This window comes from Rissa tridactyla, chromosome 6 (genome assembly GCF_028500815.1).
Source record: "Rissa tridactyla isolate bRisTri1 chromosome 6, bRisTri1.patW.cur.20221130, whole genome shotgun sequence".
Classification (NCBI taxonomy): Eukaryota; Metazoa; Chordata; class Aves; order Charadriiformes; family Laridae; genus Rissa; species Rissa tridactyla.
The window spans coordinates 2,402,000-2,473,520 of record NC_071471.1 but is presented as its reverse complement, the minus strand read 5'-3'; the positions used below and the strand labels follow the sequence as shown (position 1 = coordinate 2,473,520).

General features: G+C 39.9%; 2 protein-coding genes and 1 long non-coding RNA gene across 4 annotated transcripts in view; 2 read left to right on the top strand and 1 right to left on the bottom strand.

The window, feature by feature from the left end:
- Positions 1–21,016: 21,016 nt before the first annotated feature.
- On the top strand, positions 21,017–30,344 carry TTC14 (tetratricopeptide repeat domain 14). 2 transcript variants are annotated; one of them, XM_054205147.1, is made up of 12 exons: positions 21,017–21,204; positions 21,278–21,399; positions 21,523–21,722; positions 22,101–22,185; positions 22,271–22,400; positions 23,007–23,159; positions 23,835–23,906; positions 25,159–25,278; positions 25,359–25,481; positions 26,190–26,307; positions 28,308–28,417; positions 28,895–30,344. In XM_054205147.1, exons 1-12 carry the CDS (start codon positions 21,041–21,043, stop codon positions 29,853–29,855), a joined length of 2,358 nt encoding a protein of 785 aa, XP_054061122.1. In that variant the 5' UTR covers positions 21,017–21,040; the 3' UTR covers positions 29,856–30,344. The 2 variants fall into 2 exon arrangements, 1 of the variants encoding a protein (XP_054061122.1); XR_008466957.1 differs by lacking the exon at positions 28,308–28,417 and having other exon boundaries at positions 26,190–27,835; positions 28,895–28,973.
- A 209-nt stretch (positions 30,345–30,553) lies between these two features.
- On the bottom strand, positions 30,554–53,273 carry CCDC39 (coiled-coil domain containing 39). The gene is made up of 21 exons (XM_054205148.1): positions 53,154–53,273; positions 52,560–52,679; positions 51,222–51,368; positions 50,002–50,160; positions 48,976–49,068; positions 48,762–48,890; positions 46,827–47,018; positions 45,036–45,139; positions 44,567–44,699; positions 41,151–41,345; positions 40,271–40,435; positions 38,826–38,963; positions 38,152–38,360; positions 36,762–36,885; positions 35,397–35,556; positions 34,173–34,279; positions 32,722–32,862; positions 32,397–32,576; positions 32,049–32,137; positions 31,244–31,443; positions 30,554–30,793 (listed from the first exon to the last, which is right to left on the bottom strand). The coding sequence occupies exons 1-20, from the start codon at positions 53,253–53,255 to the stop codon at positions 31,278–31,280; spliced, it is 2,853 nt and encodes a 950-aa protein (XP_054061123.1). The 5' UTR covers positions 53,256–53,273; the 3' UTR covers positions 30,554–30,793; positions 31,244–31,277.
- Positions 53,274–56,724: 3,451 nt separating this feature from the next.
- The window catches only part of LOC128910989 (uncharacterized), a 31,931-nt gene continuing 17,134 nt past the window's right edge, over positions 56,725–71,521 (top strand). The window contains exons 1-2 of the long non-coding RNA XR_008466961.1: positions 56,725–56,801; positions 58,765–58,826. This is a non-coding gene — a long non-coding RNA (uncharacterized LOC128910989). The remainder of the gene's footprint in view (positions 56,802–58,764; positions 58,827–71,521) is intronic.

Below are 71,521 nucleotides of genomic sequence, written 5' to 3'. Positions count from 1 at the left end.
AGCAAAAGTTTACTGTTAGCATTTAAGCGAGCAGCCGTATCAGAGAGCAGCCTTGTTGAACAAGAAGGTGCCACGATTGCTTAGCAGAAGACAACTGCTTTAAAGGGTTTAAATAACTGTGCTTTATTTAACGTTCAGGACAGATAGGACTTTCCAGACTTTTTCCTAAGAGAAGTTTCTGCTGGGTTGATACTGAAATTCCGCGTTGCAGAACTGAGGAAGTGTTTAAGATCCAATTATAATGTAAAAAAGAAAGCAAACGATGTCCCATAGAAATGCTGTCACTTGTATCAACGTGGTGACGTTCCCAAGTGCTGCCTTTGTTATTAATGTTTATTTTTCCTTGTATTTACACTTTGGCAGTACAAGGTCATGCCATAGACTAGCCTGACTTTCAGAATTGTTTACTGACATGAATATTAACATCTTGTCGAGTTTCTTCTCTCCTCCTCTCTCTTTCCCCATTGTCCCTGCTTCCTGTTAACATGTCAATGTGAATCAAAATTAGGCCAAAAGGATTTGAGGTGATAAAACCTAAGATGAATTACAATTAATATGATAGACTGCATTGCTGAGCTGCGCTGTGCTTTGAGATATTCTGCCAAGTTATCGAAAGTGGATGCAATGTGCTGTTATAAACGATCTGCTTTCTGAACTGCAAGTCTTTCCAAGAGGAGAGAAGTTACAAGTTCCTACTTGTTTTACCAGGCTATAGTTAGGGCTGCAAGCTCCTATTTTTGGATACTTTATTGACTACTGTGAGAGTTTGTGTGATAAGGAAGACTGGGAAGGCAAATTCACATCGTCCCAAATTAGCACCCTCCACGCGCCCATTTTTCTGCTCTTTGTCCCATTTTGTGTGAGAGCAGCTGCCCTTGCAAGGCTATAAAGAAGGTGCCATCGTGTGCGTGCAGTGTTATCCATCGTGGAATCTCGAAGCATCTAAACAGATTTCCTCAGCAAGCACTTCAGAGTGCCTAATAGTATTAAGGTTACAGTTAGGCCTAAAATATATTTTGTTTGTTTGTTTTACTAGAAGTTTACTGGTTTTCTGATGTTTCTTTAAAATTAGCATAAATACTTTAAAACCAGACAATATAATCAGAAAGATTTTTGGGAGAAATTCATAATTCAAGAGAAAGAAAAAAAATACTCAGAAAGTAAAAAAAAAAAAAATCTATCTTCATATATTCACACCCCAAGTTTAGATTTTAAAATCACAGCAATTCAGCTTCATTTTAATAAGATTCAAGGATGTTTTAAAAATTAGTGAGGACTTAGAATTGGCTTCTTATTGAGATGCCAAGTGTGTATAAATCTGACCTGATCCAATGCAAGATTTCCTAATTCAGAATAAGCCAAATGCAAGTTAAGCTCAATTATACATGAAAATGACTCAAGGAGCGTACAGTTTAAAAAATGTCAATAAACTATGTATGAAATTGAGTCATTCCACCACACTGTTGTCACAAGTGCAACATGTCAAGGACACCATAGTAAAAAAAAAAAAAAATTGTACGTGAATATAGAAAACACAGAATATAATTAACTCTGACTGCTGTTAGACACTCAGTTGTCTGTCTGATTAAAATTTAACCCAAATAAATAAAAAGTAATTGAAAAAATCTCCCAGCAACCTGAAGCTTTTTCCTAAGCCTTGTACACTCACTGAGGTTTTCTTCCTATAGCTGTGTTGACTCCAAAGAGGTAATAGCTGTGACGGTGCCAGCAGGAAAAGACGGCATTTTGATAAAGGTCCCAGCAGGGAAATATGAGGAATATAGCCTTATCCTGGCAGAGCACAGAACACTCCGGGGGATGCCCAGGCTGAAATAATGGTTGGATGAAAGGAGTAGTCCCGACCCCAGCTCTTCTCGCGCTGCCGATGCTGCTTAAGGCAGATAAAGTGTATTCTTCAGATCAGGTCATACGTGTAAGTACCTCTTCCCACCCAGCCCGGCCCCTGCGCTAAGTTTTAGCTCCAGTTAATTGAAAAGCGACAAGGGTGATTCCGCTGGCACCTCTTCTGTAGAAAGGCCCGGCCACCTCTCCCTTCCTTCGTTGGCCAACAGGAGCAGTTTCAGGGTTTATCAGTGCTGCTCACTGCTACACGTGAGAGGAGAAGAAAAGAGGTTTGTGGGAGAAACAAAACCACCCGCGGCTAGGACAAGCTGTAGCCTAATTAAACTTAACTCTCCCCAAGTGCTTTCTTGAGAATAGTTGTTCAAAATTGCCTAAACTAATACACTTTCTTAAAACCCCCTAAGGCTTTGTTTTCCTCTCGTTTATTAGGATTTTACCTTTCTAATACCCATGATCGTGATAACGTTGCTTTTGATTTACACTGAGGAATCTGCAAGCCGAATTTGGCCAGTAGGCATTAAGAGAGAAGTACTCATCTTCAGAGAGCTCTTCAGCCTGAGAAATGTGTTCAGCCCGTGCCCACTGACATTAATCCCAGTGCTCTCCATCTGCCAGCAAGTAAGTTGCAAGCTAAACTGTTTGTTGGAAGTTTTGGAGAAACACCAAAGTTAGGCACACTGACTTGAACAGCAGATTCAAGGCCTCGTAAAGAAACTGAAAAAACTTTTTTGTTAATGAGAAAATATAATCTTCTAATTATATAACTCCTTTTTATTCTGGAGAACCTCATCAGTTTGGGCTTGACCTTATCGTTCTCCCCATTTGTTCACCACTTATGTATTTTCTATGCAGTTGCTCACAATTAAGGGGACTGCAGAAGCAGAATTAGGCCCTTTATAAGCGAGTAGCTATCTAACTATAAATGAGTAATAATCTACCACTTAACAAAAGCCTTTGAGAGGGCAAAAGAGCACTGCAGTGTTGTATAATGACTGTCACAGCCAAGTTCAGGAGAGGAAGAAGAGGAGATCCCAAATGGAAGAGGGAGAATTTAGGTGCACAGATAAAATGAAATTAGAAAAATGCGGTTTGGCTGTGCTGGCATTTCAATATGAGCACATAATAAGAGCTCATTGAAAATTTCCTGCAGGAATATATTTCCTTTGGAAAATGATGATAATGTCAAAATGTGAGCGTTTGGCTGGACGGTGAACTATGGCAGCACCCTCCCCAGAAATCAGGGAGGGAGGGAAACCTGCTGGGTCTCAGGCACCCTGGATCCCACGTCCTGCGTTGCCAAGGCCAGAGCTCACCCTTTGCCTAGCTGTTTTTTTCCCTGAGTTTTAGGCAGAGAACAAATAACTGCTCTGCACGCCAGCATACAGAATTATCCACGCCTCCCCTTTGCAACCCACTGCTAAAAACCAGGGCAGGTGTTGGCAGCACCGTGGCAGGACTCTGGCCCCCATCTCCACACCACCACCACATCCCAGTGCTGCCCAGGGCAGCCCTAAGCAGCCGGGGCACATCCTGTGCCAAGTGCTGTGGTGCTGGGCACATCCCACACGATTCCCCACCTTTTCCCTTGTGCTCAAAAGGCTTCTGTGTTCTTGGGAGCAAACTGAGACGGCCTGACGCTGAGCAGCTCCTGAAGAGCTGCTGGCCCGGAGAGGCTCCCGGAGATGGGCCAGACAGCTGCTCCTCACTTGAAAAGAAGTTGAACGGAATTTCCCCCCATTTTTTCTAAAACGGAAAAAAAATCATTCTTCACAGGAAGTGTTGAAATTTCTATTTTCATTCCCAAACTGAAATTTTAATGGAGTTTTGGTTTGGGTTTTTTTGTTTTTGTTTTTTTTTTTCAAAAGAAAACAAATATTTTCTTCAAGAATTATTGCTTTGGTGTAAAACCACAAGATCGGGCTTTTCTCTGTTTCTCTAATAATTAAGTCTGCAGATTTTTAGTTTTTACAAAAATGTCAGGGACCTTGACCATGTGTATGTTTTCTTTAACTTTAGGAATCGATCAGGTTATTTTATGAAGCCTGATGGATGCATAGACTTTGCCCTTGACCACGTTTCATTTAATTGGCATTCCATTCATTTTTCCATGTTTTTAATGAACATACTTACTTACAGTCTTATTTTAACTAAAGAATTGCACTGGTATAATTTAAAATATGAATTTAATATGATTAAACAAGTACAGAAAAACTTAACTTTCTTTTAGTTCAATTTGAGCGGCTTATTTTTTTCAGTTTATGTTACATTGTTAAAAACATTTTCCTCTAGTTGGCCACGAGCTACTCTTCTCCCTAAAATAATAGGATATGCGAAATCTTTTGCATTGATTTCATGAGATGGGTAGAAAATCTGGTTTAAATTATATGAATGCTACTTTCTCACATAATCATCCTGTGTGCACAGCTTGGAAGAAACCTGTAGATTTCCTTTTTTCTGTCGATGGATCTATTTGCGAACATTTGGCAATGGAAAATAATACAGCCTTAAAGAGGTTATTTTATCTGCTTGGCAGTCGGTTTTCTGCTTAGGTGAATCTGAGTAGTCATATAAAGGCTGTTTTTTCCATCCCAAACATACACAACAGTCTTCTGGACCCTTTCCTAAGAAACACAAGACATACCCGAGCACTACACTCTGCCCTCAAAGTGTGGATTTATGCACAGAGGTAACGCTTCTGCTCACAAAAGCAAAGCCTCTGCATTTGCTCTCCAATATTTGCTACCGACCTTTGCTGCGACTCATCATTGTGCTGTTAGAGCCGGCCTTTGGTGGTTACAGAGTTCGGCAATTGCGAACATAATGGAGAAGGTACAGTGAAAGCAGTCCTGACCCAAATTGATTTATGGGCTAGATTCTGCTCTTGAACACCCCTGAACCCATTCAGTTTGTACGTATATAATGAAAACTTTGTAGGAAAAAATGGGGATGAGAGACAGAAAGAGGATAAACACAGACTTAGGTATCCAATAAACTAGAGGAGATTACTTTTCTATTTGTCAGCTGAATACAGCTGCATCCCACTAAATTTAGTCTCTGCTTAATGTGATTCTCCGCATACTTTGATCAAAACCACAGGAATGTACTCAAGAGAACACAGCTCCTTCCCTGCACCCCCTCTGATTTTGATCGGCTTTGATCTCTGAGGCAGCTGCTACTTGAAAACTTTAAGAAATAGATATGTAATTAATAGTAAGGGAGCCAAAATTGTGAAACTCTTAAGACGTTAGAATTTTTGATAACAAAAAGGACTATAATTTTATCTCTTCAAGCCAAACAGTAACCTTTACTAATTTTATACAACATACCTAGCACATTAGGTTCCTCTACCTAGTTAAGGCGCATACCTTCCAGTGGCAATACCAGGTGGTCGTTTTGAGTGTTTCATGATACTGAATTTCATTTTCAGGTTATGAATGGACCTGAATAGCAGTAGTTTCTCTTTGGAATTCTTTGGCACATCGAGCTGTTGGAATGGCTTTGAAATCTGTTCTTTTCACTGAGATTTCTGACCCACTTGAGGATTTTAGGCGAGTGACTTCACCTCCGTGTACCTCAATTTCCCCATCTAGAAATTGAGGATAATAATACATCTGTATCTTACTTTGAGAGCTACTGATTGCAAGTGCTGTATGAGAACAGTGCTATTTTTATAAGAATTTGTTTTGTGCAATCAGAACAGTTTGGTTTTAATTCAAAGTGATAAGAAGAGACTTAAATGAAACAGGGCAGTTTGTGGATATACAAGAATAATTTTTTTCATATATAATTCTTTTCCATATGAATGTATACATTTCTTTTGGCATTTATTGTATAATAAGTTTTCCTGAACAGTTGAGAGCTCTCACCTCCCTTTACTGTAAATTACTGCTCTGTGCAACAGATCAGACTGTGTGCTGCCCTGAGAAGCATCTAATGGTATTCTTAGAAGCCTCTTCTTAATTATTTCAGAGCCTTGATAACATTTTTAAATTTTTAAAGATGCAGACTATCCAAAAAACCAGAGATTAAAGTACCTAGAGGAAAGTTATATTCTGTGCCTCCAGCAGGCAGTAATCTCAGTCCAATTCTAGCTCTGAGTGGGGTAAGATTTACTCCATCCCTCTTCACACTCAGTGCAGAGGGAATTTTTGACTATAATTAGGTCTGAGGAGCCGGGCTCCTCTTAAGAGTTTGCTCACGAGCAGGAGAGAGGTGAGCTCTTCTTGTTTGCATCTTTGCTTGCTTTTCCCAGCTGGGGAGCCGGCATTAACAAGGCTGTTCTGGAGATAAATAGTGCCCTGGTGACACCAGATGGCACGAGAGCAGCAGCAGGAGTGTTGCAGGTCACCCTTCCCCGCCTTTGGCTTCGCTGATCAATCAGCAGAGCCTCGGAGAGCCGGCAGCCAGGGGAGGGGTTGGCCCTTTATCCCTGTATGAGGATTTCTCATCCTCCTCATCTTTGGCGTGATTTAGTTTGGCCCTTGTTAGATACGTGATTCAAAGCAGTATGCATTAGAGCCCATACATGTGCAATTAATAGTAGATTTATAAATGCCACTGGCTGGTATCTTCATTGTTGTAGCACACAAAAGGCTGTTCTGAACTCAGGACTCCTTACGGCACAAAATCAATGAGTAAAATTGTTTAAAAAATACATGTCTGTAGAGCTTTAGGTCCTTGTGCTTCTCGCTGCAGCAAAATGCATTAGTTCCCTAGGGAACTGTGGGAAATTACAACTGCTGTTCTAATTTTCTCAATAAAAGAAAATGTAAAAGCCCTCAGCAAGCACTCAGGAAACGGCACTTTGCATTTGATGCCTGATCATGATAAAATTATTTATTCAGTGGAAGAATAACTGTAAGAGAACGTTTTAAGGGCTTTTATATAGATTTTTTCCACCCAAACATGTCAGACAATGGCCTGTCAATCACCTGAAATGCACATTCCAAAAACCTTGCCAAAAAGTACAATGTAACTATTTGTTGAGAAACAGGAAAGTTCTGAGTTGGATTTTTTTTTTTTAATGGTAGCTGTTTCCATTATGACATTTGAAAGTTCAGGTGTGACATTAAGGGCTTGTGAAGATGAACTGGCCAGTGACTCGCAAATGGCTCCCGAATTCGCTGTTCCGGGAAACAGCAGGCGAAGGGAAGCTGCAGAGGCTGTCAGGAGTGCAGCTCTTTGATCTGCTGCCTGGCCACGTCCCGGCACTATGCCCTGCTCTAACCTGTTTCTTATTATTTTTAGTTGCAACTATTTTTGAGTCAGTCAGCAATCTTATATTGTGCTTTCTCTTTGCTACAAACCTAATTAAACTAATACTGGTACAGGATCTATAGTTACACATTTGTTTTTCTTGAAAAAATGTTTGCTTTAGCTGAAATCTGGGTAATGCGGAGGCCACAGCGTGATAAATTCCCGCTCTACTTTGCCACCTAATACCGTACTTTTGAGATTATCTTTTCTCAAATGCTTCTTTTGCTCTAAACCACAGGCCTCAAATTCAGAGATAAGCTGAAATAACTGCTGGCTGAAAAAGTTATAGATGATGCAGATATCCACTGGAACCGGAATTTAGAGAGAACATTCAGGTTATACCGAAAGGAACAGCACACTGTATGTCATTACACGTGGGTACAGTTTCCTGTAAATGTTTTGAAAAATGTAATTGTGGACTAATGCATTTGGGCTAAATTCACTGCTGCCCGAAGTGCTGTGACTTCAGCGGTGTTTGCTATGGTGAAATTCTGACCTTCCTGTATCAATATTATCAGAAAACTTGCGGTGGGTGACGTAGCTTTCAGAATTCATGGAGATTTCAGCATGTTTTGAGGAGGCCCCAGAACACTGTGCAGCACATCCAGGGATGCTCGCAAGACGATGCAGAGGCCATTCCTTAACAATACACCCCTGCTCAACGCACCACTTAAACGTATGCTTGGCCCAGAGGCTTGCAGGTTACAGTGTCATAGAACCTGATCTCTCCTGATTTCTTTCCTCTTGTATGTGATGAAATCCGTAGGTTCTCGTTACACCTGTCCGAAAGAGGTACAATAGCGGAAGAGGGTGCCAGCCGGGAGAGGACTTCCCACGCTCAGGCGTCATGAAGGGCACATCTACACCACACCACGAAATTGAGAGCAGTCTAACTTCTTTAAGGCAATGTTCCTGAACTAATGAGTCTGCCTGTGAAGCTGGTGGTGTCACCTCAGATTTGGCACGACACCAAAGCAGCCACGTTGCGGTCAAGACCTCGGTGCTGTGTGAACTGTCTGAACGCCCTCGTGCTGGGCAGCACGAGCGATGGCTTCTCCTAATGGTGCGCCCACTGCCACAGAAAGCTGCCTGCAGGACTTTGGGGCAAAAGGCACAATAAAGTTGAAAGGTATGTCGTAGATCAAACTGTATATTCATGTGTAGGTCCCGAATTATGTGTCACAGCCCATCAAACTTAAGCTTAAGCATCAAACAAAGCTCATCAAACTTAAGTTGAATCCCCCATCAAGCCATAAATCCCCCATCAAGCCAAAAAAGGCAGGTGTTCCCAAGGGGACTGGGTGACACGAACCAACCGCAGGTATCACCCGGTGTGGTCACGTCCTGGGAGCAGCTGCACGGACCAGCTGGCAGCTGCCTCCAGCTCTGTGTAAGCCATCAGGGCTTGCCGTGCCGTGCGCTGGGATTTCTGTGCTGCGTCGCTTAGAGGCACAGCACAGATCACTGTTCATTTTTCTCCCCTGTGGTTTGGCACAAACAAATAAGAGCTGGAACTAAAAAGGTTAGCATAGGTTTATTAACTTTGAGGAAAACAAATCATAAAAGGGTAAATTGAAATTAACTGGGTTGAACACAGGGTAAATCAATAGGATTATAGAAGGGTCACAAAAAGGGAGGACTTTCTTCTATTCTGTGACCTTTTCTGAGGACAAGCTTGAGGAAACACATGAGGCAGAAAAGAAAAGACTGAGCTCTAGCTAAATAGCAATAACCAGATGTTTTTAGCAGGTGCTGTAAGCCCTGAACAGTGGGATTTTGCTACATGATGTCTTACTTGCCTAAATTCAAAAAAAAGACTTAGACTAAGGCCAGAAAGATGCAGGTGGTTACAGGCTCTGCTTCCAAGAGCTCAGTGGCATCTCATTTGCTCTGGCTGGAATGCAGAAGGAAAATTTCTTCTTAACAAACAACTGATCTAAGAATAACTCCCTCAAACAGACTTTCAGGCTTCTTTTGTACATAGATATTAAACAGAAGGAATTCTATGACTACTGAGACAAATTTTGTTATTAAGAATTTGCAGAAAGTTCTTGACGGTTTCAGTTCACCATCCAGGGCAGTTTATACCACAGCTGCATAGTGTATTATAGTGACGTCTAACCCTGCAAGCTTGCGAGAGCTATTGCTGCAGGCAGTGGTTGCTGCAGTATCTACTATATTACTAGAAACTGATCAAAATAATTTTGAGTATGAAATATAAAATTATAATCTCTGCAGTGAATCATACTCATTATCATACCTATATCTGTGCATATATATGCCAAAATTGTAGTTGTCTCCGTTCATGCAATATGATTCAATTGATATGATACCTTTTAATGTAAGCCAAACAGTTGTTTATTTCCTAAAGCTAATGGTGAGTCAAGAGTGACATCAAGATCCAGTTTGATAAATAGGCAAATGCTGGGTTAGAATAAGGTGACTAATTGTACAGCAGAGATCACTGGTAGCTCCTGGGAAAATACAGTCACTAATAACCTAGACAAGGAAGTAATTCACATGTTAATGAAGCCTCCTACCTGTGCTTTGGATGTGGTCTGGATGCGTTATGAAAGAAAGGATAGAAAGCAACTGGAAATAATCTATTTCTTGGAGGTCTTAAAAACATGATGAAATGGCAACAAACATTGGATTCTACACAGAAAAATGCCGGCTAATCTATCTCAAGAAAAGTAGTTGAAGTTGTACATACTTACTGTGAGGGACAAATCTGGAAAGCAAGGACTGAGAAATTGTTGGAGTGCTTGTGCTCGTGCAACATGAATTAGGAGGTAATTGTTCCTCCCTACCACTCTGACAGAATACGTGCATTTCTAGGTAGCTCATTACAGCAAACAAATCGAAGGTCATTCGGTCTACTGCAGAAATAACTCCTGGGATTTCTGAACAGGCAAAAGAGGGAAGACTGGAATGGATCAATATTTATAGGTCAGTGAAAGAAAGGTTAAGTGGTTGAGAGTCAAAAAGTTTGCCAACAATCTAAAAATGGGATAAGCGGCAAGGAGGAAGAGGACTTACTTAGGACGTTCTGAGGCAGAAGGAAGAAATGAAAATTTAGGCTGGATACTAAGATAAAAACACTGATACAGAAATGAACTATACAGTGTAAAATTCTCCCAGGAACTACTTAAACCTCATTGCTTGACAACTTGGACGAAGTCTTGACTAAATATATTTCAGTGCATAATTTATTTCTGTTAGCATCAGGACATGATCGTCTCTCAAACACCCGTTAACGTCAGTGCATTTCATATGTGCCTTGTGAAGCAGCAGCGGGGGCTGGGCTGGCTGTTATGCTTGGCTGGGTGCAGGGAACTCCAAACTAATGCAGTTCGGATCCGTGACAGGACCTGGGACCAGTCCAACCTCCAGGATGAGTCTGTACAGATCTACATTGAGTGAGTACCTCCAAAAGACTTTTAAACTCGTAAGTCAGGTTGTGTTAAAATATAAGCTACAACAATTAACTTGTTCATCTATAGCCAACTCTGAAGTGAACACAAATTTAAAAAATAACGTATGTCTGTGCTGTTTGCGAGTTTGCAGATTGTGCCTTTCCTTCCAGATTTACTTTTTGACAACTTGATGACTTTCTGTTCTGGTCCTTAGGAATTTTCTTCATGGGACTCACTGTCTTTGCTTGGGCGGCAGGCAGAGCTCCTGGCTGTGATTTGCTCTTTCTTCTTTTGCCATATTGTGCCAGTGGGACCATCTTCCCCAAACAGGCTCAGTTGCTTCCATGGGAAGGAGTGGTCTCCCCATGGGCTAGATGGGTCCATCAAACTCAGACGCGCTTTTAAGGAATATTCACAGCCTGAGAACGCCCAGATCCAGCACTTACTGTCCATTGCAACCTCCCACAGTACTCATAGCCCACCTCTAGTTCAGGCAGGTTCAGACAAAATGAAAAGCCTCTGGCCTGTTTGGTAGCATGCGTGGAAGTAGTTGCAACCTCAAATCACAGATGACCCAGATAAAAGTTACCAAAAGCTACTGCTGCACCTGGCACTGACAGCTCTGTTGGAAGCGGCAGTTTAGGTGTGTCACCTAAAGATGAAGCGAAGAGAGATTTCCCACAGCAACCTTTGCATCCCAGCAAGAAACTGGTGCGGGGGAAGTTTATGCTGATGCTACCATGGTGTGTTCGTATGATGCCAAGACTAAGTTATACCTTTACATTCACATTAGATTTAATAAAAGTCTATGCAATTATATCCCACATAATTTGGAGTGACTAGCGTGAAGTAGCACAGAAGTACACCACCTTCGTGTTGGTTTTGTTTTCTAGGACAGATGAAGAGACCATTTTCACTGACAGGATCCTTTTAGTTTTCAAGTGTGTTTTTCCCTGTAGAAATGTCCTCTGGTGTGGTTTTTTGTTTGTTTTGGTTTAGTGTCAATATGGGAGTACAGCGTGTGCCTGGGAGTGAATAATGACTCTAAGATGATTAACATGTTATTATTAAACTACGGGATAATCGCTGTCCTGTCAAGTGTCAGAGCGTGCGTCTCATCAGCCCCCATGTGACTGCGGCTCCTGCGCTGAACTCCCAGTCGCTTTGATCTAAGGAGAATATTTTTCATGGTCAGCTGCTGAATGTGACTCCTTCAGAACTGCAAACAGTGTAAAGAAAACAAAGGTGGATAAACACTACTAAGTCCCCCAAAAATAATAAGGTTTTGTACCATTTGAAGTGAACCTTAGCTGACTTTTCAGATGGCACCATATTGATGGGACCGGTAATAGCGAACAAGCTGAGGCATAATGAAGTGTGAACTTCTCAAGAAATACAGCTAATTCTGCTTCTCAGACTGTCTGATGAGTCACATACGAGGCACCTGCGTGGTGAAATGGACCTGGACCGTATGCTACAGCTGCTGGTGCACTGGCCCAAGCGCAAAGCCCGAGTTTGTGCCAGGGCCTGGAGTACGTGCCCGTCTGGAGTTTAGTTGGCTCAGAAGAAAGGGGTTTAGTGGGCTGAGCCCAAGATCAGCCCCTTTGCTGACAAGAACTACTGCGAAGAAAACTGGAGGTGAGGCCCTGCCCCTCTTTTGCCTTGGGAGTTGCTTTTAAACTGAGGGTTTACTGTTGCTTTCCCTGTGTAACTTCGCAGCCACGGTGCAGCTGTGTCTGCACCACGCTCTGACCTCCAAACTCGGACCTGGACCCAAACCCACCAGCTGGGCCTCCTGGCTTGGGGCTGCCTCCTCACCGAGGGCTCGCTGGGCGATCGCTGGGCTGTGTCTGGCCCCGGTCACTGTCCCCAGCCCTGGCCCCGATGCTGACGTGCTGGTCGACATGCTGGCTCCGTGGTGGGGTCACTGCTCCCCACCCAGCTCACCTTCCCTTCCATACCCAGGTGGCCCTCGCTGCTCTCTGACAGTTTGTCACTTCACTGGTTTCATCTACCTGGGTAACTGAGTTAACCCTGCTCGTTTTGGGAGTACAAAAAAAAAATACGTGGCCTTCCATTATAGTTGCTTTCCAAGGTCCAGCGTGTTGCAGAGTCAACAACAGAAGTCGCATTTGTACGTAAGGCTGTATTTTGCCTTCCTCTTATGTGTTGCAGGAGGTTTATCCACGTATCCTGCGTGGCGTGAGTCTACCATTATAGGGCCAACGTTGGGGTGAAAACTAGAATCTGGGTGAATCTTACAGATAAGTGAGACTGAAGGCAGACAGAGACACCCTGTGAGGTGGTATCTTCAAACTACAGTTCACCTGATGAGAGACACTAATTTCTATCATCCTGCTGCTGTGCCTTTCAGCTGTGAGAGCCACCCTACAAGAGAAGAGAACGGCGGCTTTCTCCACTGAAAAATTAATTTCTTTTGGTTTTTTGGGTTTTGCCAGGGAACTGGCATTTAATCACTAGGATGTGTCATGCTGCTAAGCTGCATGACAGCTTGATGCACCAAAGGATGCTCCCCACTGAAAATGTAAACTATTTATGCTCTGTATTTTTCTACCTAAGGAATCTACAGATTTTTGCTAGTAATGGCTTTTCTTTTTTCCAGCTAAATTACAAAAAAGCGTCTGCATTTCCATTCTGGTATGAGTGAAGCTAAACAGCTCTTATACCCTTATCTTACGTTACAATATATTTTTCTTCTCTGTGATCATTATTTTAAAGCATGAAGGCAATAATATGTTTTCCCTGTGAAAAAAAGATTTGTGTATCTCACTGGCCAAGCTGCCGCTTTCTCCTGCTCTTCCTGGCTTCTCCCATAGCTCTTAAAGAGACCAAATGAGTGTTTCATCTCCCAGCTGCGCGAGACGCAATTTCTGAAGTAGAATACAGAGGATTATGGCCCATTTTAGGTACCAACAGGAACCTACTGTAGCTCAGAGTCTGCAATTACAATATATTAGGCTTCTCTTTACAGCCCTTGTTATATTTTTGATAGCTCCATTTGCCCCCAATATGTATCATAATCTACTTTTTCCCTGTAATTTCCCTGTCCTATATCCTCCCTTTACTTGTTGTTGGGGGCTTTTTTTGACAGCACTTAGCAACAAACGATTTGTGCAAGACTCTAGATAGTTTCCGACTGCCTGATACCGTGAATCGTTTCTCTGCTGCCCACCCCTTCCGAGAAGGCGCTGTTGGCTCTGGTTAGGGAAAACCTTTCCTTTTATCCTGGCACTCCATGCCAAAACGACCCTTGCAGTCCAGGGGGAAACACTTCTCACGTTTTGAAATTTCCAAACCTCTCTCTTCTGGATTGCAGGACCCAAAACGCTCTTCGGATGCCGCACGTTATTTGAATTCACTGATTTTGAAGAAAAACCGTTCCTTGTATTTTTCAGATGTACTTTGTGATCACTCCTAACACGAGGCAGGCTCTTCCCGTTTCAGAGAAGCAAAGCGCTACATTTGCATTATGAGATTAAAAACCAAGTTAGAGAAGTGAAAGATAAAAAATATTGGAACACTGCATTTAAGGACCTGACAATAATGTATTTCCCCAGCTGTCACTTACATTTCTGCGAGGCACATTCTGGCAGTGGGAGCCGACAAGACAGTTCAGCCACAGCTGCGCTTAGTGTTACTTTTCAGGACCAACCTCCTCCTGGACTATTAACCTGCTGGCTGAACTTGCGATTGTACGTATGCTATCTAGCATTAACCAAGCCTTAGAGCATTTTTGGAAGTGCTACCTCATGTCCTTCCAACTTCTCAACTTAAGGAAACATTATCGTGGAGCTTTGGTTAACTTTCACTGCTGGTGAAGATACAGATTAGAACTTGACCAGACCGAATTGTGTTTATAAGCATTTTGTTGACAGCTTTTTATAGACAGTATGTTGACATTTTGTACAGATGGAAAAATGTGGATTTCTTTCTCCCACTTACTGTTCTCCTACACACGTACACACAGTCCCTCATGTATATATCTGCCAGTTTTAGCAGGATCAGATCATCACAACTACAAGAGGGGAGTTTTAAACACCAGCGTTTTGAATTTGTATGTTTATTTTGCACTCACAATCAACTCAGCACAGAGTTACATCTGTAATTACTTGCGACAGCAAACAATTCATTTGCATATGTAAGAACTTTATTTGTGGTACTAATTCACATCCTTTTTTAGGACAGAATTTGCAAAGGTATTGACATACCTAACCTACTTTTATGTTTTTTGAAACCTTAGGCAGCATTGTATGACTTCAGCCGCCAATACCTTTAAAAACAGAGGATTTGGTATCAGTGTCATAGAACATGCTACAAAAGAGAGATGAATGGAATGCATAATTTTCATTTCACTTTGTCTCTGCATTTGACTTGGGACACAATGTTAGAGGTTGGTTGGGTTTTGTTATTTTTAAGTGAGAAATTCTGGCTCTTGCTGTGCTTTTGACACGGGCCCCTTACTTCTGCTCCAAGCCTGTGATTGTTAGCCGCACGCATACGCTTCTTTCTTTCACAGAAGTATTGTTTTTTCACATTTCAGGCTACTTCCTCTTTTCTTGTTTCTGCTTTAGATTTTCCTTTGTTTCAGCATTTCTGTTCCCTGTGATTAGCTATTTGAGTTCAACTGCCTTAATAAGACAAGAATCTAGAGACAATCAACAGATGTGTATGACTTACATTTCAACAGCCCCGGCCCAGTCCAGACAAGAGGGTCTGGACTTTGACACTTGATTGCACTGATACGTTGCGATTAGCGCTTTCCTAATTGTAGAGGGCAGTGCAAGCACAGAAAGTTTAATGGCTGATTTCTGACTTTCACGCTTGACCTGAAACCTGGTGAAGTCAATGGGAGCCCTCAAAGTCTTCATCCAAAATCCATCAGGGGCACTAAACTTCCCATTACAAACAGTGGCAGTTGTTTCTGCCTCAGCCTTTGTGACTTGTTCACTGAGCCAAAAGGCAGACTGGAGCTCCAGGCAATCGATTTTACTTACAAACTTTAAAAGTTTTATGATACAAATTGGAAACCTCTAATAATTCATTATAAACCTAAGGATAATTATGAAGTTCAGAGCAGATGTTGGATTTTTTTTTCATGCCTTGTTAATTTACTTGCAAATCAGTCCAGCTTTCTGGATTTCACATGCAAGGAATTCAGCAAATGTTTAAACAAACAAATGTCATATACATACATCAGTTTGGCATTTCACTATTCCTTTTGGCCTCTGCTTTTCATTGTGGATTGGAAAAACTTGGGAGACTAATGAATGTCTCCATGTGAGGGTCGCTACTTACAGCTGTTGGTGACTGGACTTATACCATCCAGATAATACTGAAATTAACTTCTCTTTCTATTGGTAAAAGTATTTGTTAAACACTGCATTTCCAGACAATTCTTACTGAGATAAAAATGAATTGTAAATCATATCACATCAAATCATCGTAGCAGCTTTAATGGGAGTTTCACCTAGTTAGGGCAAAACTCATGTTTTGATATATTTTGTTTTAAATACAGGTATGCTCGTGCATTACATGGGAGCAACCATGAATATAATTAATCTTTATTGTCAAGTTGCCAAATATTTAACTCTTCATGAGTTAATGAAAAGTTTCAACTTTTAAATTTTGGTGTAGGTTAAATAGTGACAAATTTTAAAGAAGTGAAGAGGCTGCTAATTAGTTTGTGACAATGGTTACATGCCTGGTTAATAGCGAGCAATTAAGAAAACAACTTCCGCTATTTGTTAATTGCTCTTTAGCCCGTATTTATTACACATGTGGCACAAATGGAATATTAGAGCAACTGACCATGAGATACAAAAAGAAGACAGTGGTATTACTAAGAATAGGAGAACTCCAACTGGTTTAGATCTCCAAAATACTTTAAAGACTTCTTTGAACATCTTTGGAAAGTTCATACATGTGACATGACAATTTAGAAAGATGAGAATTGCTGGAGAAAGAACTTTACAATGAAAACATGACTACTGGCCTACTACAGACGAGAGACTTCATAATTGAGAGTAGCTGCATGCTTAAAGTTAAGCATCTCCTTGTAATGCTTGCAGACTCGAGATCAAATATTCCTACTGTATTTTGCTATAGACTGGAAGTATAATGTTGGTTTGTAAGTAATAATCTACTGTGCTGACTGGAAAGCTGCCATTGCTGGCTGTTTGACTCTCAAACTCAGAAACCAGGCTGACTCTCCCTTGCTATAAGGCAGTAGATACTGTCAGTCTGTGGAGTGTGAGAAGCTGGAAAATTCATTAAAAAAACGACAAAAACCTGTCTGCTTGGTATGCCTTTTGCTGAGTGCCTCGTACGATAGGAATTTGCTCTGTAGGCAGTATTTCTAGATATGCTGCAAGCTGTACAGGTGGGTGTACACATATTGTCTGTGTCATGATTACCGCTAAGTTGCCTGACTGGTGTTCCTGTCAAACCAGCAAACCTTCATTCACAACAGCCTGGTTTTTCGTAAGTAGGTAAAAAAATGTCAATGCCAGTGTTTCCTTCAGTAACATTTTCCGTCTCACCTGAAACCTTCAAACACTTGTCACTACTCTGCAGGCACAAAACGCTGCACTAAGTGCACAAGCTGATCCTTACAGCACACAAAGGCTCAGCAGTGCCACTGCCTGCGGTTTGACAGAAATCGCCACAAGTCAGAGGGGGTTCTCAGTTGACATTTCTTAACTGTTATTTCTGTTGTATTCCAACAGGGTCTAATTGTTGATTCAGAGCCCGGGCAGTTTCCACAGTCCATCTTTGCATATTTATTGCATGCGACCGACTAGTCTTTGTCTACACATTTCCAGAAATCTGAGAAGTGCAAAGGTCCGTCACATATCTCCAGGTGAGTCCACATGTCACTGAAACGCAGTCTCACAGACCACGCCAAAGCTGGACTTAACGATGAAACTGTTAAAAAGAGCAATGCCTGAATGGGCATGATGTTGCTTTCGTACCTCCTCCATCACGTTTGGTCGTTATGCCTGCAGCGATAATGTCTTCCTCAAAGTAGAGCTACTAACTGGCTAGCAATTATTTTGTGCTTAACTTCCCTTCGTCGCTCTTGAGCTAAAATAATGTCTCGGACATCATGTCATCTTTTAACAATCCCTTTGCTGCTTCATAAACTAACGAAGTCTAGGCAGCAGGACTGCTTTTTGCAGAATTTGCCAAAATTCTGACAACACAGCTGGAAACAGCTCTTCATGTTAATTCTCATTAGTACTATTAGTTTCATCTTTCTTTGCCCAAAGAACATATTTAATTGAACATTTCACTCCCATTTGCAATAGGCTAAAATTTATCTCGAATTTGCCCAAACTTTGCAGAAAATATTACTTTGACAAACATGATCTTGGAGGATTTAATCTTTTTGTCACTGGTAAAATGTGACTCAACACAAAATCCTTTCTTCCATGCGATTTTCTTGTAAGCTTTACCACTGACGCTGGATGCTTGGGAACGTTTGAAAACCAGCTTGACCTTGTTGCATTCAAACTGCGCTTACTGGAGTTTGATGAAAATATGCTTAGTATTTCACATATGCACTTTGAAATCCTACCATCCCTATCAGTTTTGGGGTTGCTCGGGGGCCCTGTCGCTGCGAGATTGACCCTGGGTTCAAAGCCAGCTTGGTGACAATTCATAAGCTTTGTATTGTGGGAGTTACAGTTTGCACGATGGGTTTGGGGAGCTGTCTTTTATCATGCATTGACCCAAACTGTCAGAAAATTTACAGCAATCTCATTCAGGCTTGTCTGGTTTCAGAGTATCTGGAATGCTCCTCTTCAAGCAGGGCAAAGTGTTGACTTGTATCGCTTTCTTCTGTAGAATCAGGACGCTTCCTGCCCACCCTCTTTATTTAGCATATGGGATGAAGCACTATTCATCCAGGCAGTTCCTAAGTCAACGGAACAGAGGATTAATGACATCGTAGCATATGGAGGATGCCCCCTCCTCAAGCCTGGGGTCTCTCAAGCTGTATATACACCCCTGGGTCTATTCCATACTGGTCCATCTAGCATTATCCCTGCCAGAACCGTGATGGCTGCTATATCCTTTTATCATAAATTTTTCCTATTGGGTAACTGAATTAAAAGAGGCCAAAACTGAAAAGAAAAACAAAAAATTCCACCACTGAAAACATGCAGAGATATTTTTAAGAGCACAGTGGATATCCAGGCAGTATCCCATGAAAGAAAAGGACGGCAAAGGCTTGTGTGTGCCCGGAGTATGGTGGAACAATGCACTACGTGCCATAGCCTTGCTTTGCTTCTGTGTTCTTTACTATAACCTGAAAAACAGGAAAGAAAATGACACGTTCATGCTCACTTATCCTGCTCCGGCAAAGCTATTTCTGAAGATGGAATTATTTTGAGTATTATAGTTTGTTTGATTAAGATAACTTCAGAATTTGTTGGGCTCAGTTAAGGAAAGGGTCACTATAAATATGAAGTTAACTCTCGTGTTCAGGGGCAACTAATCTACATTCTCTATGTTACTATGATATAAGTTACTGAATTCCCTAAAATGCAATTGATTTCTATTCATAGAAGAAAATGTCTGTAAGAACAGTACATAATTATAAGTGGCTCAGCTTTCGCCAGGATTTTTTACTGGTTTGTTAAGTCCAGAAGCCACAACACATTTAAAGTATTTATTCATAACGCCTTACTTGTACATTGCGTGTGTGTATCTGCATATTAGACTAGAGAAATGCTTACACAAGCAGTTTGTGCCTCCAGAAACTTTTTTTATTGCTAGCTCTTTGTATTTGCTAAGCAACACAAATTAACTCTTCCTCAAAATACCATTCCCTCAAATAAAACTGCCATTATTTGCAATTGTACAACACAGTTCAGGACACGGCACTTGCAGTGTGACTCATCCGGGAAAGGCTCCCTTTCTGCACCGATCTTTGCAGGTGCACTACCCTTTCCATGTCAATCTGTCTCTTATCAGTCTTAATGTCTAGAAATTTCCATCTAGCCTTCATGGTTTTTTTCCACCTCGGTAACCAGAAATCTAAATAGACACCTAGCCTTAAATAGATCGGGAAGACTTTAAATCAAGATCCTGACAGCTGTTCAGTACTCAATAAGCGTTATGTCTTCTTTATCTTTTGTTAAATTAAAACAGGGGGACATGAAACGAAAATAAAATATAAACTTGCCCTTCTAGTGTCTTCCCCAAGTCTGCTGTCCCAGTGATATCCCTGATGGCTTTGAACGGAGCTTCTGAGACCAGCGTCTTTGATATGATCCTTGCCCTCTCAGTCATGCTGCTTCCTAGAGGAGTTTGTGTCACCGATCTGCTGACAGCCAGATTGCTATTTTTTCTTCAACATTGTACTGAGGGTAGAAGTGACATTATGCCGTTTGCAGTGGGTTTTCTTCTCCCCCCCATCCCGCCCTTTTAAAATTAATTATTAAATGTGATGCCAGGGACAAATTATTCTCAGGGATTGAAGAACTGGGATCTTTCTAATAGATTTGGATTAATTCCAGCTGGTTTTAAGCACCTTTCTCCATTAGCTAGAAGAGGTGATTAGCATGAAGAGCCTCCTGAGCTAAGTGTCTTTTTAGCGTCTAAAGTTAACGCTGGTAAACTGAACCACCAAATCCTGCATTAGGCCGATTTTAATGGCTCAACTGTCATCTCAGTACATTATCTTTTCCCGAGATAATTGCCCTTTTTTTCCCTCTGTTTCAGTACAGCTGTTCTGACAAACAAAGCCAGGACGTCTCCCACCCGCACGCTGCTTCGTTCCCGCTGTGCGAGTCCCTGCGGGGGAGGCCTGTCCCGGGGCCATGGAGGGGCCTGTCCGAGGGGTCACGGAGGGGACATGGAAAGTCCTGTCCGAGGGGCCATGGAGGGGCCTGTCCCTGGGAGCAGGGTGGCCCCTGGCCCCGCCGCCGCCCCACCTGTCCGTGCCGCCCCTCAGCCCCCTTCACCCGTTCTCTTCTTCCCTATATTAGCATCAACATTTAAGAACCGAGGGAGAACTAACAGAGAACTGCTGGAGTGACTCGTTTCCCCAGACCTGGAGAAGCTCTGACACGAGCACGCTTCAGCCAACGCCCGGACAGACGCGTCTGACGGTGAGCGCGCAGGTGCCGCAGCCGCTGAGGCAGCGCGGCCCCGGCTCTTTATGTCCCTGTCTCGGTCCCGCCGCGGGCAGCGCCCTCTCCCGACGCGGCCGCCGCGGGACCGGCCGCCGAGAAGCTCCGCAGCTCTCCGGCAGCCGCGGAATTTTTACCTTTTCGTTCTTATCTTTGATTATTCTCTAAGGGGCGGGGGGGGCCCGGAGACGCGCCCCTCCGCCGCCCCCCAGAGCCAGCCCACGGTCCTCCCGCTCCCCAGGGGGCACTGCGTCCCCGCCCCGCCCTTGGTGCCGCCCCTTCCGCGCGGCGCAGGCCGCCGGCCGGGGGGCGGTTCCGGTTCCGGTTCCGGTTGGCCGTGGCGGCGGGATGGATCGGGAGCTGCTGCGCCAGGCGTTGAGCTACCACGGCCCTGAGCTGCTTGAGCTGCTCCGCGCCGAGCAGCACGACAATCCCGACTTCCGCGGGCTGCTGCCGCCGCCGGGGGCTGCCTTGGAGCCGCCCCGCGGGGCCCCGCGCCCGCCGGCCGACTGGTGAGAGTGGCGGGGAGCGAGCGGGCCGTGAGGGGGCCGCGGGGTGTTTCTCACCGGGTTCTCCTTCCCCTAGGAGAGAGGAGACGAGCCTTGACACCGAGATAAAGCGCTTTATTGCCAAAAAGGCTGATCTTCTCTTTGCCCACTCGTGGAAGCCCAACGGGCCTCCCTCCGACACCATCGAAGAGAATGAAGGTGAGCCGGCTCACGGGGAGGCACGAAAAGATCAGACTTGCGTGTTTTCTCCCCGTAAAGCATTTTGTGTGTTCGGGCTGTAGCTTGGTCACGTTGTAACTGTGACTTTCTCCTGTGTTGCAGAGTATTATGCTGTTATGCCTCCCCTGGAGCGGTTCATGGACGTTCCCAGGGAAGACAGGAGAGAATTTTTTTTCCGAGACATTGAACGCGGTGATATCGTCATTGGCAGGATTACTTCTATTCGCGAATTTGGCTTTTTCATGGTGTTGATTTGCCTGGGAAGTGGTATCGTACGGGAGATTTCAGATTTAGAAATCACTGTAAGATATAGCTTTGATCGATATTTTATTCTTGATAAGCAGTAACTTTTTAATGTATTAGTTGCATGTTGGAAGGGTCTGTGTAAAGGTGAAATTGAACTTTGGAGTGGTGGGTGGTAGCTGAGCTTGTGGGCAGCTTATGGTGTTTTTCTGAGTCAGCAAATGCTTTTTTTATGATCCCTACTCAATATTTATTGCTTTGGGGCTGAAAAGTTCATTACTTCTGGATCTGTAAATTTTTATTTGAACCAAGCCATGCTTTTGACTGTCAGGCTCTGGTGGGCATTAAGATTAAACTAATATTATGGCATAATCTTTGGCAAGGGGTGGGTGGGAAAACTTTTGATTTTGTTTATGATATTCCTACTTCTGTTGCAGGCTCTTTGTCCTTTGAGAGATGTGCCTCCTCAAAGCAACCATGGAGATCCTTTATCTTATTACCAAAATGGAGACCTTATTCGAGGTAAGTAGCTGCAAAAGTTGTCAAGAATCCCTTTCAGTCTTGAGACGTTTCTTTAATTTTATCTTAACTTTTATTGTTTCTATAGCTGCAGTCAAGGACGTTGATCGTTACCACGAGAAGCTCACGGTGTCACTTTACAGCTCAGCTCTTCCACCCAATCTTTCCAGTACAAAACTAGGCGTAATTACTTCTGATGACTTCCCGTTACATTATAAGTAAGATTATGCTATTTAGCTGTACTCACTAGGTGTATTCAGTGTGTCTGAAGAGAATCTTTGACAGACTGTTCTTTGAACTTGTTGATGGTGTTTCTAATGTAATTGGATAATTATATACTCTTTGCTGTTCATCTCTTTAACTTGCTTGTTTCTGAATACGTCAGGTGTGCTTGGTTTTTTAGCATCTTTCCCAAAATATAAGGAAAGCAAAAAGCAGAGTGAGCTATCTGTCACTGTGGGACTGTGCTAACAAAAAACCAACCAAACAAAACCAACATCAACGAAAACCTTGGGAGACTGGAATATGAAACTCTTAAAATTTTAAAATTAGCCTTAGGATGACAGAAGGACGCAGCTACCTCTGCAATTCTTGTAATGGTTTTGTATGTCCTGGAGATATCTAGATGGGTGCCAAAATAGGTTTCAAAAGCTTGCTGAGGCTAAAGGATGCGAGGGTTGCTAAATAGTGGAAAAACACATGCTTGTAAAAGAGAACGGCTTGTGAGCAGTAAAAGCATCAATATAGGCGTTCTTGTTCTGAACGTAAGCACGATAAAGTTGTCTGTGGGGTGGTGTCTGTGTATACTGGTGCTTTTTTTTTAGGCGAAGCATGGAAGTTGCTAATACAGCAGAGACATTTGAAGAGGTTTTGCATCGTTCCCCAGGATTCGCTAATCCATCGTTAGTTGAATACTTAGCAGAAAAACTAGGACTAAGTGAATCAAATCCACCGTCTTTGATGAGAAGTCTTCAAATGTAAGTGATTTTTACATTGTTACTGTCCTATAGCTTTGTGGAGATTATTCTAATCCACTGAAATAGAGTTGTGAGTGGAAGTCCTAGACCACTTAAACCTTTTTCATTTTGATTTGCATGACTGCAGCTTATGTGTCGTTAAACATTTAAAAGCAAACTCCCCTAGAGTAAGATATTTACATTTGAAATTCTGTTGCTCTGAATAAGCAAGACTCATTATAATGCAAAATGTTTGCTACCAAATAGTTTAGGAATTTATTGCTTCGGTCTTTTCAGCACCTTTGAGTTGAAGTGCAGGATGTTTAAGTTTTAATGTGTTCCGTCAGATATTTATTCACAATGTTTACTTTAGTAATAGATCTGATCTCTTTAGTAAAATGGGCTCAAACATACACAATGGTTGATATTGTGAGCCCTATTATAATAGGTCTCAAAGCCGGTGTGAATATGGTATGTTTCTGTTAAACGTACTGCAGCAGTACTAGTTCCATTCAGCACTTCTAGAATGGATTGGGATGAACTGGTTTCAGAAGCATGAAAGAAGGTTCCTGAGGTAGGGAGAGCAGTTAAGGCATTGTATCATTTCAGCTTATTTCAACTGCATTACATGTTCTAAGTTTAACTTTGTAGACTTGGATGGCCAACGCGATATTTTTGTTCGTTGTTTCCTTAAAGGAAAAATTTTAATGAAGAAGATTTTGCTCCTGCGTTGAGGAAAAAGCAATCAGCATCTTGGGCCTTGACATGGTATGCAATATTTTATTCTTGTCAGGGCTTATTGTTAGGTCAGATTAGGCTACAGGTTATGTTTCTTAAAACAAAATACGCCTTGAACCAGTTTTTCCAGTGCACGCGTAGTGATGTAACCAGGAAGATCCTCTTGAAAGTAACCCTAACTGCCAAGTGGGTGCGTGATAAAGTCTTGAGATTCAGTTCCAAAATACGTGTCAGGTTTAAGGGAGAACTTCTTGGAATATTTACAACACGCTGGCCTGTTGATGAGATGAGCACAAGATTTGTGACAATACCAAGTACGCAATTCTCCATTTTATAATTGGGTGTTGAATGAGCTAATACTGCTCATCATGCCATTTAAGCCTCAAACCATAGATTCAACAAGTGCCCCAACTGTCTTTGAAAAGTTCAGTGGATTTCCCTGGCTGCATTTGGAACAGCAGCTCTGGAGGTGCTACTGCTTTCATGATGTGCAGTGTCTTTGGGCATCCTACAGGGTGGAGGGGGCAGAAGTAGGAGAGACTTTTCTCCTAAAAATGTAAATTTTTTTTTGTGGAAAAACTTCTCTTGAATCTACCAGCTCAAAAAAAATCAAATTGAGTGAAGCCTTAGAATTACTGGTATCTGTGCTAACAAAGCAGTGGTTTTCTTAAAACAGTAGTATTTTGCAACTTGATTAATTGCAGAAAAAGTTGCTAATAATGTTAAATATAAATTTTAATTCTTAAAAAAAATCTGTCGTGAAAAGTTCTGAATTTCAACTTTTATGAGTTCTCTTCCAATAAGATAACCTCTTGGCAAATATAAAGCAACGGTTCAGTTAATATGAAATAAAAAACCTCAAAATATTCCAGCTTGAGATGAACAGGTTTCAGTGTGTACCATGTACCCATCTCATGTCGTTGGTCTAATGGTGATTTTTCGCTTTGCTTGTGATTGAGCCTGTCTCAGTTTAACAGTCGTAGGTCACACGTAAGTGCAGAAAGTGCTAAAGTGTTCATTCTGTAATTGGAAAACAGTGTAATGTAGCAGCACCGTTTACAGACATGCTCTTCAGTGCCTTAAGGGTTTGGATTAAAGACAATATATTGTTGCGGAATTATGTCAATATCGCATTAATTTGAAATGCCAGCGTTAAGTACATGATAACAAGGTCAAATTTTATTACCTGTCGCTTGTTTGGAACCATCATTTATGAGTAATTGACAGTATAGAATCTGCATAGGCTAACTGTACATCATATTTTCTAAATATTTTCCTGCAGTGTGAAGGCTGGGGTTGATTATTTCAAGGTTGGGCGCCATGTGGAAGCCATGAACGAGTATAACAAGGCTTTGGAAATTGATCCACAAAATGTTGAAGCTTTGGTAGCACGGGGAGCTTTGTAAGTCTGCTTCTTTTGTTGGTTTTTCTACTTTCTGAAAGACAAACATCACTAAAACCTGTGCAACTTTTCTGTTCCAGGTATGCGACAAAAGGAAGCCTGAACAAAGCCATTGGGGATTTTGAGATTGCTTTAGAAAACTGTCCTACCCATAGGAATGCAAGAAAATACCTCTGTCAGACACTGGTGGAAAGAGGCGGGCAGTAAGTGCTGGGGTTGTGGTTTTGTTTGATGTTAACAATTTCTCTCATAATATCTTTTAAATACTATTCTAATTAGGACACAGAGTGGCATCTTTCCTTCCTGGCTATGTGTGGTTTGGGTTTTTTTGTTTTTGTTTTTGGTTTTTTTTTTAAAGAAGTCTTTGTTTGAAATAGACCTGCTTGTGCTGTTGGTTTACACTTTCTCCTCTGTCCCAGTTAAAATCCTGGCAAAATATTTGAGGTTTAGTCCTCAGTATCCTTTCACTGGTAGGTTACCAGGCCTGCATAAAGTCTTGTGAAATGTCTGGAAGTATTTCGATAGGTTTGTTGGTTGTTTTTTTTTTTTTTTTTTTTTGAAGAAAGTATTTGCAACAAAATGATGTTCTGTTACTCTTACTGAAGTTAGTTAACCACCGTTTGCTTTTGAATATTGAGGGAACAGATTTCTTTTAAGCCCTGTGTTAAGAAGAGAGAGATGGTATTTTTGAAACTGAAATTGAAATTTCAAAGAATAGTATTACTGCTGATGATCAGGAAGTAAGGTGTCAGAAATACCGTTTTACTTCTGTACTGGGGTGGGCTAAGGTGACAGAGTCTTGGACAGATGCAGTGGTAGCGTCAGAGTGCTCAGAAGAAAGGCAGTTCTAAAAACAAGAAAAAACTGTTAAAATCTGTGGCTTAATTGTATATGAATTATCACTTGAATAGGTTGGAAGAGGAGGACAAACTACTAAATGCTGAGAATTACTACAAAAAAGCCTTAAGTTTGGATGAGACTTTTCAGGAAGCAGAAGAGGCCTTAACGAAGCTCCGTAAGCACATGCAGGTGATTCTTTACTTTCTCTTCATATAGCGCCCCCAATGACAATAAACGAACACGAAAAATCATATTAAACCTTTTGAAGAGGGAGAGTTTAAGTTGATGGTTTGTCTTATTCTCTGCTTCCCTTCTCTGCAATGAATATTTTAGAGTGAGCATTATGGCTGTACCTACCAGAAGAAAGGCACCTCTTGATGACTCCAGTATTTTGACCACTATAGTAAAGAAACACTAAATATGGGAGACAGGGGAAGAGCAAAGCCTGTTAACCCTGTCAGCTAAAGCAAGGATAAGAATATTCCGTCACACCAGCACGATTAGTAATGTTAAATTAAAACATTCTGTGAATACAAACACACAAAGTGTAAAACACTTCGGCAAGCCAAGTAAACGCTGCACACCATCCTACCGGCCAGATCCTTGTCGTTTGGAGGAATTAGGAAACAATAGAGTAACACCAGCCAAGACTCGCAGGAAGGTCCCGTGAGAGGGGAGATTAAAAGGTCGTTTAAAGGAAAAGAGCAGGAGGTGGAGGGTGGGCAGGCAGTTTGGAGTACCTTAGCTTTCTTCTGCTTTTTTCCCCTCTCTTCTCTTGCATGCAGCATGCTTCGCAGGTGAGCCCTGGTGGGTCTCTGTGCTAACCTGAGTTGTCTTTTTTTCTTTTATTTACCTCCTTTGCTTGTTTTGTCTTCCAGAGAGGATCAAAGAGTAAAATAGAGCACTGGGGAACAGGCTTGCTTTGTTCTGTGCTTCTTCATGTAAGGGAGTACAGAGCCGGGGGTAGATGGCCTTAATGGACACTTCTGCAGTTGGTGGAGCCATAATGCTGACAGGCTGTGTTGAAAGAAGGGGGAAAAGGAGATATGACAATCTTTTTCATAAAGCTGAACTACATCATAGACAGCTGTATGGTGTTTGAGCACTAGTCACTTTTGACTGCTGTAGAAAAAGGCACCAGTCTCAGTTAAAATGATAAAGAATACTTTCAGCAAGTGGCAGACAAATTTTACTCTCCTTTAGCATTTTCTTGGTATAATGGGTCACTGATGCAGCAGATGAAAACTGTGATGCTAGCTGTTGTTTGATGGTTTGTGTGGCCTTAACCAGAATTAAGGGTTTCCTTTATTGTATCCGTTAATACAGTGGCTAAGTTTTGAAAATGTTACTCAAGACTTTCTGCTCACTCTGAATATGAATAGAGCTACCCTTTAGGGCTGGAGATGGCAGACGTCTGACCTCTAATAGACTTAAGTAGTTTAAGGATTATTCATCTGATGAGAGGCTTTTCTGCATTTACATGTGTTTTAATGCATAAGTCTGATCCTGTCGCTGTTGTGCTAGAATGGCTAGAACAACACTGACGTGTGTTTTCCTGTAATACTGATTATGTGTTTTTCTCCAATGCATTTTCTTCCGAATTGGACCGTTGTTGCTGTATCTGACATCTGGTGCTGCTCATCACCCACAAACCCTTGGAACATGATTCCTTACGTAAACTATGCATCAAACTGGTCTGTGAAATTGTTACAAAACGGTTTGTATTCAAACATGGCCAACTTGAATAACTTTAAAATGGGTTCTGCCATGTTTTACTACATGTAAACTACAATAATGATACTTTCCCTCAAACCTTTCAAACTTTTCTTTTTCTTTTTTTTTTTTTTTCCCCCTCCATGGTTGCTAATATTGTGTTTTTCTTGCACATTCTGTCAATACCTTCTGGGCTCTGTGCTTCATGGTGTGCTGGATCACGGGTACCACTGCAATGGCTGGGCAATATATTTCTTAATGGAATAAAACCTGCAATATGGTCCTTAATATAAACCTGATTATTATAATGGCCAATGCCAAACTCCTCAACAATATTAATTCTTGATCTGGGAATCCTGGTAAAACATCCCTGGTGGTGTTATATATTTGAACGGGGTTGGGGACATGGGGAAAAACACCTGTCTTAACACTTACTTTTAATGTAATTTTTTTATGATGCTTGGGTTCAAAAAAAGAAATCTTTGGAAATGAGGGAGAAACAAGCTGCCAAAGAAGAGAGACAGAAAGAAAAGAAAGTAGAAACAAGTGCAGAAAAATTGCGTAAGCTTTTAAAAGAAGAAAAAAGGTAACTTTGTTATATTCAGTATACTGATTACATGGCAATAAGTGCGGATACGACTATGAACAATCCCATTTCCAAACTGACTGCCCAAGAGTAAGCTAGGGAGAGCTCGCACCGACGGAACCTGCTTTTCCGCCAGAACGTTTTGTGGGTAGTGTCCTTCAAGGCATATATCCCTTAACGGAGCTATATGTGGAAGAAAAGTTGTTTAAAAAATACTTTGCAACGTGAAGTATTTGCAAAGCGTAATGCCAAATTAAACTGGGAAAGATGCCATTTATAAAAAACTGTTCGGTGGATTTAATTGTAATTTTTTGATAAAGAAATGACATTTGAAATTGGCTTGCCAGGTCAGGCTGAGTTTCCGTTCATGCCTTACAGTCCAATCTCAGCCAAGCTCTGGGGACTACAGATTTGCTTTCTACGTATAATTTTTGCCTCATACTGAAAATTATCTCACAGGTTAATTACATTTTTTAGGTTGAAGAAGAAAAGGAAAGTATCAACTTCCTCTTCCTCCTCCTCCTCCTCATCATCATCATCAAGTGATTCTTCATCAGATGTATCAATTTCTTCTTCCTCCTCTTCCTCTGATCACAAGAAACGTAGGAAAAAGCGTCGGAATAGATCTGAGTCTGCCCGCAGGTCCAAAAAAAGCTCATCTAGAGCTTCTTCCCATTATAAAGATCAGGTTAGGCAAGAGGAGTGGTATTCGCCTCCGGCTGATACCTCTGCTTCCTTTCTTAACCAAAGTTTTGAAGTGGAGAAACTGCTGGAAAGGCAGGACAGCTTAGAGTGTCCAAAAACAGAGGTAAAAGAGAAAGACAGACACTGTTCTTTTTCGAGGACTTCAGGTGATGATGAAGACACTTTTGGAGGTAGGTCTGAAGATTCAAGAGATTCTCACAGTAGTTCCAGAACTCTGCCAAGCAGTAGCAAAACTGAAAAATATGGTAAAACTGATAGATTTTTCTGCAGTTGGAGGGGTTCTTCAGGTTCATATCATAAGTCAGATGATAAACCCAGGATGCATTATTTTAGGAAATTAGAAAGGGATGTAGAGGGGAGAAAAGAGCAGTTTAAAAAATACGGCTTGGGTCAAGACAGGTATTACATGTCTCCAGCAAGGTCTGAGTATTGTGGCAAGTCAGTGGGAAGGTACAGATCGTATTCGAGCACTTGCTTACGGGAAGGTGATAAAAGTTACGATAGTGATAGGCATGTGTCAAGTCAGCATAAAAACGAAAGTGAGTATAAGAGTAGGAAAAGAAGTTATGAGGAGACTGATAAAACAAAGGAACCGGATGAGGAAGTGTCTTTAAATGGTACAGCACAAACAGAAAGCGGCATTAAAAGAAACCTGCCTCAGAACTTAGTTAACATATTTAATCAAATAGCTGAGTTTGAGAGGGAAAAAGGAAGCAAGCAGAAGAAACAGTAAAGTACCTAAGAAAACTCTGTTCTGATGAGTGCAGCTAAATGAACTATCCGAGTATCTCTTGAGGAAATGCATACGAAGAGTGACAGAAAGGCAGAATTTGTCCTGCTTGCAGAATGTCGAAGAGTTCTTAAGGTAAAGGTTGTATGGTGGGGAGCGATGCGAGGCTATCTTACGTAAAATATCAGTTATTTAAAATCTAAGTTTCCTGTGCTCTTAACTTGGGATGTTCCTGTATGATATTCTCTATCTGATGGGTTGAAATCCTTTGATACCCCCGGACTGCAGTTAGTTGTGGAACTCGCATCAAATACGCACTTTAACAACAGATGGGTTCTGTTTGGTTTTTTCGTCCCCTGGGGTACTATTGACTGCTGTTATTTTTGTATCAAATTAAACTTCCAGCTATAGAAAGGGGATAACTGAATGAAAGTCCTGTGCCATCGCTGTATATAGCCCACTTGCTCATTAAATTTTCTTAATTTTTCTTAATTTTGTGTCTTGATTTTTTGTCTCTGGGATGTTTCATACTGGTGCAGTGGTTATATGTGCTGCTTAAGTGAATGGAGCCCTCCAGTGTTTGTGAGAAGGCAAATGTATTATGTTCTTAAAATGTATCGAAAATGTTCTTTATGTAAAAAAAAAAAAAAAAACCAAACCCAAAACACAACAAACCTAACTGCAGTAGAAGAGGAGAAAGGTTTAAAACAGTGTTTATTGTCCAGGTGTGGACCTTTTGGGTTCTGGGGTGGTGGTTGTTGTCAGGTATTTGCTTCAGAAGTCGCTGGAAGGCAGCGCTTGCGCTGCTGTGGGGAGAGTTCTGCTCTCTTTACAGTGAGTTCTCCAGAGGTGGTTGGCAAAACACGCTCAGGAGCTCTTATCTGGCAGGCTGCGCCACTGCAGCTGCAAGTTTTCCAAGTAATTCTGTAGATACAGGTCAGCTGCCAAAAAGGTACTGTAATTTTGAATCGAAAAAGTACAGTTTTACTAACTTTAATCATATACTGTCATACTGCAATTAAGATACGATCTGAGATGACTGTCTGATTAACAGTCAAGGCAGATCTTGAAACGAAGCATACGTTTTCTTGCCTGCCTTGTTGCAACGTAATCTAAAACTGTTCTGACAGCAGTGAGGTGCCAGTTTACTAAAATCGATGGCTTTAACGTGACTCTTCATTATAAGAAAAGGCTTCTGAAGGGTTTTGCGAATCTCATTCTCCAACAGCAAAATGAGAGTAATTCAAAGGTTAATTTATTACATAAAACATATACTTAACACTCTCCTAGATAATTTATTGTATACTTTAGAAGAAAGTTAAAACATATGTTTTTTGATAGAAATTAATGCTAAGATTGCCAGTAGACCTTGATCAATTAAGAAGCCTTACCGAGCGTGAAGCCGTTATTGTGGCCTTCAAAAGGTTACTTAAGATTTTTTTTGCGTTTACAAGCATCGGAGGTGCTCGCTCTGCTGGACGGCTGTGAATGGACAGCAGCTGCTTCTGCAGGAGTGCCGAAGGGCAAGCTCAGATCTATGACTTTGAGTGATGACGTCTGACTGGAGCCTGAACTTGTGCTTCCGGAGGACCTGAAAGACAAAAGTTTACTCATCAGTCTATAGAAATCCCTGTTTTTAAAAAAACAGCTTCTAATGGGGACTTGGTAAAGAAGCCACCGAGCAGCAGCGGTCATTGCAGGTAAGAACCTGGATCTCTCTAGACATGACCAGTAACCGCTTAAGAAACGTGTGAGAACACTGTTAGATCACAGCGGATTCAGTATGTTACAGGCGCTAATAGCTGAATATGTGTTGAACAGGGGGAAAAGTAAAAGCATACGTGTCTGCCCGACTTAATTAGGAGAGGGAGCTCTCACTACCATTTGCAAAATGTGGCTGGAGTGCAAACTTGTGCTTTTATAATGGGAAACCACTTTAATTACAGCACAGTTAGCAAAAGTAAATGTAATTAGTTTTAAACCGTGATGGACGCTGAAGTAAATTTAATTGTGTGCTAGAAAAATCTAGTAACAAGGTGGGACAGGACAAGGAGAAAGTTTTTATAGTGTTGTTCAGGCAGTAGAGACAAGATTGAGAAGACCTTCAGGAGTGAGGAATCAGGTCATTTAGGGACTAATTTTGCTTTAAAAAGCAAACAAACCACACCAACCCCCAACCCCACTGCTAGCACTTACCTGGTAGAAGCTAGTGAGCTCCGTGTGGATGGCGAGCGAGAACTCTGACTGCCACCAGCAGAAGCAATTGTAGGAAGCTCTAAATTGGACTAGAAAAATTGGAAAGAAAAAGGAAGTTGATCTAATGGTTGTATATAATAGGACTGAGTATATCAGGAGAGTTTATAATCCTTTGTATTTGAAGAGCTGTTGAAAGCAGATGAATGCTTCTTTCCTGTTTTACCTTAAGTATAGTTTATTGTTGACTTTAGGAACTGCCCTTGAAAAACGCTCATCGGTTTTCATCAGCTCATCAGCTGACTACAGCTGTCAGTCAAGATTTTGAGGGCAGTTAACTGGAAAGCTCACCTGGTGAAAGTACATTTGAAAGGGTGTAGTTAAATCAGGATTTGCTTCTAGAACATCAGCTAACAATTTGTCAATGGTTTTGCTGAAGCTTTTCAGTTCACGAAGATCAATGTCTCTTTCTTCCTGTGTTTCTGTTTTTGTTTTCTTCAGAGACTGAATTTCTCTGGAAAGTCTGGAACACTTTTAACACAAATATTTTTAAAGCTTTGCTATTACGAAAATGCAACACTTTTTCAGAAACCTGCTAAGTTTAAATTCTGTGGTTATAACCTTACCACTGTGTATCACCGTAAAGTTAGAAGTTGTCATTAGTGAATATACAGACCTGTTTTATAACCCTTTCGAGTTTTGGCTTCTGTTCCTCTATGTCTTTGTTCAGCTGCAAAATAAGAGCTTGTTTTTCCTTCTTCTGCTCTTGGAAGAGGGCCTCCTGCTTCAGTAATGTATCAAAATTTTTTTCCATGCTCTGCAAATTCATTTGAAGTGCAGTTTTAGTGTATCAAGCAGTTCCGATATCCTTTCACTTTCTGTATTACTCTGTGGGAGGGTCTGTTCTGGATACTCCTTGTTCCTAATGTAGCTCAAGCAACGACCAACTTTCTGCCTGTCAGACTGTTTAGTGGATCAACAGCTGGATAAAGAGACCACCAGGTAGTTTACGTATCTTTGAAAAACTCCTTTAAAGGGACTACTCATGAAGTTTTAAGTACGTATTTTCAGATATGCCTCTGAACAGTGTCTACAAACAATGCACTGCCCACAGTACCAACTTAGCAGTGCCAGCTGTCCGAAGAAAAATAACATCGTTTCCCGTGGGAAGACATGGCTACCTTTGACTGGAATGAATAAAGTTAGCTCTGTAAGGGAGGCTCTGTTTTTTAAAAACTTACCTAAATGAAAAGGCAGGAAAGGGTATGCCTTAACACCTCATTATATCCTAGGTCTTACTCCCTGAAGAAGGTAGGTGTGTCTCTCTAATTCCAGAGGTATTATTTCTTAAGTAAGCTGTATGTCCTACGGTGGTAGAATAGGCAATAGGAATGTTCGTTGACCCGTAGCCAGTGACTCAGGGCTTAGAATAATCATGTGGGATATAACAAAATGCCTTGGATTTCTTCTGCCTAAGAAAATTTTAACTAAAATGTCACGGAGTTTAGTGTTGTTCTTCCTTAAGGGCCAAGGGGGCTTTTTGATACAAGAGGAACCAGGAGTAAGTCCTTGACGTGGAGCCCTGATCACAAGCTGTCCTTTACCTGGGTTCAGTGCTCAGCCTGCTCCGTTAGGAGTCAGCTGGCTTTCCTGCGCTATAGGAATGCTGTTTAAACCAAAGTATCCTGAATGCTAATAAAACAGAGTTTGTTCTCCTAGAAAAATCCTGGGATGTAGATGCCAGAGCACACCAGATGTGTGGATTTTAATCTCTGCAGTACTGGACAGGATGCTACAGTAGAGTGGTGTATACTACACAAAAACAGAGCTGCTTTGTTGGATGCCAGAAGAGAGCATCTGTCGGTGTGTGTCTGGGATTTGGAAATTGTAGCTGTGTGTAACTAAAAAGCCTGAAGTTTTATTGTAAGTCAGGAAAATTCAAATAAGCACTCTATTTTTGAAAGGAGAGGTAGAGCCTTCTAAAAACTCATAGCCATTCATACAAAGCATAGGATACAAAAGAATGGGCTAAAGTTTGTCCCAAAATTTCCTGTTCTTTCAATAGGATGGCTTACATGGATTTAGCTTTTGAACTTTTTTTTTTCCTGAACTCTTCTTGTGTTTTACCTGGAGATTTTCCTGAAGTTCCTTGATCTGTCTTCGTTTGTATCTATATTTTTCATCAGCAGCCCTTTTCTCCTCCTCTAGTTTCAATTTTTCCTCATGTTCCTCACCTGTGATCCCAAAGAATGAGGCAGCATTAATGCTGGACAAGCAGTGTACGCAATGCAATTTTCACTTTAGAATAAGTTGCACTTTATATATTAGTGTTGGGAGTATTGCAGAGACCTCAACGTTTAACGATTTTTTAAATGCTCCACTACTAATTCCACATCACTGTGAAAAAGTAACCGGCTTCATGAGAGAATGATTTAAGAGCTACTGTTTTCAGAGCCAGCAGAGGGCACAAAAGTTAAATAATCAAATGTTTTTCTAGAATTAAGTTTGTGTAATTTCTCCTGGTGATGCTTTTTATACACTAAACAAAGAAAATTCCACTGAAGGAGAGCAAGCTTATGAAGTTTAAGTGGCAAGGGAAACAACAGATGAAGATATTTTTCAGAATTCTGAGGAATTTCCAATATCCAAAAACTCAGTTAGGTAGTCCATATTTTAAAAACTTCTGACCCTACACTAAAATAGTGCAGTTTAAGTTTTACTCTTCCTCATCATTTTCCCAGATGACAGGTTACTACGTTTTTGCCCCCCTTTCTCTTTGAAAATGGGAGATGATGATGGTGTAGCCAAGGGCTGGGTACTCCCTAAGCTGCCTGTGGAGCTGCTCTGGGTGCAGTATGTGCCCAAGCTGGCTCAGGCTACCACCAGATGGCCAGCAGTGGCACAGCTGCTTCTGCTTCTGTAACTGGAATTAGTGGCTGTGGGTGATGCAGCACTACAGAGGAAGTGGCACTTTTTGTACTGTGCAAAGTTTCACCCACAGACCTATGTACTTCAGAGGGCGCTCCTTGCTTTCTCCCAGGAATGACTTCCCCCCCACCCCAGTAACTGTCTTTCTGCTTTGCCTCTTCTGAATGCTCCTCTTCACAGAATTTATATAGGCTTAGAGATTTTCACATAAAGCAGATGTAAGGACATAAATATTAGTTAATTACGCCTTACTGCACTTTCTTCTGTGCTTATTCTGCTGAACTATTCAACGTAGCGTGTGAATTACACTCCCTTTTGCTACTGTCAGTTTAGTCTCTGTGATTCATTCTGTTGTGCCATGGAATTTCCCCACTATATACCCGAGTTATATATACAGCAAATAGCAATTTCTATTTTACATACTTGTCTCAGTGACTTCCTTGAAAGAGTTTCGATAATTGCTGTTGCAGTTATTAAGTACACACAAAGTGTTTTCCAGAGCTACAATTTCTTTTTCAGCTTTGCAGATCTTTGCATCTAAATCATCGCCTTCACGTTGAAGTGCTTCCTTTTCCTGTGCAGCCTGAAAAATAAAAGTGATGTTTTAGGTGACTGCACGCACGCTGAAAACATTAGGACAATTATATAGAAAAACAATACCTGCAATATTTACAGGTTAAAGTCCCTGGTAGATAAGGGGGCTTATCTGTGTTGTCAGGCTTGAACTGAGATCTGAGTTACGAGGTAACTCAGGCAACTGGAAGTCGTTATTTACGGTACTGGAAGTTCTTTGAGGCATTTCATCCATGTGCATTTCACTATAGGTGTCTGCCTCTCCATCTAAACTCACCCCGTCCTGAGGAGCAGCATCCACACTGCCCAAAGCAGCTTCCACAATTTGCACTGCTGACGCGAACTGCTTCATGTCTCTTTCCTTTATCCACACAATCCGAGTAAGAGTTGAGATTATACATTACATAAAACTACTGAGCGAGTGTTAGAAACCACCAGTTTGTCTGGGAATTACTCACTTGCAAGGCTCCATTCATCTGATCAGTGAGATTTAAGAAGCAGAGCCAGCTGGTGAGGAGAAGTATTTTCTGCGGTCCCTCAGAAAAGCCGAGACCCCGTAGCTGTAGAGGGTACGTGTACGTATACACCCACAGTGACCACAAGGCTTTTACTGAGGGTCTCTTGCTGTGCTAGATCTCACAGCAGCAGAAACACCATCATTAAGACAATTAACACTTAAGAATGAGGAAGAAGATGGACTTCAGAGCCAAGATCGCAGCTAGAAGTGTTTTGCTTTAAGAGAAAAATCAGAGAATTTGTGGAGATCAAAAATAATAGATTTTTGTACCAGAATCAGGGTATTGCATTATGGATAAAGTTTGATTTTTATTTTCTTTTTCCCAATAAAAAGCTGACGTTCTACAAGGTTTAAACACCATATGGTGAAATAAATACCTAAAAATAACTCTGAAGGGTAGAAGAATTTAAGATCATGTGAGACTGTGAGAATCTTGTTTCCAGTTTATAGCAGATTACCACATGACTTCTTGTGTCTTTATAAATTAATGAGGTCTGAAGTGAAAATTTTCAAACTGCTCAAAAATAAGGCTCCCCTGATGTGATGTGAAATTGCTGTAGCGTTTAAATAACAACAGTGTCAGATTTAGACTGAAAGTAAGCAGTAGGCAAGGAGGTTGTCTTAGTTACTTGAATAGAGCCCAGGGAAATCTGTAACTTAAATACTTTGCATTATAATGAATTATGTTAATAAAATACCTTAATTACATAGTAGGTAAGAGTTTTCTCCTCTTCTCCTTCAGGTGGCATCATGACAATATTAAGAATTTCATATCTGCATCTCAGTTTATCAATTTTATTTAGGCGATCTTGAAATTCGGCACTGATATATTTGGGGGGAAAAAAAGGGTTGAGAAAGGGTTTGTTGGTAGTGTTTCATGGGCAGTTCTTGCAGTAGCACTTTAAATTACTGGTGTTCCTTCAGCAGCCTGTGGGTGTACTAGGAGGCAGGCAGGCCAGCAGTTCTGCTGCTACTGGGTTTTGTTGCTTTCTGCGTTCTCCCAGCCACAGTCACCCATTCTTCTGGTTACCTCCACTTCTCTTGCAGTTCTAAACTGCGGGGAATTTCTTTTCATATTCCAGATCATTGCATCTTGGGAGGCCACAGTCCTCCCAAAAATTTTTAAAGGTTTGGCATTTAAATCCTCCAGCTGCACAAGCTGCCCCCTGCTGATATTATCTTAATATTGCCACTACTGGCTGAGCGCGAGCAACAGTAGGCAACAACCCCAAATCAAATTACATGGAAGTATCAATTAGCTGTGCAATTATCAAAGGAAAAAAGCCCCACAGCCTGCACTCTCGGTGAGCAGTTAAGCTTTAGTCACACTAATTCACTCTCATTTCCTATTGCGGGGGGTGTGGTTAGCAGAGGAGTGAACTGAGCTTGCCAGATTTCAGCAGTTCAGCTGCTGCGGCATTCAGTTTTGGCTGGATACAGATCCTGGGATTTCGGAGCTGAAACTGTCCCAGATACTTTGCGCCAATTATTACAGAAAGGAAAAGTTATTTCAGATATGGTTGCTTTATAAGAGGGTAGATGTGTAATTCAGAAGATTTAATTTTGTTATATAGGACACACAATGGAGAGCTCATTTATTAAAAATGCGAAAAACCCAAACCAAACCAAACAGACTTACTGTATGAGTCAAAGAAATCACAGTTTTATCAAGCAGTTGGGAGTAAACCCTCTTGAAAAGCAACCTTTCTGTTTTAAGTATTTTGTCACATCTCCAGACACACCAATTTCACATTTCCCTATTATTCCTTGAAAAATGCACATGACTTTTACGTTTAAAAAGATGTCTGCAGCTGAGGTTTCCTCCCAAGACGAGGGAGAGGATCATCACTAACAGAATAAACGGAAATCTCTTGTTCACCAAGTTGTCAAAGCTGTAAGGCTGGATTTTAGAAGCGGAATCTCTTGCTAACCTCAACTGCCTCAGTATTTAACTTTGAGCAACGCTTACTTCACCCTCAGTTTTCTCTAATTGGTGAAACTGGGTATAATGCTTCTCTTTTTTCACCGAGTCTCATGTAAAATATACTCAGTAAAAGTTCCCAGTTTAATTTATGTAAGAGTAGTTACCTCACGCGCTGCCGTTCCTGATCCACAAGTCTTATCTGGGAATCCAGCATTGCTTTATGAATCTTAATTTCCTCAGTTCTTTCTGCTATGGCTTTCTTTAACTCCAGTTTTTGTTTTTCCAGTGTTAGAACTTTCTCTGTCTTATTACACAGAGTATCTCGAAGACGGTTCAATTCTAGTTTCAAGAGATTATCTTCAACCATCATCTCCTAATAAATGCCAAAAAGGTCTCAAAATAAGAAAGCATTTTTAATTAAGGTATTTATAACAGTTAATAATTTTTTATAAAGTCTACGTTATTTTATCTTTTATATATACGACAATGTAAGACTCATTTTGCTCTGCATTTAAAAGTGTTCTGTTTCTCATTTTGCAGTGAGAATTCTCTCAAATTCTCAGTTTACACATTAAATTGATAACCCAAAGAAACTTTATGTGGCGTACACAGGAGACGTAACGCTCTGCCCAGTAAGACCATAGTGATGAAAGGGACTTCAAAGTTTGGGAAGGAAGCTGTATGTCAAGAAACTACAAAGGGGGTTCTTATGGATATAATGATGTAGCACTGTGGGAGGCAGACAACAGCCTTCAGATCAACTCAGGAGTTTACGTGTTTCAACAAACAAACAAACAAACGTGTCTTGTACTAGTGAAGTTGCAAAATAGTACTGTACCTGCTTAATGGCTTTAGCCTTTTTTAACTCCTGATCAGATCTCTCATTGAAAAGATTTAGTTCATCTATCTTGATCATCATACCGCTTGTTTCTTCTCCTGTCTTATCCATTGCTCTCTTGATGAAATGGACATCGCTCTGTTTCCAAAGTAAGTTATGTTTAAGTTATTTCAGTGAACACAGTTTGCACCAAAAGCTACCAGTTAATTTCAAACGAGATATTTTTAAGTCTGGAACCAGGAACCATCATCATCTTATGTCCATAGGCGGCTCTGCAAACAGTGCCTAGAGCATTGCAATCCTCATGCAGAGCGCTGTTGCAGTATTAATGTCATTGTTTTATTTGGAGTGTAGTAATTGTTATTTATACAATATAGATCTTTTAGCCAAGAAGACAGTTCTAATATAATGACGTATTTCAGCTAGATAAAAAAAATCTCCTGGCATGTCTGACCATGACTTTGATATTCATAGTTCATCTTCATAAAACCATCTGTCTTTGACAATACTCCAGAGTATGAATAAATGCCTGGAGGTGTGTTGCAATGTTTGATTGCACTCACTGCTCAAATTTTGCATCTCCTTAAAACTGAAGTGTGGGCACCAGTTACCCGACATTAAACCTTGTCACTGCATGGATCTCCAGTTAAAGGGCTCTCCTATAAGCAGTTTCTTGCCCTTGCTAAATGGATCAATTTTTGTTTTAACTGTCATTTTGAGAAGCCAGCAGTAATGTCTTATTAAAAACCTGGCTTTTGTCTCTGAAAAGAGGTTTCATAGCTTGCTAAAATATAGCAGATTAATAAACAAATACATTTCTTATGAACAGAAATTATAAATTGGCTACAGAATAACTGACTGGTTCATATCTGCAAGAAAGGTTAGTGCGTTTTATGAAGAAGTACTGATGGTCACTGGATAACGGGAAACCAGAGAACAAGCTCATATATGCAAAATTCTCACATGGGAATAAACACAGAAAAATAGTATTTCTGAATTATGTATCAGGATGGGGTCAACTAACTCAAATACTGTCTCTTCATTTCAGAAATGTAATTTTCTACAATTTTAAATGCCAACTGTACTTAAAATTTTATGAAAAATGTAAAAGGAAGTAGTAACATCGCAGAATAACGTTCTATTTCTACACGGTCCTAACGATAAATTCCGACATTTGCAAGCCGTCAGTCACATCTTGAAATGAAAGCTCAGCTCGCCTTTCCAACATTTCAATGCTTGTCGTCCTGCTAAGGTGCCTCAGCTGTGCAGGAATGACCTATTTTTCTGTAAGGTACAGGGAACATACAAAGTATTCCACGCGGGTAACACAAAGTCCAGATCTCTCTTAATCTAATGCCAAGTTATTAATTAATAAGACCCCATCTACTCAATTCACTGAGGTTTCTAGATGTTACACAATCAACCTGATATTTTAAGGAAGTTACCTGAAGTTTCTTGTGCTGTGTATGTAAAACATCATATGCATTTTTCTTTTCTTCTAAGGTTTTCTTAAGTTCAGTAATTTTTGCTTCCAGAACTTGTTTTTCATCTGCATTAACCTCTCCTTCTAATCGTGACAGCCGTCTCTGTACTTGCTGAATATAAAAATCCTGTTAAAATAATTTTTAAGATAATTAATAGTCTGAGATAAGCAATTATAGCCTTCCTATAAAGCTAAAACACTGGATCTAAATAAACTTGGATCTAAATGTTGGCTTTAGGACAGTCACCCATTTAAGCTTTTGTTTTGTAATAATTTATGGCTTATAGACCTCATTAACCAAATATTCTTAGATGACTGATGTGCAGTGATGGTTCAGGAGTAATCTTCTAGAAGAGTGACAAAGCATACTCAGCAGAGTCTGCTGTAGGGAGGCTTACAGTGGAGCTGCCATCTTGCTGTTCCCAGCAGATGCTGATATAAAAGAGCAAATTTTCAAAGTGGTGCATAGGAAATATGCACAAAATCCAATTAGTAAATAACAGGATTTTGGCATGTACCTCTTGTATTGCTTTAAAAATTTACCCTGAGGTGTCTGGTTCAGAGGGATCAAAGTAAAGAACTGATTTAAGAAATTAGGGGGAAAAACAGCAAATCCAAAAAATAATGAAATACATAAGTGAATAATATAGGTAATACTATAGCAAGTTTCAGTTATTTCAATTTTATCCATACATCTAGAGACAGAAATAAATGCAGACCTCAAATTATACTGCACGGCATTCCCAAAATGGTAAGAAGTTGACAAAGATTACAGAACCAAGCAATTTACTCTCATTAGACCCAAGAGACAATTATACTACGACAGTACATTAACATTTTACCTGGTTATATATGCATTCTTGTTGTTTCAATGCATCCACATCAAGTCTGTGCAGTCGACTCTTAAGATTTTTAAGTGATCTTTGACTTCCCTCAATTTCCACTAGAACACACTTCTCCTTATCCCTCTGCACCTTTAGCTCTTGAGTCTTCTTGAAAAGTAGGTCTTTTAGCTGGTGTATTTCTGTTTCTTTTTCCTGGTGACAAATTAATCATTAAGTAGTAAGAAATAATTAATCACATAAGAATTCTTTTCTGAGGAATTATTTGCCTTTATTAATTATATATAGGAAGATTTTACAATTTCAATACTGTATCCATTAATACGAACATGGAATTTCATAGCTCTTCAAAGTCTTTGACTTCAAGAGAAAGTAATCTTTAAATTTTTTTTAACTGGGATCCTACCTTACTATTACATGACCTTTTTTCTACTGTGGGAACACTACTCTTTTCAGCCTTTCAAAAAACTAAATTCCCAACATCCTTTCAAAAAACCCTCCTATTGCTTCTAGTATATGTGAATATTTGGATCAATATAATACAAAGCTTTTCAATGGTTTATTAAAACTTGTAACTGTGTGTATGCACATGTATGTAAATATGCATGTTTATAAGTTGGAATCATTTTGTTTGAAAAATTAATTACACATTTTAAAATCACTTGCTTATTCTCAGAGGTAAGTTGCCACTAGCGCCCACATCAGTGCAGCAAGTGAAGTTTTAGTAGGGTCTGTTGTAGTAAGACAATGCTGAAACACACTGAAAGAGTATTGAAAACAAACAAAATTGAGATTACTTTCTTTTTATAACCCTAACCAGGAAAGCAACCTTATTCTTTCTCTCCCTCCTTCCACCCCCCCACCCAAATAACCGAAGACCTCCCGAAGCTCAGGCTGTTCAGCACGTTAGTCTCCTGTAAGGGACATCTCTAAAACGAGTGATGTGGCATCACAATCCTGTTCCGAAAGACTCATTTACGTTCAGCACAAGGCTGGTACAGAGTTTGAAGACACATGTTTAAATTAATATAGCAAAACTCCTTACAATTCACTTTTCTACATTGATTAAAAATGTGCTTATTCTTGATTTTTATATCTATGCATTGTGAAATTTGCTTGTGAACCATCTTGCTGCTTTAATAACGGCGAAAGATAACTTAACTCCTCCTCTAAGAGTTCATAATCACATTCTACCAAACACATTTTTTTTTGTAGTTGAACTTCCTCCAATTGCAATTCCAAATCCCAAACTCAGGAAGTAAAAAGCAGGTGTAAGTTTAATATGAAATCGTTATGGCCTGTAACATTTTACACTGATGTCAATGGGCTTTGGATCATGGCTGAATAACGGAATTTAATGTCAGAAGTAAACTGGTTTTTATGCATGTGCCTAATTCTGAGCTGTATTTCTGAAGCTAATGACAATGATGAATTCATCTACTAAAATTGGATCACAATTTGACCTTCATTCTGTAGTCTTTCTTGCATATCTAAATTCATTTTAATAGAGATTATTTCTCTCCCTTGAAGTGAGGTTGTTACTAGAGATAAGGTACTCAATAAGCTTCACTATGCAACAGTGTTTTGCCGCCGAATGAAGAGGGAGAAGTATCACAGAACTAAAGCGCAAAATGGTGACATTTCATCCACATTGTTCCTGTAAATATCTCTTCACAGCAAATTAATTGATGCGGCAAATAGCCATGTGTGTCTAATGGTGATGGAAAGCGTGCTTCTGACTAATACATCGCAGATATTGTTCAAGAACAGTTCATCCTAGTTATGATATTCCCCTGAAGCTGTGGAGCTGCCAAGCTCAATGTCATCTTAGGTTATCCGCCACAGATGCAAGCAGAGAAACCCTCCTAGTGGTTTAGCCACCCTGGTGACAATCTTAAGGGGAAGCAAATAAGGTTTTCATTTTAATGAAATGTTGTATCATTCCAACTTGTTCTCAAATTATCTGAAAAACCAGAACAGTTAAGTAAGGCCAGTAATTTAAGAAAACTCTTCATATAGGAGAGATATCCCCTCTCTAGTTTCTGTGTATATTTAAAACGTACAGTTAATGCTTGAGGACTGAAAAAATAACACTCGGTCTACTGCATGGGATTATTTCACATACATGCTACAGGGAACACAAAATAGGAAGAGTATACAGTGGTATGCACAGATACAGCTTTGGCGTCACTTGTGTAGGAGCAGCTGCTGTCGCCTTCATGGAACCTGCTCATCTTACAGTAAAGAGAGCTTCAGCAGATCCAATACTCAAGTGTCCAGCAAAATGTAAAAAAAAATATTTGTAGCAAGTTCAGTCAGAAGCTAAGTAGTAAAATACTTTACGAGAATTACTAGCAAAATGACAAAACGGTAGAAACATTTTCTGAAATACAGGAAAGTTCACGATTGCATTACAACATTACATTTATTCAAAAGCCCTTTGCAGTGCATCAGATGATAATGAATTAGGATATTTTTACTCCTATACTTAATTTGCAACATAAGAAGTGGGGTTTGAATTAAAAAAAAGTACTATTAGACATATTAAAAAACCAGTTACCATATTACAGCTCGTACACGCCACTTCCCAGATAAAAATCTTTATCCATCATGAAAATTAAATCTAAAGTGAGCCAGTAATTATTTAATAGTCCAAGTTAGGCGTATCAGAGTTTCATGTAGTAGAACTAAAATAATGAAGAGGAGACTAGGCCAGCCAAATCTGATTAAAAGATTTCAAAATGTTTTTTAATCCCAGTTTGCCAAAATCATAACTCTTTGCAAGTTTATAAGTTTTGGGGGTGGTTTACTAAACCCAAGAAGTTTTCAGTGGTAACGTTACTAAAAAGTCATCCTGACAACTCTCACTCCTTAACAACAGGAAAACGATGGAAGTTCAAGGACCCCTGTTCTTCAGCAGCCCGTAAAACAGAATGTTTGGAGACGTGAACTCCCAATAGAGCTAAGCAAAACACAAGATTTTGAAATTTTTCAGTAGTGTTACAAAGCAGAAGCAAAACATTACTATATCTTTTTTAACAAAATTAGCCACATTCCAGTAAAAAACTTCTACTTCAGTCAATCCAAGAAGTCTGTAAGTAGCTTTTAGCTGATGTCAGAGGTAAACGCCCTCTTCAGTGAATTCTGGGTTTAGATCTGTACAATGACAGTTCCTGTATTATATGTTAGTGTACGGGGAGTCCATCGTCTGAATTACTAGGATCACTTATTTTCCTCCAGAGTTTTGCTAACACAGATACTGATGTATCTACACGCTTGTTATTTCATTGTTTGATTAAGTAGCTACATGTCATATTAATTCTTACATTCCATTTTAATCCATAAATGTTTGTTCTAGATAGAGCTTGCAAATTCAAATGAATCCTCGCTTGCAGAAACCACGAAAAACATTTTACCTTGACAACTTTTTCTTCTTCCTTTAGTATTTCTTCCATCCTCAGTGCTTTGTCTTCTGAACTGAGTGTCTCCTCCGTCACAAGCTTCAGTTTATTGGAAAGACTTGCATTCTTTTCATTGAGAAAGCTTAATCTAAACAAAATTATATGCTTTAAAAAGTTAAATGTATGTTGCATATACAACACTGACAAAACCAAGCAGCATACCTTACTCAGCAGTTGCCTAATAAAGCAGGCTAAACTTCAGTCTACGATAACCAAGGCCCTAACTGATTTTTTCATGCCCTTTAAGAATGAGGATTACGAGGGTATTTCCTTAATACCCAGTGCCAGGAACTATCCAGGACATGAAGTAACCAGAAAGTTGGAGGCTTTAATCATCAACATCATTTAAAGTTCTTTGCTAGCTCAAGGATTTTATTACATTACTAATACTTACAAATGATATTTTAAAAGGTCTGTATCTTACCTGGCTTGTTTTTTCTGAATTTCTTTCTTCAGATTGGTTACTTGTGTTCTCAAAGACTCTAGATCAGAAGCAGTTCTGTCCACGGTGGATTTCAAAGCATCCAGCTAATGAATTACAACATAGAGCAATCAAGATCTTCTTCGGTATGTGTTATGATGTTTAAAATTGTAAGGTACCTACTTATGGGAAAGTATTCTGTTTCTTTTTAGCAGTGTTTTCCAGATGAAAAGTGCTATGAATTCTGAGGTGCTGTGAATTGGCACAGCTAATAACTCAATAGATTAATTTGCATAATGTGAATACTGGGGCAAAATACTTCAGACTACAGAATGAAGTAGGAAGGTGCTGCGGGCTGTAGTTCTTGTCTAACAGCACCCCTAAAAGTCCAACAACAGTTTTACAGAGCACAGCTGACTTTGATGAGGTTCTTTGTGAACATGGATACCCTTATGTATCTACTGAATCTTTCTAATTCAAACTTTATTGGGTACCTAAAATTATTTTGATTAAGGGAACACTGTGACAAAAATACATGGACATTTAATTTGGTAAAAAATGCATGACAGCATATACTCATTAAACAGGATAGGAATATTTTACAATTGGTTCCTCATTAGTTTTCACAGTATCGCTTAACAGTGTGAGTGTAATTGTCTTCACTTCCCCAATCGAAGAAACCTGATCAAGTGTATATATAGCAGGTCTCCCTTGGTACCAGAATGAGAAACTGGGAGGTCACAAGTTGTCAGTTGAACTGTGAAGTATGGTTTTTTCCTTGTTTCTCACTTGCATGCTGCAGATGTTCTAACACCTAATAATGGGAGACTTTTCTCATTATCACATTATGTAGAATTAATTGTGAAAAATGTCAAGCAAGAATCTCACGTCTTAGAGATTAAAACCTAGCAATTCCGTGAACCCTCGAGTTTGCATGAATTATAGGGTAATCTAACAGCCTACGCCTTGTTTGAGCTACCTACAGTTTAATTAGAATATCAGTTTATGAACCAACTGCTACAGAAAAGCTATGCAAATTTGAGGCAACAGCACACGCAGGTGGTTTTTTTTAAATCATCAAGTTTTCTGAGTAGCATTGAGTTACCATTTTCTTGTTAAGAGAAAACTTATTCAGGTAATACAAGTGTATCCCTTCTCAACAGAACCACGAGACTTCAATTATCTCTTAGAAATACTTCTACAAGCATTTAAGTAATTAAGCAGTACAGCTCGTTCCTAGCTTTAAGTGCAGATGAAGTATAAGTAACAGAGTTAAGTACAGACAACATCAAGCGGTGTTTGATCACTGGGCAGCCCTAGCCTACTGCCTCTTGATTAGAAAGCCGTGTGAAAGCATCTGGGGGTTTTTCCAAGAACGTTAACCTGACTACAAGGGTCATCACTGCTCACTTCTGAGAGCGCAGGATAGGAATTGTTTGGAATCCAGAAGACATTTCTCTTATCTTTATACAATACTGATGTCTACATATGCTAAAGGCAAGAAACATCTCCTTCCGAAGCATCCAATAGTGTTACACCATTTAAGAGAAAATTCATTTTATACCAACACAACAGGGAATACAAGCTAATCTCTTCACCACTATCAATGAAAGGATTAAGCTGAGGGTTCAGATCCCAATAATCACGAGCAGATTGAGGAGAGCAGACGTTTTGTTGAATTATTAAGAGTCTAGTCCATAACCAGAGAGAAGTAAATGTTATTCCTGTTTTTCTACCATCTAGTCAAAAGTTGTAGTTTTAGTCTGTTTTCCTGAACTGTTTGGTCATCCTTACCTCATCCTGCAGCTGACCCCTGTAAATATCCTGAGCTTGGTACTCGTTCCGGAGGCTGGTAGCTTCCCGTTCAGCAGAAGAAATTTTCTTTTCATATTCCATATTATTAACAGTTTCATTTACCAAAAAGGAAGTCTTCTCTTTCAGCACAATTTCTTTCTTTCTGATCTCCTGTTTTATCTCTGCTATTAGCTATCAGGATAAAAACATTTTAGCTTTGCTTGCATTAATTAAGATGTGTTAGATTAATAAAGGGTACAAACCAGAAGATATTTGCTGTTAAGACTACTCTTTGCATGAGACAGCCCAGTTATCACATAATTCTTACATTACTTCAATTCCACTAATACATCACAACACCAAATACTAAAACTGGATTGCAACATTCCAAAATATTCCAACAATTTCAAAAAACAAACACTTATAAACTTAAATGAAATGACACTATAAACTTATGACACTATAAATTTATATGAAACAAAAATCATTTTTGATTGATTGACTAGGAAAGAAAAAACAGAAGAGCTATGTGAACAAAACTTCAGATAGAACTGAAACAGAGGAAATATAAGAGGAAAATTACCTACAGTAATTGGTAAAGATGCTTGCTTTAGCTGACAGATTTATAGCCATTCAGTGAAAATTGTGTATTTTGAAAGTTAAAGATCAGCTACAGGGAAAATTATACTGTAGTTCTAATGTAAAAAAAAAAAAGAATCTGTTTACAATACAGATTACCTCAGTAGGACTATTCTATGAACTATTAATACATGGAAGGTTGACCAGAGCTGGGTTTTTGTTGCTGTTTTTGTAATACCTATGTTCTTTGCAGGAATCTATGAAGTCCAAAATATTTCAGCTAAATTAGACCATTATATTTTCTGTTTGGTAGTATTTCTTTTGGCTTGTCATTTTCTATTATTACTTTTTTTTTTTTTCAGGGTTGTATCTTAAGCCTGTTTAAAGCATGTTTCTGCTCAGGCTATACGTAATACCTATATCGGCAACACAACAAAGCTGATATTCTTTCAGCAGAGCCAAGGATTTAGGTAGAGCCTTCTTGTACGTGCAATTACACTTTTTCCCCCCTTCATAAAAAAAAAAAACCCCAACTTTGGAATCCACATTTATAAAGTTTTTCTCTACACTGATCCTTCAGGCTTTTTCTGGTGCATCTGTTCTATTGCCCTGCAGAACTTTCTGAGGAGTTCACCCCTCTCCTGACAAAGTCAGGATAAAATATACTCTATTTATACCTCTCACTATTGTACCATCTGTGCATAAGACACTAACAAAACAAATGAAGACTGTATCTTTTAGAAATTAATACTAACTCATAATGCGTAACAGGATCTTTTTTGGATTAGAAGAGTGCTGTTGCTTCTCTCCATCTGCAGAATGTATCTAAGGACCAAAATTTTTAACTTTAATGTGATTATTTATCAGAATTCTGACATAAATGTTAGTCATGCGTTTGTTCACAGAGGTAGCAATGCTAATCCCTTCAATAATAAATTTCTTTTTTATATTTCATCCCAGACACAGAATCCCCCCCCTTGCAGTTGACTGTCCTTACACTCCAAGAAACAAGGCCCCATCTTGTTGCTTCTTAGATTCTTAGATGACAGACAAGAAAATACTGAAACTGGCATGCTTTGCATTTCCCAACGACCTGAGATCGAAAATTAAACCTTGCATAGTATTGAGCAGAGCACCACTACACTGAGAGACACTGCTTTCAAAATAAATTCTGAATCTCTTTCGGTAATACCTGATCTTTGAAATACCTTAATAAAATGGAGAGGTAAACACAAAGAGAACACTAAACATCTAGAAGACTCAATCATTCTACATGCAACTGGCAAAATTACTGTCAATATCATATATACAAAAGTAGGCTGATGTACTGAGATGGATCAGTTACAGCAGTTTTACCAAAGCGCAATGATCAATCTGTTGATCTCTTTTCTGCATCTGTTGTATTGCATTCTCCCACTGCCTGAGCACTTCTTGCCTTTCCTGATGAACTCTCCGAAAATCTTCAGCTGTCTTGTCAAGCTCTATCTGTTTAAAAGAAAGCACCCCCATGATTTCTGATTTTAAAAATTTCATATATAACTAGCTATCTCCAAGAACCTTAAGCACAAACCTGAGCTGTTATGGTTTCTGTAAGCTCATTATCAAGAGCTCTGCGCTTCTGATTTGCTTGCATGGTCAACTTCTCTACTTGCAGGGTTAATGCCTAAATTAAAGGATACGAAAATACAATGTATTTGAAAACAAATATATTATGTCTTATAAATTCTTAAAGGTCTGCTGTAAGTAGGGGTAAAATTACTGAAATCAATTTTATTGTGTTATAGAAAACAAAAAAACCAACCCCTGAGAATCTAGCCTCTCAGATTTTTGGTCATGCAAGAGGCCATAATCTTTTGCCAGCCCTTGGGACCAGCCTGGAGCTAGGCCAAAGTAAACCTCCACCGTGGATAAATGTGCATGTGGTGTCCCCAGCATCAGCTATTTCACTTTCCTCTTCCTACTACGCTGTGTGACTTGCTAACGTAAACGATACCGGTGAGACTGTGTAAGCTAAAGTTTTTGGGTTAAGTATTTAATGAGTAAAAATCAATTTTCTCCTCCCTGTATTTAAAGGCTCAGAAGAATATTACCCAGAGATGATTATCTCTAAATTAATATTATACTTGAGAACTAGCCCTTATAAAGTCTGAACTTGTGACTGGAGTGTTTATTATACCATCGTTCATTATTCTAGGCAGTCTTGATGAAATAGCTGTACTTTGTTCTCTGTAGTATTAAGAAATTCAGTTCCAATGGGAAAATCTACACTATTTGCCCAGTCTTAACATAGTGGCACTGATTTCTAGACTTTCTTATCCATTTGGGCACTTTCTCAGAAAAACTCAAATTTTACCCAGACGAACAAACAAATTAATCTCTTTAATTATGCCTTTCACCTTTTGTAAAACCTGTTCTCTCTGATTTTAAAATGAACCTCATATGGAATTGCACTGTTGTGCTAAGCGGAAACCAGTTTAAAAGCGCTGTTGTACAAAATCTTGTCTCCATCTTACCTGACTTGATAACATAACGAAGTCTTCAAATGCTAAAACGGTTCTCTCTTTTGTTTCTGAAAATTGCTGTCATTTCTACTTACTGCTAGTTTCCCTTCATCTTGTTGTGCATACTTCTGTATTGTCATAGCGTCATTATCTTTCCGATTTGATTCCTTTATCCAGCTCTCCAGGACTTCCTCATCACAGTTCAACTGTTGTTTTAAGGTTTCCAGCTTCTTAGTGGTTTTACTTATAGTATTCTAATAAAATTAAGAGATAAATTAAAGGGTTCATATTAAATGTTTAGTATGTTCTTTGAATAGTGACTGAAACAACCAGTTCAAACTACTGTAACAAGTTTACGTACGTCTTGTTGTCAACAGAATTGCTAGTTTTCTTTTTTGTTAATTGTGTATTATACTTAAGGAATGCTAATACACGGTCTTAAAAAAAGAAAAAAGACAGCTAAATTACCACAAACTTAAGATGCAAGTAATTTTAAACAGAGAAGTCAACCTCTGGCGAGATATACCTATATGTGGCATATTTATTCCACATAATAAACTGATCTGAGGCATCATAGGGTGAAGTGTCTCCTTTGCACACTAAGGCCCAGTTCTTAGATCCTTATCCTGCATATTAGTTTACAAATGGTCCCACATGACTGTGAAGAAATTTCCTGACACAAATATAAGAGAATCTGTATCCAGCTGAACAGCAAGGATAATCTTCATCATGCCACCCATTCTGAGGGACTGGAGATTACAAACAGACTTAATGAGAAGAAGGAGAGAAAAAAAAAAAACCAAAACAAATGTAATTTAAATTATTTGTAGAAAGAAAAAGACAGTTGCATTAAACAGAAAAACATCTGTAATTAGATAGCATTAGCTTACTTTTTTTTGTTTAATGTAAAGCAAATTTTTGACCTCAAAATCATGCCCCAAGTTTATTTTGTCTGGAAGATTTGCCACCAACAATTTGATTTCTAAACCATAAAGAAAATACCTATGAGAATTAACAAGATGGCGATGTGGATGTGTGGCTGTGTATCTGGTGTTAAGAACACTAAGAACTGTAATCTTTCAGTATCTACTTGATATTTGCTAAGTCTTGACCACTCTATGCAAGGAGATCCTCAGTGTCACTCTACTTGCCTACACAGGGAGAACTACATCCAGATGATTTATTGTAGTTTATAAGATTTAATTATAATTAGCTATTCTTGACTTATACTATTATTTCTGTAAAGTCAAGTGAGGACAAGTCATAAAGTCTAATTGCAATATGTGTGCTCTCTTACAAAAATTTTAAACCTTACTTCTTGACTGTTTTTCTTTTCTCTTAAGGAAACAATCTCATCTTCCAGTCGTTTAATGTCACTTTTGAGATGTCCAAGTTCTCTCTCAGCAAGTGCTTTAAAGTGTTGTTCAGTTTCAATTTCATTCTCTCTGGCTTTGTAAAGAGACTAGAGAATAATACAGGTCAGCATTTTACAATAAACAAGAGGCATATATCAACAAAAAAACCTTTTTTGCATGCAACGAAATCCCAAATCAGAGATGGTATGATTTTGTCATGGAATTATAGGAATTTTCAGAGCAACTTTATTGTTTGGATTTTAGTATCTCAAATATATGTATTCTTATATATATATACACACACACATTGTATTGTATCAGACATCCACAGAACAACCACTTATAGCCCTGAAAGCTCAATTCAAAGATATTTCACCCAAGATTCAGAATCTTAATCTTTCAAAATCAAAACCTTAGTCTCTTGATAACCAGTGGCTTTACGTCAGACTCAGGAGACACAGCAAAAGAAATCATTTGATTGTTTTGTGCAGAGACAGAACACCAGGCTGGCCTATAGCAGTATCTTTATATTGTCCAATCTGTCTGACAAAAGTGATTTATCAGGGGGTTTCTTCCTTGTACAATAACAAATCTATTACTTACTAGACGTTTCTCAAATAGAGACTAGTATGTACTGTCTCTTTTTTTATGTGCAGATTAAAACTTGACTCTAGCACAAAATTAATTAAAAAGTTTCTTAAGGGGGAAACTAAAAAAAAATTTTAAGTTTAAAAAAAAATTTAAAAAAGGTTCTGCAGGGAAGGTAGGGAAGTTTCTTAAGACTTTTTCACATGGGGCACTTTACTTGAAAGACGTGCAGCTTTGACTCAGGACTCTTTAGAAATCTAAAGCACCCATTTTGGCCAATTAACTCAGAGTGTTAAGTGAAGACTTGCACCTTAACCATGTAATTTCATTTTTCATGTCCATGAATTAACTCTTCACTAGGATTTCACAATTAACTCTTGACTTTTTAAAGATTATGTGTTTTTCCCTTACACTGATGTTTTATTTTCCTTGACCAAGTTTTTCTTATCAACTACAAAAGTCTCCATTAATAACGAATTTTAAAATGCATCCTTCTTGGCTTTCTTCTAGCTATGCTCATTTGATCAGGGATGGTCTTTTCAACAACCCTCACATGATATCACTGAGATACACAGTTTAACTTGTGTTTCCTGTGGAAGTGCTGGAATAAAGTCCTGACAAATCTCTAACAAAACGAGCAAAATATGTGAGGAGACCAGCCGCAGAAACGTCTGTCTGATCAAGGGGATCGACTCGGGGCAGCGATTTACCTGAGTGAAGCTGAACTCCTGCCTTACGTTTTTCAGGTGAGATGTCATCGCTTCTATACGCTCTTCAAAGTCGGCCAACTCATTTTGCAGGTCGACTTTTTCTTTTTGCATTTTCTGCAGCTGTTGAAGAGTTAGAATTGTCAGGTAACTGCTTTTCGTTGAGTGCCGATTACCTGCGACTACTTAAAAATACCAAAAAAAAATGTAAGAGGCGTGCACTACGTGCCTCCAAAGCCGCGAAACGAGAGGTTCCAGAAGAAACCCCCGCGCCTCGCCAAGCGCAGGAGCAGCCCCCGAGCGCCCGCCATGTTGCCGGGCAGGGGGTGCCTGCCGCCGCCGACTGGCCGGGGAACCCCGCAGTCCCCAGGCGTTAAGGGGAGGGCCTCGCTTCCCTCAGCAGCTCCCATGGGTTCTCCCTCCCTTCCTCTCTGCCCGAGCCCCAGCGGGGCGGGCTCCGCGCCGCCCGGCGCCATGAGGCGGCGGGGAGGGGCTGGACAGAGCCCCTCAGGGATGAGGGGTCAGGCCGGCGGGGGCTGCCCTGCGGCGGAGCCCTTGGGGGCCGCCGGCCGATTCCCCTCCCTCCTCCGCGCTCACTTCGTCCTCCAGCGCCTTGTTCTCTGCGTTGGCCACGGGGACGGCGTAGCCATCATCCCAGCGGAGCTCGGCCAGCACGGAGGCGGCGGAGCGGCTGTCCATGGCGAAGACGAAGGGCGGCCGGGGCGGGGCGGGCCGAGCCTGGCGTCGCCGAGCCCCTTGGCAACGGCGAGCCCGCGTTCACCGACCAAACGGGAAGCGGCTGAGGCGGCAGCCGCCTCCCTCCCGCTCGCCCCGCCCCGGCCGTTGGCGGCCTCAGCCCCGCGGGCTCGGGCCGGTGTGACCGGGAAGAGCTGGAGCTGGAAATGTCTAGTGGAAGCGAGCACATCAGCTCATTAGCGGGGCTATTAGTGAGGTTACCAGAGGACGACCTCGCCTGCGGTCCCTTGTGGCCCTGCTTGAAGTGGAAGGGTCAGCCCCTGGGCCTCCGGCTGACGGGGCCGCAGAGGCCTGGCTCGATGGCCGCCCTGCCACAGCACCAGCCTCTGGCTCAGCCGGGCCGGGCAGCTCACCTGGGAGACTGCACGGTGCATGTTTCTGAACAGGCCTCTGGGTTATCTCCCAACAACAAACAGGTCGGTTTCGTGAGCCAGAGATGGCATTCAAGTGGCCATAAACACTGACACCATATCCTTTATAAACTTGGCTGTTCCTTTTTGAACCCATCTATACTTCCAGGGTGCAAACCATCCTGTGCCATTGAGTTCTATCGTTCATAGATGGAGAAAGGCACGCCGGTCTTGCTGTAGAAACCCTCTCTTGGTGACTGACTGTCCTATTGTCTGCCTGAAACTTCTGAGCAGCCAAATTTCTGAATCAGCACAAAGTCTGCTCTCAAAAAGGAGACAGGAGGATGTGAGGAAGAAATATCTGTGAAGACTCTAGCATGAAGTATATAGCTTCACACTGTCAGGAAAAGGCATCCTGAAAAGGTTGGGTGTATATTGCCTTCAGAGGAATGACAGGTGAAAAGACATTAAAGGAAATAATTAAAGCGTGATTAAGAAGTGCCTGAGCAAAACAGTAAGAGGTACTCACAATGGCTGGGAGGTGGCAAAGAGTTTGCAGTGAGCTTTGTTACAAAACACGGGCGTTTGGCATAGTAGCAACACTGACCGTAGCAGGAGACATTGATTTTGCTAGATGCCTGCATATGTTATGGAATAATATTTTCAGAGAAGAAAAGATTGCTGAAGAACAGTAAAAGTCAGGTCTGAGGCGGATGCACCAAAATGGCAACTTGCATTATTGCTGATCTTGGATTGTTGGTCGCTTCACTGATCATCCCCCTGAGAAACATCTTTAGTTATTCTTAAAAGTATTGAAAGACAAATGAAGAACAAAGAAGAAAAATGTGAGGAGGCAACCTAGTTTCTTAAAAACAGAGGAATGGTGTGGGCTTGAGTGCCTCAAATTACCTGTGAAACAAACACAGAGGTCACAAGGAAGCTCTTTTTTGCCTTTGTTGTCTCCCACGGCATTGCGGGCTATGAATGGTTCTAAGATGTGCTGAGTAATATTTTTGAAGAAGCAAGCTTGGCAGTCCTGGTAAACATAAGGAAAATGTAACGACTTGAGACAGTAATTGGCAGCAAGCAGCCTCCCGTCACCTTCCTGCCCTCTGGGATATGTGAAGTTGTGACAGCCAAAGTCCTGTTTTGATCTCCTTGCCGTACGCTTTTATAGTCTGCAGCTCAGTGGTGATGTCCGTCTGATGCTGAGAGTGATGTGCAGAGCACGGTTAGTGTCTGCCAGAGGCATGTGGAATGATTTGACCTACATCGCCAGTATGAAAAAGCAAAGATGGTCATCTGCAGGAGGATATAAGATAGCTGAGATATATGGCCATTAAGAAGAAGGGAAATTTTTATAGGCAGAAAAATCAGGCTTCTTAAGATATTCTTGATTCTAGTATATGTGGAGGAACCTTCTAGAAGATTGCCACATGTAGACAGCTGGCGTTTCACAATGAATCCCGAGGACCAGCAGCTCTCAGCACTGTATCAGGAATGGGGATGAGCACAAAGGCATCGGTGCAGAGGTGACGCGTTGGTGTGATCACGCGGCGGGAGCTCCAGCTGTTTGGAAGGTGTCAGGTGAAAGGGCTGCCTGCGAAGTACTGAGCTGTTTGACCTGCTGGAGGGTGGCATGCCAAGAGCCAGGTATTGATGAGTGCAGTTGGGTGACCTGACTGAATGAAAAGGTTGAATTCCAAAGACACTACAAGCTACTAGAAATACAGCAGAGACTACAATGGCACATCACCATGTACGTATTAGGGGCCCCTTCCTTCCCTACCCAAACTGAGAAAACTTCCTTTTACTCACTGTATGTGAAAATAAATGCAGCTCACCTTGCAGGGATTTAAAATTAACATCTGCAACGCAATGTGGAGTTGTGGAGATGAGCACCTGATAATCCTGTGTTACCCAAGTAGAGCTTGTGTGTTAAATAACATAGGAGACCATACAGTGCATTACAAGAAGGAAGCAAATTACTGAACAGTAGTTTGTTATTAGGTGAACAGTCAGTCCTATTTACTAAGACAGACATCCAGTCAAAAAATGGGAATTTATAATCATGTAGCATCATGCATACATGCAAGAAACCAAATTAAATCAACCTCGATGCAGTTATTTAAAGCATCTACTGAACTTTTGAATTTTTGTAATCGTAAGTGATCTGATGATATGTTTTTGTGAGTGCAGTATTTATACATAGTGTCCAAAAAGTAAAAAGTGTAATGAGTAAAGAGTGTTATTTCACAATTTTCATGGCAATTCCACATCCCTTGATTTCTCTTCCCTGATCCTGACTAAACAAATCTCCATGATATGCTTTTGTCTGTGTGGCTTTTCCCTTCTGCCTGTGGTAATATATTCTCTAGGTGCATAGATGTTTGACAGCTGTGCTAATCCAGCAGATGGTGCTGCATGTCTGTGTATTTCAGGGGGGTGTTTTTGTTGTTTTCTTTTTTTAACCACAGTTAACGACTGCTCAGTTAAAAGGGGAAAATATAATTCCTATTCTTAAATATATATACACACAGAAGATTTTTTTCTAAATTACGTGTGTTATTTTTAAAGCTGTTAGAGAAACAAAAGTAACTGTAACATGATAAACTATTTTCCCCTGTTAACATTCCTTTTGGATTGAATTTTCAATTATGTAGACCACTGTGCCCATTTGTTGAAATTTCATAAAAGTAAAACCGCTGTTTCTGGCCTTTAAAAGACTTATAGAAAAATTAAAAAATTCTTTTTGTGTTTGTTTGTTTATGTCCAAGCTCCTTAAACGGTTATCAGTGTGAAAATATAGATTTCAATTCTGATTTGCTTTCTAGCAAGTGATGCTTTTGTTATCTAAAATAGAGGAAAATATTTTTTCCTAACAATACATCTGAGTCATCTACTGAAAAAAAGACTCATTTAAAGGGTTATTGGGTTATTTATAACTAAACCAATGTAGCTAGTTAGCGTTATTTAATCACTATTTAGAATAAATTTCACACGTGAACCTCTTCCTCTGGAAGTCGCAGGGTGTTTTGTAATGGGACACATTATATCTTTTCTTTCAGATGGGTGCACTAAGACTGCAAACACAATGGAAGACACAAAAACGGGAAGAGAGATTGAGGGGACTGCACAAGTGAGTGTGTGATCAGAACATGCGGGAAGTTTGAAGGTTGGAGAATCTGGAATGATAATGACTTATGTGTTGACTTAGAATCATAGAATGGTTTGGGTTGGAAGGGACCTCAAAGATCATCTAGTCCAACCCCCTGCCATGAGCAGGGACACCTTCCGCTAGAGCAGGTTTCTCAAAATCTGATATATTTATTGAAACCTGGATCTCCTGACTCAGATAGGAGGAATACAGTTGCATAAAAATGAAAATTGCTCATAATCCAGGTCTGATGTGTTATCAGTTACATATAGTCCATTACTAACCAGTGAATGATATAAATTGACACCAGTGTCAAAACATTGATTTTATGAAAAAAAAAAAAAAGACAAATATAAGCCAAAATCAAATACCTCTGAAGTTTAAGGAAGTTTAAGTTTATCACCAATAGATTCTCTTTGGCCTGTTCTGTACTTTTTGCATAGTTGTGCTGGTGGGGGCTGTGACTTTTGCTGGTAGAGTGCTGTGGGCATGGGCTTTCGTGTGGTGGATATGTGTGCAGAGGAGAAAAAACCCATCCTTTTTCTTTAATATTCACTTGAAAAATTACTATAAGCCATACACAGGGTAATTTATTTTACTTGTACAACCTGAGTTTTCAGTTTGAGACTGCTAGGGTAGCTGCGACAACACATCCCTTTGACTATAGACAAAAGCTTGTTTTATGTCGGTGGCGAAGGGTCTGCACAGCCCCTTTGAGCAGCAGCCAACAGAGGGCACTGCAGCCAGCAGCCCGGATGGTGCCCAGTGGGTTGGGATGTACGTTTTCAAAACACTGTTCAGAAAATGTTCATGTAAAACCATTACTAGGTTTTATTTAATAACCTCCTAACCCCCTCTCTCTCTCCTCCTCCTCCCCTGTGTTCCTCTAATGCCTTTTACAGCTCTTGCTGCACAGCGTGAAGCCTTAGAGCTGTATTCATCAATGACTCACACCCTTGCTTAGGGGCCAATTTTCATGGAAGCTATACAGGAAAATCTTGAAATGCACCTATCTCATGCAGGGCACAAGATGATTTCTCTATTCATTACTATTCCAAAAGGACTTGTTGCCCTTTGGAAATGTTCAGATATTACTTACATTTGTGTGTGCATGCATATGTGTGCAGAGCTAACTTGCCTTTAGATTTGAGTGTTCTAAAAATAAAAATGTATTGTTATTATCATTGACACTAGTCAGCTAAAAGGTAACTAAGGACCTGCTTACATGGAGTGGAAGCAGGCAAATGCAAAAGAAAAAGCAGCACTGTGCTTAGATGAGCAAATCCTACAGACTCGAGCACAAAACTTGTTAAAAATCCCCCTCTTGTCTGATGCTATGATTAGCAGCCTTCTGAGGAATTTGGGAGTAAAGCCAAGGACTTACTCTGAGAAACCAATCTGTACTTTTGTCTCCAGAAGTTATTCGTGTAGGTCAAGGTTATAGTACGTTTCTAAAACCCTAAAAGCAAACATGGTCCTTTCTCTTAAGACATCATGTGTTAACTTGAGCTTTTAAATGCGTGGGGAGAGGGAGGAAAAATCATAGAAATTATTAGCCAAAATTACTTTTCTGTTTAAAACCCATTTGATGGGAAGGGAGTCTTTACTACGAAATTGCCAGTCATAGAATAATTACGTTCTGAGTGGTTGCTAATTATAACCAAAATTACTTTAAACAGTTTTGGGGAAGAGACCTGGACCTACTCTTTAGCTTAAAGCAGTTTTATTTATGCATGTACAAAGTAGCTTACATCCCTACAGGATTAAACTAATTGCAATATTTTGCTGTAAGTTGTTGTAAAAATTGTGTCATGCAATGATGAATCAGAACTGGTAGGGAAAAAGAGGCTAAAATATACTTTTGCTTTTTGAGATTTTTCTAACTTGGGCATTTCAAGTTGTAATTCTAAAAATAGCTTTCTCCTTCTCTTTGTTCCCTAAACAGAATGGGAAAATCTGCAGATCAGGCCTATCCAGTGACATTAATTTCTACCTTCAGCTGCTCAGGTGAGTTCCTCAAGAATGTGTTAAAGATCAGATTTGTTTTTTCCCTGTTCATGGATATTGTTTTGCCTAAGTGAGTTTTGCTAACATAGATTTTTGCTTGGCAGATCATTTTTTTTGATGTTAAGATGGCCTAATGAGAGAGCATTGTTTTACAAACATGCACAGAATTACCAAGTTTCACATGTATGTTACACATGACAGGAAAATTCAAGACCCTATCAGACCCAAAAAATAGGCAGTGCGTCCCATAAAGGCAGTAGCATGATCCTTAATTTAAAGATGAGGAAACAGGCACAAAGAGGTTAAGCGACTTGCCTCACAGGGCCCAGAATACAAAGTAGGAGATGAGAATTTTCTAACTGCATTTTGTTTTCAGACGCAACTTTAACATCTATATGAAATTAATTGCTATTTTGTTTAAATAGGGTAGCCTGTATCCAATTCTTCCTTTCTAAAGTCCATTTGTGGTGTAGAGAATATGTAGGGATTGTGAATGTAGCTGTTAAGTAGCATTCCAGAGTTGAACTAATTGACAGGCCAAGCGAGAGACCACAGTAAATGGGTGAATAATTTGATCCAAGATGGATTTGTACTCTACCAACACAGCCTGAAATCTTCTAATGCTTTTGGATTTGACTGTGAGCTGTTCGTTGTTGTTTGAGCCTGTTCTTTTCTGTTACCATATTTTCTCTGGATATCGTTTCTGTGTACTTTTATCACTGTATGAAAGGCCACATCTTTACCATATTTCCAGGGAGTAGTCAGTAGAAGCATACAAAATTTACTGCTGTAGACCAAAATATGGCAGATAAAGGTAGTGCATTACAAAGTTCTTGCCCTCAATCACGCAGAAGGCTCTCTATGCTTCTGTGAGCAGTGGTACATATGTGGCTTCACTGTAATGGGAGAAGGGTTAACAGCAAACCAAGACATTTTCTGCAGCAAAAGGAGATGGAATCTTCTCTAAGCAATTACCTTTTATGTAATAAACAATGTCAGTGGTCAATAGAGGGAGTTTTCTTACCCTAATCCCCTTCCATTTAACTTAAAATAGAATTGCTGTTGGTTTGACTAGCAGGTTGGTGTATCGTGAAGCCTGGCGGTACATGGCTGCATGTGAAATTTAACTGCCAGCAGAAGTGTTATTACAATAGCCTTTGTCTATCCTTTCCTTGAATAAAATACAGTAAACAAATAAAATGCATGCTAGAGCTTCAGTGGTGTTAGGTGCTTTTGGCACATGTGTCTGTTGATATCCTGCAGTCTTTTTGGAATACAGAGCACATTGCATTTTATTCAAGATTTTACTGGCATTGTGAAATTGTGAGTAGCTTCTCCTGTACTTTGAGCTTCTATTGACTCTGAAAATCCAGCTCTAATTACTAATGGACATTTTCTAAAATAATTTCACTTTGGTAAAGCACACACGTAACCTGTTATCATTAGATATCTACTGGCAGTAGAGATAGCTCGTGCTTTGACTAGCCCTTAAAGGAGGGGAAGGTTCGAAAAGAGAGAAATGCCAAAAGCCGTGATAGTGGTTAAGGTAATGAAGAATTTAAAGATTACGACAGCATATCTGTGTTTCTACGTACAAGCTTTGACTTTCAATGAATGTGTTTTTCCTCATGGACGTAGTGAGGTTTTTGGTGGAGAATGACCACACAGCTGAATATTCCATGGCTGAGTAGGCCCCAGCTCAGGTACAGGGTACAGAAAAGACCAGAGCTTCAAGGCAGTACGCTTACCGTTTCCTCCATGTTACATATAAACAGCGTCTCTCTCTCTCTGCTGTTCTTTCTAGTGAAGTGCAACTACTGGGATCTCTTTCCTGACCATCGATCTCTCCGTGTCCTCTTTTTTACTTCAGAAATAAACTTACTTGAGGAAGAGTTGCACTCAAACAGGGCACAAAATTCCAGATAAAGAAAGTTAGTCCTACTTAATGTTATCAAAGGTTATATGCTAAAGTAGTGGAAACTACAAATGGATCCTTTTAATATATATATATATATTTTTATATTACTTTATTTTTATTTTTTTATCACTTTCTTTATAAACAGCATAATGGTAAAGCAAGGGCAATGCCATGGAAGGCCTTACAGTTATAGGAAGCTGATCAAAGAGGAGAACCTTAGCCTGACCTTAGCCATGGCCATTCCCACTGTTTTGGTGAAGTCTTGAGTTACTGCGGTTTCTTCTGTTCCCCGCTTGTGTCTATGAATCCTCAGTGCCTGCATCCTTCTGCTTCTGGCTTATAAAATCCTGTGTCTGTAATAAGATTCTTCATTTTGTTCCTCATTTTGGCAGCACTGAGGGAATCGGAACAGTTGTTGATTGTTTATTTCTTAGCAGTTCTGTTTTTTGTGGAAGGAAATTGGCCTTCTTCCTACCGGCATATGTGGAGCCAGAGAATGCCCCAGAGTTGTCAAGGCAACAGCTTTTGCTTGGGGAGCCGCAGAGGAGAAAGTGACAGGAACATCCTCCAGAGAACCGAGGTCTTTTGTTGTATGCCATATAAACACGTGCGTGGTCCCTTTGCTGCAAACGGTATCTATTTACAGGTTAGTGAAAGTACAGTTACACGCGGTGCAACATAATGAGATGGAGTTTATGCTTCTGACAAAACCATGCTAATGTATATGCAGATACGTAACTGCAAGCCCAAACTGGGCTTCTCTTCCATGTATTTGTTCTGTTGTGCAAGTTCATTACATGGCCATGTTAAAATACTGGCATAAATCAAATATTTTTAGCCTTTTGTAAGGGAAAGGGAGCTTTTCTTTACTACCTAGAACTTTTAGCAAGCAGAACCTTCTACTTAATATTTTTATCACTATTCAGTGCTCCAGAAGAAGGGCGTCTGTTGGTCTAAATTATCAGCTGGATTCTTATGGTGATAGTGCTTGCCTTCACTGGGAGCTGTGCTTCTCATGCTGGATAAACCTTTAAAACAGTGAACAAGATCCTTAGCTAGTATGAAGCACACAGCTGATCTGAACCAACAGAGCTGTGATAAACGTTATCTGGTGCAGAGTGTGGACTGCATGAATTCAGCACGGAAAATGCCATTGCAAGAGTGCTAGAAATGCATATAACCTAGCAAAAGTACCTCCATTCTGTCACGAGGGCAGGATCCAACAGTTCTTTCTGCATTGTAGTATTTCTGGAACTTCTACTGCCTCAACAGCCAACAGTTAGAAAATCTTACCCCTGTATATTACAGTTGGAATACTCAATGCGTATTTCTACGGGGGCATGAAAAATGATGCATTTCCCATTAGACATACAATGAGGCTATCAAGAGTTTAACAACATATTTTGTACAGGGAGATCAGATGGTGCTAAGACTTGTTGCTGTGCTTAGGATTTGGTACCGTCTTCGTGCAATAGTTACTTGATGTCTCTAAAGTGCATATTTGCTGTCGTGTTACTGCTGCATGTGTAGTAAAATACTCTATAGGACACAGCATAATCTTGTTTGATATTATGATCCTGTAATTTTCTTTAAAAAGATTAATCTTGTAAATACTGCAAAGTTGTATTAGTAGTTGCAGTAAGCTGTTTAAGATTTATGTGCAGCAGCATTATTTATAGTCAGTGACCTTGATACCTTGCACTTACAGTTAAGTTGAGATATTTTTCTGTTACTTTGTTTCTTTGTTTTCTTGGCCTTGGTTAAGACAAAACAAAACAAAACAAAACGATGATGTTTGATTTTTGATTTACAAAGGAACTTCCAAACTTTTACAAACTCATACACAGTTTCACGTAGATTTTGGAGCTATTTTAACGCTTATTCGCATTTCATGTAGTTATTTATGTCACTGGGGAGTGAGTAGGGTACACCTACAGATACAAAACATTACCTATAAATTGGGCTCTTTGAAGTGCATTTCATTGCAGTATCAGTCATTGCAGAATGAGGTTCTGAGCCTATAGATGAAAATAAATAGAATCCCTTTAAAAGGTAGACTATTTGAATTTAGGTTGCAGCATAGACAGTTGCAAGAAATGATCTCTCCTGACATGTCAGCTGAAATATCAGAAATCCCGTTTCTAATCCCTGCCATGCAGTATGGTAGGGGGACACAGACACGTATCAACCATACAGAGGGACAGCTCAGCCTTTCAGACGGGCTCTGCAGGCTGCCTATAATTCAATCCCCTTCTCCAGCCTCTCCACCCACTGGTTGAGTCTCTCATTGCTCCAACACCTAATGCACTCCTGACACAATGGAGGGAGGGCAGGAGCAGTGTGGTGAAAAATTAGATGCTGCAGACAAAAACTTGACAGACTGTCTTTCTCCTAGTGTCACAATATGAACTGGCCAAGTGAAAAATAATGGCCATTATCCCGTCTCACTGAGTGACTTAAATGACTTACAGCCACATGCAGGGAAAGTTCTTTGGACTCTTTCCATGTTGTTGTTTGGGGTTTTTTTAATTTAATTTGCATGATAAGATATACAAGGTGGATTTTTAACAGTTTAAGCAGCTTCCTTTTTCTCTGACCCCTGTGTGAAGTAAGGATAACTTCACTGAACTCATTGGAGTAACTTCATTATCAAATGGATGTTGTGAGAGCACTTTCACAGTCCTTAGGCGACTTTCTGGTCGTTGCTCATGATGAGCTCCTATTTACATCTTCCCGAAGAGTGCGGTTTCTCGGCGTGCTGTGCATCCAGCCAGCACTGTATCCGTGACTTTCTCAGGAAAGATGGCTCTTTATGAATGGTGTCAGTCTTGTAAAGGTCGTAATTTGAGTCAACATCCAGGACTCATGCACCCAGGCAGCTTCTATATTGGTAACAATCTGGAAAATGTAGGTATTCTGAGAAGTATGGTGTTATATTTTCATCACGAATGCTGTCTCAGGTTCACTTGAATGTGAACTTGAATGCTTGGTTTTGGCATTCCAGGCTAGTACCTGTGTCCTGGGATGCTGGCCAGGCCTCTCGTACCTCTGTCAGAAATCCAGTCTTTGACTTGAGATACTTTTCCCTCTGAAAGTTTCACTGAAATTGGTAAACTCTTGTGAAATTCTGAGAACAGTTTTCTTGAAGAATTCCCAGCAAGTTCTTTACAAGACCTGCGGTAAAAGCAACTGTTCTCTGCCTCCATGTCCAGTTCCTTGTGCTAATTCAGAAGCATAGCCATGTTCATTCTTCCAACAGCACCTTTCATCTTTTCTCCCTTCCTTCCCTTTTTTGGAATTTGTGGTTAGACAGAGCAAGGTGTTTTCTCAAACTCCATTAAAAAAAGTCTTATCTCATCCTGGTTGTTATTCTCCCAAAAAATGCATACTGTATTTTGTCTGCTGGTATGGAAGTGAAATAAAACCAATAATCTGCTGCAATGAATATAAAACTATGAAAGTTAAGAACTTGAAATCTAGTGGAGTTCTGATTCCATATTTAATATGCATTAGAAACATGAATTTAGTTTATAGCAAAATAATAATTTTATGAATTATTACTTGCAGAAAATCAAATAATAATTGTGTGCTCTTTTTCCTTTTTTCACCTTTGTTGCAATGGGCTAAAATCATATTTTTTTTGCAGTGTAGCACTGTTGATGAAGCCTGAAGTACATGACAATATGACTGAAATTCATTATCAAGCAAATATTGTAGTGAACTTCGCAGCAAATCATCACAAAGTAATCTTGCTCTTCTCTCTGGCCTCACTCTAAATGTGATTTGCACTCTTATGGAAAGAGGACCTTGTGCTGTTTTTGATGTTACATACAAATGGCTTTGCTTTGTAAAATTTCCATTATGCCTGTTTACGTTTCGAAGCAGTGTTATTGATTCAAGCTGCAGTGATTTGAAAGTAGAAGTCTTTAACACTAAGCCCCTTCAAAGTTTCTCATGAATTTGTGGCATTTTGCCAACATTGCTCACAAAACAGCCCAGAGCTGCTGGGAGGAGATGCTCCAGCTGCAGGAATAAGTGAAGCCAAAAACTAATGTCCAAATAGAAATTATCCAGTTCGTGATTTTGCTTTGATCACCAGATGTTTGTCGTGTGGCTTCAGCATTGGAGAATACGAGAGAGGAGAAAGTGGATGATGTGATGCTCAGCTAAAATTTAACACACAAGCTTATAGCTCAGCAATCGAAATACACAAACAGTTAACGGCTTTATCCAGTTTGGTTGAGAGATTCCTTGTTTTATCATGATATGGATTAGAGCAGACTATGGCCCCATGCAAAGTTTTGGGTTGGTTTCTTAATTCTTTAAACTCTGAAAGACTATAGAAGCAGGGCAAGGTCCATGCCAGATTAATAGTAGAGGTAACTCTGTTGCGATTGGTAATTTGTCTCATCAAGGGCGTAACTGGTTTTTGTGTCCTGGTTTATAGTGACGTTAGTAAATTATAGAGTACTATTTTCAGCTCCTAAGGGTTGCAGAATTGGATTTGTATCTTTTTCCTGGTTTTAGTATTGCCATTCATTTGGTTTAACTTCCTCCAATACAGTGTACTTGAAGGAGCTTTTTCCAGCTTCTCTTAGTTATGAATTAGTTGAGCCATTCAAAATGCGTAGAATTGAAAGGACACTTTTGAGTTTTCAAGTCATAACCCTTTATCATCGCTGTCAACCATCTCGTATAATGCAAAGCTCCATCTAAAATCTCCTTATGATTTTTGCTCTTATTAACCTTGTGGGATGGTTGACGCAAAGTTTTGGTGCTCTGGGGATTAAAAAGTCTCTTGAAATATCCATCCTAAACTTGTTCAGGATCTGTTTATAGCTACTTATTCTGATAATAGAAATATTATATGATGCATGCCATAGAACTTCTAAGTGAATTTCGGTCAGTGGCTTAATCTGTGTGTTTGACCATCCCAAAGCATGAGTCCGTCCCCTCCATCGCCTCCCACCTGGCCACACGTTTGTGTCCCCTGCTGTCCCAGGTAATTGTCAGTTCCTTTCCTGAGCTATGTCAGTACCTTAGTCTGGACAAAGTGTGCTCAGTTTTGAGAGGAATTTTATGCTGGAATACTGAACTAAAACACTCTGCAAATGGTCCAGGAAGCACAGAGAGAGGGGAGGACAGAGGCAGGGCCTGGCAGTTACATTTCATTTAGGTTGCTGTGGAACTGTAGCCTCGATTCTAGTTTGATAAAGCTATGATAATACTTTATTTTTCTATATTTTGTCTGTATTATCTGCTTAGTTTTTAAGCTCTCTAGATCAAAGACTGCGTCTTTTAGTGAATCGCACGGTGACAACACAATGGATCCCCCCATTTAGATATCGAGGCAACACTGATACAAGGTCACGATGGAAGCAGCATCCTCTTTTTGTTATCTTCTAGCACACTTTTTGGGTTGTGCTGCAAACATATCCAGCTGTACTGAAAACAGATTATATTCTCTGCAGGTTATAGATTATTTCAGATTATTTCAGTTTATTATTTATGATATAATGGGAATTTTTAATTAGGTGGTCTTGGTTTTTTCGTAGTACTTCTTCTGAGAAGCATAGGTTTCATTAGCTGTATAAATACCCGCTTTTCTTTATAACATGACGTTTTTTTACTTGTGAACTTCCTTGACCTACTCTGCAGTCCTAACAGCAATTCGTTTTCAACCCATTTTTCACTATTAACCACAGAAGTGTGTGATAGAGGTTTACATTACAACATAGTTTTTAATGTAAGAGAAAATAACACCACCTATTAGTTTGGAATCTGCACAAAATCCATGTATTTTGTAATAGGTGCTTTTATGTGAAACAAAATAGTCTTAACATTTTTAACAACTTCTGAATGTACTGTCTCCACCCATCCCTGTAGTATTTTGCATACGTCTGGTATTTCTGGGTCTGTTTCTCACAGCAGTGTTGAGCAAATTTCATGCTTCCACATTTTTCAGCTGTAATACTATTTACTTCGACGAGAAATGAATATCCTCGAGTATTCTGCCAGGTCCCTCTCTAGACTTCCACACTGAGGTAGTTTTATTTGATCCCTTTATGCCAAAGATTAAATTTCCTTGTGTTGTATGGTGAGATACCAGTGCTTATTTTCAGGGAATAATCTTATGGAAAGTTCTTTGTTGGAAATTATTTGCACTCAAATCCAAAATGCCAGTAGCCTTTGTTTCAATAACAGAACATCTGATTTGCTCTCGTGCTTTCAGAGAAAGCCCATTTCCCAATATTTATATATATTTTCCATCTTCCATTATGGGGCCAATCCCTTAGTTCTTACCAAGAAAAATTAGAAGTAGTTAAGAATACCAATATTTCAAAAATAAATGCATAAACTTACATTGAGTCAACTGATGGGAAGGAATTGACTGAGGAGTTCTGAATGTTCATTCGGCTTAGGGTGTGTAAGTTTGAACTGTGCTTAACACCTTTCTTCCACAACTTTATGCAATTCAGTAATTCTCAACTTTCTGAAATGTTCATTTAACTCACCATATAAATGCTATAGGTGTTGCAGAGCCTGATCCATTGTCTGTGTTCAAATACCCACTGTCTCCAATGAGGAATTCAAGGAGGTTCCCCTGTGATAGGAGTGCTGCCTGAGAGAGGAAGCTGGATCAGTCCCACATGTTGTAGAGACTTAAAATCAGGAATTAATATGCAGTAGAGCTATGACAGTGGCTTTAATTCTACTCACATTAATTTTCACTGTTATTATTAATTAAACCCTGAAAATCAGGGATTTAATGGAAACTCTGACAGACCTTTAATTATAGCATTTCAACAGTCTTATAGTATAGGATGTCCTCTACTAGTGCACAGGACATTCTGTACTTGAGAGGGTACAGAAAGAAGTCATAGTTTCTGGTGGTTTTTATGTTCAGAACATTTTTTAATTCATGACAGGCTTTTACTCAGTGTTGTCTGCTGCATCTGGGTAAGTTATATAAAGTGAATACTTTGTTGTGTTCAAGAACAATTTGGAAACAGTTTTTAAATTTTTTTTTAGTGCAAATGCTCGTTTTTCTTCAAAAGTATCTCATTGTTTTAGGAGAATGTATTTCAGTCTGTGGATTTCTCACAAGCTGTTTATGTAGCTTATTGCATTATGCTCACTGCTTTGGCTACAAATTACGTTATTTAGATTGCAAACTTCTGGCAGGACCTTTTTTTTCTATTCCTATGTGCACCCGTAATATAAGCCATAAATTACAGTAATTCATTACAGGTGATTTGTATCACGGTGCCTAAAGCCTTTGCATCATGTGTGTTCCGTTAAGGCCTCGAGATGAGCTGCTTAGGCCTTGACTGCGTAGGGTTAAGAGTTATATCAAAACATATGCTGTGATTTATAGGTACTGAATTGTCAGGAGGGATAGGAAACTGCAGGGAATAATCAGACATTGTGGGTAGCACTGTTCTGTAACATTTAGTACATTGCATTTCAATTTATTCAAGCATATCACCATTTAATATGTAGGTTTATGTGTGAAACATAGTATTATACCCTACCTACAGTATTGCACCCTACCTGTTAATTTTTACAATTTTATCACAAAATTTGCAACATACTGTCCATTAAAGAACATTCCTGGATTCACATGAATTTATGATAATTGAAATTATCGTTGAAGGGTGGAGGGAGATGGACACAAAGTTTTAACTCTGGAAACTATGAAGCAAATACAGTCTAAAAGCCTCAAAACCAGAGACAAATTTAACAGTATTTGTAGCTATTAACAATATTTGTAGCTATTAACAATATTTATAGCTAAAACAATGAATGATTTTGGAGAAACTGAGTAATGAGTTTTTAAATGTTTTTGATATTGGTAAAAACTGGTGTTTAATCAGTTAGCCACCTGTCCTCTCGATTAGCTAAGAGAACTGTAAGAAATGAGAGAAAATGCATATGTTCTAAAATTAATAGGGAAAGGAATTTGAAAATGTTCCATATTAGAAGGGATTTCAACTTTTATGTGGCTCATTCTAAGATTTCTAAATGTTTATAGTGTGCAATAATGTTTGGATGTGTATATACGAACCAATTCTAGAAAACTTTTAGGCAGCTAAGAAAAAGTATTTTGCTGGGAAACCAGTGAAAGCTACGTGCGCTGGCTTGCATTTGCATTGTATACTCTAGCCAAGTAAAAACTTTTAAAGATTCGTAACATACCTTGCACAAGGTTTGTTTGACTTATCTCATTTCTGTAGAGCTACATAGGTAAGAATGTGAATTATTGGACCTCTGCATTAGCAACTACTACAGAGCATCAGGAAGCATTGTGAAGAGTTAAAAACTTCTGTAGTACTTTAGGGTTGATAAACGCATGAGTTTCTGTGACCAGAAGTTGCTCTCTGAGATCCCAGTCCCAAGCACTCTACTCTCTGTGCTACCTGGTGCTGTGTTCATAGGAAATTAAGACCCAGAACACAGATTTACATAAACTATTCAGCCGATTCTCTTTTTCTTTATTCAACTTTGTAAAGAACGCAGACTTCTAGCTTTGGTTCCAGCAGATTTTCAGAGCTCCACAGTTTCTTTGCAATCCAGGTCTAGTTTTACACCTACTGATAACTTTTCATTCTCCTATCTATCCAGAGCCTTTTTTTCATGGATGGACATTTGAAATACCTCATTGAGAAACCATCTGTTCTTCACTGGAATTTAAATTTGCTGAGGAGAGTCAGGGAAACTGGTCTCACATCATACCTAGGTCAGCCTAACAGCTACCTGCTGCTTAACAGAGCTGTCTGCTCCCCCTGCTCTTCTGTCCCCTCTCTGCTTCTCTTGCACCACTCTGGCATTTATTCATTTCCCCGCTAAACCAGTTACGGAACCTCAACTATCAGAAAACTAACCTTAGGAAAAAAAGTAGATGTTTTTCTCCTGTTTACTTCCATGAACTGCCTCACTGTGGGAGCTGGTGCAATGGAGGTGAGGAAGAGCAAGACGGTCTCCCGCTTAGTGGCAGAGAGCTGTTGGGTTTGCAGGGCCCAGATGTGAAACACCAGCCTGAGAGCTGCCCAGCATTGCATGTCCATAAAATAATACCACAGCAGATAACAAATAAATATGCATTTTATGTGAATTTAGTGAAAAAACACCTCTGAAATGATTGCGTCAAGTCACTAGGAAAGCTGCTTTAGTATGAGAACTGCAGAGACTTCTTCTCAGCAGTGCCAGCATTGACTGGCTGGGGTTAGCAACGCGCTGCCGATGTCAGCGATGGGCAAAATTGTTGTTAGCATTAGAAAATTGCCTGCTGCGTGGACGGGCTTAATGCACTATTATATGGCATGGATGCAAATTTAATGGGCTTGAAAATGGAGAGATTGAGCCTGAAACCTGTAGGGCATGTCCTTGGCCCAAACTAACCCACAGCACTTCTAATCAGGAGTCGGTCTGCCGAAGTGGAAGGCATTACACCAGTAGCTGATTAGAATCGGGACTCAGTTACTTAAAAGGGAGATTTGACTGTGCAGGTGACCACAATGGCTTTTTGATTATTTTTTTTATATTTGTATTTTTTTTCAAGGAGCAGAGTATCTATCAGTTTAAATGCACATGAAATACAAACCCAAAGTGTTAAAATGACATTTAGAAATAGCGTAACGATACAGACAATATTAAGAGAAAGCAATTTGAGAAGGTGTCCTTCCACACACAGTAATGGGATTGCCACTGCTGCTCAGCACATCACAAGAAAGTTTTATCGTAAAAGACCAAAATAATATCATTAACAGAAAATTAAACTTAAAGTCACCATGAACTATGGACTTAAAAGACCCTCAAGAAATGAAAACCAATTGTCTGTAGGAAAACCGGGAGGTCAAGTAGTCATTGACCAACCAAAAGCTGCACCGACTGCTGAAACGTACAGTACTTTCAAATCCAATTAACTGTTTCAAGCAGACAGTCCTCATTTTCTCTTTCATCAGGAAGGGAAATTTGCAATCATATATTCCAATGAAAGTTAAGTTGTTTTGATCTGATAATTGTCAGATGTATTTATCTTAATTTGTAAGTTTCTAATGCTAAAGCTCCAAGCTGTTCAGATATAACAGAAGTACTGGGAAATGAGGTACAAAATGCTGGAATTCAAATTAACCAATAAATATATTTTAATATATATCAGCAGGACTCTAGAGGATTCCATTAATGTTGAAAAATAGAAAGGATTTAGGTTAATTTGGTAAGAAGGCAGGTCAGAACGTTTACAACAGTGGCATAGAATTGTATAGAGATGCAAAATTTTTCAAGAGAGCAGAATTTTTTCAAAAACGCTGACTCTAGCTGTCACAGCCCTGCCTTGGTTAAATCCAGTGGAGAGATATGAGGACTTTCTAATTTGCTTTCCCTCTATTTTAATAATAGCTGTGCATAAGTAATTTATGAAAGGCCAACCAGGCAGTGGGCAACAGAAAATTAAACTCATTTTATCTGAAAGCAGGTGGATTTCTATATATCATTAGCATGCATAGAATTCTCACAATGTTATTTCTCATACTGATGGAATGTAACCAAATAATATATGAGTTTTTTGCTTATGCACGAGTGAAATTTTTAGATAAAAGTGCCAGCCCCAATGGCAATTTTCTGCAAAACGAAAACTAATTCTGCGAAGCTTCTTATTACTGGGAAGACTCATTTGGCTTGCATTAGAGACTGACATAAGTGACTTTAGGATTTTACTAACAGATTAGATGAGATGTGCTATATGCAGTAATATCATTAGAGAGTGTAGCAGCAG

Coding starts and splice junctions, on each gene's coding strand:
- TTC14 (XM_054205147.1), top strand. CDS start 21,041: ATGGATCGGGAGCTGCTGCGCCAGGCGTTGAGCTACCACGGCCCTGAG. Junction 21,205..21,277: donor CCGCGCCCGCCGGCCGACTG/GTGAGAGTGGCG, acceptor TCCTTCCCCTAG/GAGAGAGGAGACGAGCCTTG. Junction 23,907..25,158: donor GCATCTTGGGCCTTGACATG/GTATGCAATATT, acceptor ATTTTCCTGCAG/TGTGAAGGCTGGGGTTGATT.
- CCDC39 (XM_054205148.1), bottom strand. CDS start 53,255: ATGGACAGCCGCTCCGCCGCCTCCGTGCTGGCCGAGCTCCGCTGGGAT. Junction 49,069..50,001: donor AAGATGAAGGGAAACTAGCA/GTAAGTAGAAAT, acceptor CCTTTAATTTAG/GCATTAACCCTGCAAGTAGA. Junction 34,280..35,396: donor CAAGGAAGTCACTGAGACAA/GTATGTAAAATA, acceptor TTGGGATCACAG/GTGAGGAACATGAGGAAAAA.